General features: G+C 35.6%; 1 protein-coding gene and 1 pseudogene across 1 annotated transcript; one reads left to right on the plus strand and one right to left on the minus strand.

Moving 5' to 3' along the window:
• The first annotated feature begins 32,263 nt into the window (after window positions 1-32,263).
• Window positions 32,264-42,320, plus strand: LOC122307755 (annotated as a pseudogene).
• A 4,680-nt stretch (window positions 42,321-47,000) lies between these two features.
• Window positions 47,001-51,852, minus strand: LOC122307883 (20 kDa chaperonin, chloroplastic-like). The gene is made up of 6 exons (XM_043121001.1): window positions 51,693-51,852; window positions 51,315-51,513; window positions 48,482-48,661; window positions 47,852-48,007; window positions 47,435-47,512; window positions 47,001-47,336 (listed from the first exon to the last, which is right to left on the minus strand). Exons 2-6 carry the CDS (start codon window positions 51,498-51,500, stop codon window positions 47,163-47,165), a joined length of 774 nt encoding a protein of 257 aa, XP_042976935.1. The 5' UTR covers window positions 51,501-51,513; window positions 51,693-51,852; the 3' UTR covers window positions 47,001-47,162.
• Window positions 51,853-72,089: the final 20,237 nt, after the last annotated feature.

Genomic DNA, 72,089 nt, shown 5'->3' on the forward strand with positions numbered 1-72,089 from the left:
TCTTGGCTTGCCCATATTTTTATATGGGTCAAGTAGTTAATAAATTCTAATGATTGTCTTGAATCCAAAACAAGCCCAACTTGCATAATAAATCTTTATGGGCTTTTAAATCATTGCTGACCCTGTTACCCCCATAAAAAATAAGCCTGATTGATCAATAAAGATATATTAGGCTTTAAACAACTAATTGGTCCCAATAAAATTTATAGCCATTCAAAATAAATTCTTGGGTCCTTGTCTTATCCAATATTGTCCAATATCTTCATTTGGGTTTCATATAAATTCATGGGCTTGAGACCCAATTCTATATTTTAAACATGTAACCCTCAACAATGGATATGATTAAAAACTTAAGAATAATTTCACCCTAAATACCTTAAAACTCCAAATAAAATATTAATACTAAATAAATAGAAAAATAAAACTCTCTTAAAGTTTAAGTGTTATATGTCTTTCCTAAAACTTAATTGTTTTAGGTCAATTGGTAGCTCAACAGTCTAACAAATGATATCAAAGACAGAGGGTATGAGTTTGAGTCACCTGAGGCTATCGTGAGGAAGGATTTGTTGGGATGTGTCCACAATATCGCTCCCTACGGCTACTCTAAAAATAGGCTTGCGGGATGCGACGTTGAATACCATAAAAGATATGAGTGCATTTTCCCTGACACCAATTAATTTCTGGTAGACAGACAACTCAACACTCCAACAACATCTTGTACAAAAAATCTAATCTTACTTAAGGTGTGACTAAGACAAAGTAAACCTAGATGTTTCTAGGCTAGAACAAATCCTAATCATCATAGAAATGGGTTATTTCCTCCTAATAGTGTGAGCACTCTGAGGCTTGGGAGCTTATTTGAGATGCAGGAGTAGGTAAGACAAAGGTTGCGTCGGTATCATATATTTTAGAAAATGTAGAATTCAATACAGTTTTCACACCATTTTTTTTTTACATAATGTGAATTCTTACCATAGCATGGTGCAGTCATGTGCTATACTTCAAACAATTAATGGATGGATAAACTCGTTTGACTTGTTAAATGTGATAGGACAACGGGTATTAAAGGTAGTGAGACTTTTGGGTTTGACCCAACATCAATGGGTCCATGACGTTGTCAAGACTTGAAATTTTGGCCATGGAAGCTAATCAGGTTCTGCTTGGTAAGTAAGATAAAAATTTTGAGTTTAAGATAAAATATTAAAATATTATATTTTAATATTATTATTGTTTTAAAATTTAAAAAAGTTAAGAAAAAGTTAAATTATTTATTATATTTTATATTGAGATTTGGGAAAGTTATAATGATGAGATGAGAATTTTGAGTTTAAGATAAAAATTTTTATCTACCAAACGGAACCTTAGAGTGCTGGCATTGGTCGGCTAGCTAAATATCAATGTCTAGTCAAATTTTGATTAAATTTGAGTAAAAGTAGTCTAAATTAAAGTCAAAATTTAAATGTTTAACTTTGAGCTACAGTAAAATTATTATTATTTTTTTTAAAATTTGGTTATTCGTCTTCAAACAATATTTTACTCTAAAAATATTATGTTAGATAATTAAATTGAGGAAAAAAATAGTTAGGAAACTATAATTTTAAATAAAATATAAATTATTAATTAATATATGGAGTGTATTCGTAAAATATAAAAAAAATTATTATTAAAATATATAATATTATATTATTATTTTGACTCTAACATGAATAGTCCAATTTGGACTAGTTTCTTCAATGGTTTTGACTTTAACTAAAACCTTAACTTTTATTCAAATTTTATACTTGACAAGAACTAGACCATTGCCAATACTCTAAGTGAAGTGTAAGTAACTATTTAGAAAATATTTTAGTCACAAAAAAATTACACAAAAGCAACTCCACAAATTAATGTAGTTTTGATGTGGTTAGTCAGATTGTAAAATTATTTTTATTATAAAGTAGATCTAACAGATTAGATGAAATCATATTCATTTATGATATTATTTTGTGTAATTTCTTTATAGATGTAGCAATACTCATTAAACAAACTACCAAAAAAAAAAAAAAAATTGAAAATAGGAATTAGTATGGAAATCAAAACAAGTGATTATTTAGTCCAACCATGTTGTGTTTGAGTTTAATTTGTTTATGAAATTTGGTGCCTAGAAATCATCGGTAATCATGATTTCTTCTAGAATGCTAAAAAATATTGGAATAAGCTCATGTTTGCTCCTCTGATCAAGTATAAATTAAGAGTAGTATTATATGTACTTATAATTTTACTTACAATACTCATTTTATTAGTTTTATTTTAAAATTGAAATTTTGAATTTAAAATATCATGATTTTCAGCATATCAATAATTAATATGTACATAAGTAAATTTTTTATAAATTTTTTTAAAATACATTTAACATTTTTTATAAATTAATATTCTCAACTCAATCTAGAGTTTGAAAGACGTACAAAATTATTTTGAGATTCTCTTAACATGGCTTCATTGTTAAAGAGAGGCTTGAAAAATATTCGGGAATTTTAGTTATATGGAGATTTGAGGATTCGAAACAGAGAACAACACTGTTCAATGGTTTGTTGTGACTCACCTGAATTTCTAAAAGTGTGGAGGCTTTCTTTACTGGATTACTTTTGTTTATGAGAAATGATATTTGTAATTGTGGTTATGTAAGCGACGTGCAGTCGCTTTGAAAAAAATGAATTAATATGGGATCCATATGAAAAAAAAACTAACTTTTTAATCGTGGACTCTACTCTTTTTCAAAGTGATTACACAGTATTTATAATTTTACGACTGCATGTAACATTGCCATTCATCTATATGTGCAAACAGTTGGCTCAATGGTAAGGCCATGGCCTAAAGCCCTCACTTTTTTCAAAGGTTCCCAAAAATAAAAGTGTGGTGTTTTTTTTAATATTTTTTTGAAAAAAAATAAAGACCATTTTATTAATTAAAAATTTTAAAAATTTTTATATTTTTCAATGTATAAGGCTTCGTAATATTAAATTTTAATATTTAATACAATGAATTATTTTTATTTTCAAATAAATTTTTTAAGATCTTGCTAAATTAATTCACAAAATTTGCATTGAGATCTCATTTTAATTTGTTGTATTAAATATAAATTTAAAAAAATTTATTTAAATATTTTAATTAAAATATCATCTTATTGAAAATTTTGAAAATATGCCATATAATAATTTATATTTTATTATTATAATTACAAAATAATCACTTAAATGTTGCCTTAGACCTTAATTTGTGTTGAGTCGTCTCTCCGTGCACACACACGCTGGAACTTGGTCTTGGTCTTTTCTTTTTCAAAGTTCTCTCTCTCTCTCTCTCTCTCTCTCTCTCTCTCTCTCTCTCTCTCTCTCTCCGTGATATACATCAGCTTCTTAATGTCCACTTCTTCCACTATTCCCAAGGCTTCATCCATAGATCATATAAGCCTATCCAGAAGAAAGCATGAGAAAACTGTAGTCATGATCGACCATTGTCTCTCCCTTTCAAACTGTAGTCATGTCAATTGCTGCTCCCCTCATGCAGCATATTGTTTGGTCAATCTCGTTTCTATCACCTCCCTTTCCTTCCCAATTTTAGATAAGCTAATTGCTGAAAAGATCTTATAACTCTTCCTCCATACATGCCTATCACCCTGATCTTGGATAGAGATGAAATCCTACAACACAAATTATAAGAAAATAATCCTATATCTACCAAGGAGAATACCTCTACTCAGAGCACTTAAAAGAGTATTAATAAATTGAGGTAGGTATTTGCTATGTTGACCACCATATCATGGAGAATAGAAAGTTGTCAAGAATGTCAATACGAACTTTCATTGAATCGAACTTTGAATCTGAAGCACGTGTTCTATTAAGGAACTCAACTTTTTGGTTAAGTAAATTTTTAACAGAACATCCTAAGCTCGGATACATACAAAGTAAGGAAAAAAAAAACTGACTCATCTTGTGCATTACTACAGATGTAAGATGTAAGCCATTCAATGCATACATGGTTTAAAGTAACATTATTATGCTGGATTAAAGACATTATCTAGAACTACATACCATCCATTCCGTGGGCACGCTCACACACACACACACACACACACACACACAAACTCATCTCAACCCTCTAGTCATTCCATATCCCCCAAAACCATAAACCCATTTTGAGCCCCTCCGGTCCTTGAAACTACAAAATCCCTAAACCCATCATGGTTCACGCTCAAATACTCCTTCCTAACTCAGCACATATCTTCTCCTACAAGATTATCTTATCCTCTACCGCAAGATTGTCTTATATTTTTTTCAGAATTGTATGTGATGGTGGGGGATGCTTCGATTGCAGATATCAGGCATGTTCGACAATGCTTGGAGTGGTTGGATTCATTGTTCCAGAGGCCTTCAACAAATTTGATGCTAATTGTGGCCCTGGGGCTGTCTGGTTCAAGGTTCTCTTTCAACTACCCTTCTATATGTGTAACCCAAACTTTCCTCTACTGTGAGATGCCCCACACATTTATTTCCAAAGAACGTAGGCATTGTGAATGTCCAACTCAAGGTATCACATCATGCAATGAAAGGAAATTGAATTTTCTCCTAGTTTTACGTGTAGTAAATTAAACAAAACTATATCTACTGATTAGAAAAATAATCCCTATTAAATTAATGGTGGTTGAAGGTAGCTATCTGTTATAATTTCAGACCTATCACAAACAAATACTCAAAGAATCAAATTAACATAACTGATTGTAATATGCAACCTTTGATCACTTTACAAAATATGGATTGGCTTCCTCGTATTATCCTCTAACGAAACCAAACAATAAAACATACTTGATCATCTCCTCAAACTCCAATTCGACCTTGGTAAAACTACGTTTGAAAAAACCCCTTAAGTTTCTCTCCCAGGATCACAGCTTCAAACTTTTGGTAAAGTGAAATGGTGCTTTTCTTTTCACGAAAGGTACACTTGCTTTTATATACAAATCAAATATTTACAAGTTTTCCATTAATAAAGTATTACAAAATTACCATTACCATATTACAAAGAAAGTAAAAAGGGCAATGTCGTATACATCACTTTTAAATTGACACATCTTCAACGCTATCAAACTTTCTTTTTTATGTTGTGCTAGTTACCATTTTCTTTTTAATGCTAGCTGTCAATTTACGGATCATTAATTCTTTTAGACAATGTAGGAGTACGACTCATTGATGGGAAAACCTTGAATTGCTTTGGGAAGAATATCCCCATCAATCTTATTCTTGCCGTCATTGTTGAGGGATTTCTTGTGGCCGTGCAGGGTACTAAAAAATTACAAATGGCTTGGTGTGTAGGATTTTGTTACTATCCTTGTCTTACCACAAATATTGTTGCCATTAATAACTACTACTTTTATGCTTGTACTAGCAATAAAAAAAAAAGGTATGGTCTCTTATATATGTTAAGCACAATTCATATTGTAATATTGAAATTCATAACTAGTATTTTGGAACCTTGAAGTACAAACAAAATATAGTGAAAAATCTGATTTGCTTTTTGAAGAATCCACAAAAGTAGCATCAAAAGCTTCACCAAAATGCTGCATATAGATTTTCTGTATCATGATTATAGGACAAAAGTAATGTAAGCTTGTTATGCTCTTTTCCTGGTCGGATTTGGATGACAAGCTTCACCCTTTGATCCTTGAGGCTTGCAAAGGATCCTGACCAGGCTGCAATTCTAAGGCAATACTTGTGCTCTCATATGAAAATGAGAGTTTAGCTTGCAAAGTTAGAAATAACAAGGCATGGATTGATTGTCCTTAAAATATTCACTTACTAAAAGAGTTACTATAGCATTTTGGCCATATATCTATCAAAAGGAGGAGCTACTGTATTTAGTTATTGATTTTACACTGATTTTCCTTTACTGATAAAAAAAGTTTGTGATTGCATACTGTTATGAATTCTCTCATATCTTTTTTTATTTTGGGTTAGGAAATTTAGAAGTTGGATCTTAAAAGATATCTACTTTTAAAAAGATTTTTTTGTCCTTAAGCTATTTTGCACAATATCATATAATATTAACCTCAATTTCTAATAAAGTATGGTCTAAATTTGTACTCTTTGCCTGATTTATTTGACTCAATAATGTCCTCAATTTAAATTGACAAGGCCAACAAGGAGAAGCACTCTGACTCAAAAAATCCTTCAACCAAAACTACTTTCATGCCATCTCTGTGTGAAGGAACAATATAAGAGGATTACTAAATATAGGACTCTATGCTTATTGTCCCTCACTTTTCTTCTTATTTTATAATGTGGCACATCACTTAGTTTAAATCCAAGTCAATGTCAATTAAAGCTACCATGGAATGTTGTCATGTGATATGCCATAAGTAACTTAGTGCGTTGTAATGTTGTGATAATGTATTCCATTTTTAACCCCTAGGGGTTGGCTTAAGTGATAAAGGTCTTGGACTTAGGACTATGCTCCCCCTAGGTCTAAGATTCAAATCTCCTTGGGTGCAAACAATCTCTATGGGCTATTGGATTAGGGACTTTTCTTCTTAAATTACCTAAGATACACTTACGGGAAACTCTTTGCCAAAAACCTGTGGACCACCGGGATTAATTGAGACGTTGTTTCTGGATACTCGGTACCAATAAAAGATAATAATGTATTTCATTTTGTAATGATAAATTTGGTGGCATTGAAATGAATTTTTAATGTGGCATTTTCTTATTTGTAATGTGGCTCCCCTAATGAGTTTGCACAATTTTGTTGTTACTACATATCACTACTACCAGAAGCCAAGGAAGAACCTGGACAAAAAATATGCTATTATTATGTATTCTCAACAACCCTCCCTTCACTAATGAGATATTGTAAATTCCCAACAGATCTTGTAAATTCATCAAAATCAAACTCAACTTCATGAACTTTTAAAGCACTCCAACATAAGTCCAACTTAATTGTAACTCATCATCAAAGGGATTACTCTGAAAACCATTCCATCAATCTGCTGTTCATAATGCAGAATTCTATATCTCAAACCAAATGTTCAATTGATCATCACATTTAAAACCAAAAACCATTCAAGATTAGTACATCTATTGTTCATATTGCAAAATTCTATTCGAAACCATATCATTTTACTCCGACTTCCTCTTCGATTTGTTCATCTAACTTTTTATGGCATCTCATAAATTTTTCTTTTCTGAAACTTAAGATATGTGTTTGTTCAAGTACCAAACAAGACAAATGAAAGCCTCTATTAGGACTTACTGTTGCATTTATCTTATCTTTGCAGCCAAAGCTCCCCATTGCTCTTGGCTTTAGAATATTTGAAGATGTGCTTATAGATGTGCCCTGGCAGACACACACGAGAGTAAAATATTTTAGCTTTCCATCAAGATCAGTTTTGGAACTTCTTCTTGTCACACCAAAACTAATTTCTTTTGCATACTTTGTATAGTATTCCCTCACTTCTTCATCTGATGAAAAATATACATCCAAACCTTTGGTTTGTCGACATGAGTATTTCCACATTCCCTTTCATTCTTGTCCAAAATATATGCCTCATTATTTTCAACATTTGCTTCCATTCTCCTATGGAAAGCAAATCAATCTAGCCAAAAGAATGAACACCGATTAGTTTTATTCGCTTGTACGAGGACATCAAAATCATTAATATAAATGTATTAATGTCAGCAGAATATAATATATGCCATTGTGTAATATATACATAAATAACATATATAAAATACTAAAAGTTAAAATATTGCGAGTTCAAATTTTTAGTATACATACTAAAGAACTAATGAACAACATTTGTATACTTCAATTTAAGTACATGATAATGAGCATCTAAAAATTTCAACTTAATCAATAATAAATAGCAATTCAACACTTCATTTAAGCAACCAATAATCAACTTTTGAACACTTACTTTAACTAAATCATGGCGAATGACAAACTCCATTTCTGTGACAGTGTGATTAAGATAGAGAAAAACTATGTAAAATAGCAACAAACCATGTCGGCCGTGTCCTCAGCTACTCTCTAAATGAAGGTTAATATATTTACACTTTCATTTTGGCATAAATATCTATATGTTGGGTTACTAGTAATTTAAATGACTTGAAATTTGAGGTCATTATCACCGAGCATTTATTTAGAAGCATGATGTAGGTTCCTTTTCAAGAGGAAGCAAGTAGTGGCTATTGATATATGCACTTTTGCATGTTTCCCAAATATGCTATATTATTAGTTTGTTTAAAAATTGTATTGTTTGAAAGAATAAAAAAAATCTAAAAGTTGATGTGTTTTCATAATTTGTTTCTATTCTTCTCAACACTGTCTTGCAACTTACAGTGGACTCTATATAATAAAGTTGATTTGGTAAATAACTACATCACATCACTTACATTTAAAGGTATCAGAGGGTTTGTGTTCTGTGAACACCTGTAAGGTATAGAAGTCAAGAAAATGAGCACACTAGATATTGAATCAGAGAGAGAGAGAGAGAGAGAGAGAGAGAGAGAGAGAGAGGGACATGTGCCGAGCTATGCCTTACGATGGGTGGACGATGATGTATCACATTGCTATGTTATGAAGGTGCTATTCCTGAGATGGAAGCATGAAGTTCACTCGTGGAAGGATGATAGTGGTGGTGATGTGAGACTTTGGTGTCGACGACCACAACAATAGTAGGAGGACAACAATTTTTTTTTTAAGATCAGAAGCACAATACGTTAAAAAATAATAATGTAATGTGGGTCTGAGACCAAACCGACATTGATGGGCTGTCATGGTTGATGGAAGTGGCAGCAGAGTGGCGGAGGAGAAAAGTGCACCAGTAAAGTAAAGGATGAACGACGTTGCTAGATTTTAATTAGGATTTTGAAATATTTATTTTTAAACGGTATGGGATCTATGTATAAAGATATATATATATATATATACCTTGTATAATTGAGGGAGATGCACATCACACAGTAAACTTCATTACATTAAATGTTAATGTGGACCCGGATAATAAATAGAATGAGCCCACACACGCTCTATCTATTAGTATTTAAAAGAAGGATTGGAAATTGGTTTTTGTTATTTTAAAGTTACTACATAGTTATGATTGAGGAGGGCGTGAATCCATATTTGGAGCTCATTAGAATAAGCACGGGGGGAATCATTATTGGAATGCAATTTTGTCATTTCATGAATCATGATGATCAGGATTAACAGTCTTAAACATACTTTTCCTTTAATAAATGGTCAAGCTAATTATGAAGGTCCTACTACAAATTGCTGCTTGCTACTACCTATAATATTCCTTGACTAATAAAACCTTAACCCACCATTAATTATCACTCTCCCACGTGACTAACCATAATAGCAACTAGTTATTTGATGTCAACATCAACTTCAATTTTAAATCACGCTAAATTAAACTTTTTTTTAAAAAAAGTTCTAAAACCCTAAAATGTAACCTTAATTTTTTTTTTTTAAATTTTAATACTAGTAATTTTAAAATTTACTGGATCAATCAGATCGGACCAATAAATATATTGGTAAGTTTCGGTATATATAATCTTAAAATTTTGATTTTCAGTTCAGTTTCAGAATGTAATTTTTTTAAACTGGACCTGACTGAACTTGATCGATCAAAGTATATATATATAATTTTTTTAAAAATTATAATATATTATTTTATATTGTAATTGTATAAGTTAATTATGTAATTTTCATCGAACCTATCGCCATTGACCACATCTATTTGGAGCTTGGATGATATTGTATTTTTCAACTTCATTTTCTATATTTTTTTTTAACTTTATTATGATGATTGGTAATTCTCATGAATGGATATGAACAATTTTGATAAATTTTTTAACTTTTTTTAAGGTTATTATAAAGTATAAAATGTACAAATAAAATTAAATAATTTATATTTAAAAAATAAAAAATTGTGGATTTCTTTGTATAGTTGAACTAAAAATAGATATTAGAAGTAATTTTGAATATAAAGGTCCATTTTACATTAGCTCGGATCGAACGGATGAGACCGGTCCAGTCCAGTCTAAAGGGATAATCAGTCTGAGGTCAATCCAGAAAAAGAGTACATCAAAATTTTCAGTCCGATCTAAATATAGCCTATAGACCGACCGGAACGGACGAATTACACCTCTACTAATTATAGTTTTTTCTTACTGTATTGCTCGAGATTGGAGTTAAAGAAATAGGGGTAATATTTTGGACTAAGGTCCCACGAGTTTAAGAAAGTATTTTTAATTAGTGAGGGATAAATATATAAATGATTCTTGCAACATTTAAATATATTAAAAAAATTATACCGTAATAAAAAAACTTATAAAGGCTCACAAAATTCATAGTGCTATAGGTAATGATGATCCCAGTCGCCAAGGTTTCGCTCGTCATGATAAGTTTGACGAGATACTTCTTGCATGATACTGTTATTTTAACGTCTTTTTTCGAGATCTCAATATATTTATATATATATGACTACATATGTTTCTCACATGTGAATGTATCGCTTTTAACTTTTATTCAAACATAGATTCCAACATCAAATGCAACAAAATTCACGTACTATGTGTGTATATATATTAGATTCCAACATCAAATGCAACAAAATTCAAGTACTATATGTGTTTTTACTTTTATTCAAACATAGATTCCAACATCAAATGCAACAAAATTCACGAACTACTTGTGTGTGTGTGTGTATATATATAAAAATTAATCTATCTTTCTTATAAATTATAAAACATGTTCAGACGCGCGAGTAAGGGCATGTTTGGGTAGCAATATATGTACAAAATTATCAAAATTTCTCGTAATTTTATTTTCAAATATCACTCAAACATAAAATACTTATTTGTCTCGAATTTTAAACTTTCCATCTAATAATTACTTCGTCATTATTCAAACACAAAAATTAATATGACTTTTACAAACTTCAAAATAAAAATTATATTTAAATAACGTTTAACTTTATTTATTTACTTTTACACACTCTAATACAGTATTATTTAATTTAATTTCAACAAATATGACTTATACCGTAGCAAAGCAATTTAATTTTATAATATTAGTTTGCCCAACTGTGAACCCTACTTTACTCTCCCATTTAGAACTGAAAATCGATGCATCATCGTCAGTTTTAGCACCAAATTGAAACCCCCCCAAAGTGGGAGAATGATGCTTAGAATCGGTCGAAACCGATCGACTGGGGGAGAGAAAACCGATTCCATCGGTCTTGACTTCTGTCGACGTAGTATTCGGTTTGCTGTTGGCGTCTTCTGTGACAGAGAAGCATCGTCTGCGAATTTGCAATGGGTATGCGAAGAAGCTCTCACAGAGGAGAAGAAACCTTAATGGCTGAGGAAGAAGAAGACGATGAAGAAGAAAAAGGGGGGGGGGGGGGGAGTTCATAACTTGGTTTAATGCCATTTTGGAACGATGTTGTTTGGCTTAAGCCAAACAGTGCGGTTTCATTAATTTTTTTTTCTCAGTCTAGGGTATTAAACGACGTTGTTTTACTCAATAAAGTGAAATGGCGTCGTTTCTCTATCGGTAGAAAAAAAAAGTTTATAGTTGACGTCGGTCGGTTTTCAATGATTTTTCCTAGGGTTGAATCGCGAACTTAACTGGTCAACGTCGGTTCCTATATATTTAACCCACCCACTGACTGGTTCTTCATCCCTTTCTGCCGGTTCCGGCGTCCAGTGCCGGTTTCCGTTGGTGGAGGCTGGTTTTTCAGTTTGGTGTATAGCCCTACTCCCATTTTAGTTTTCTGTCCCGTCTTATTATTCTTCCTTTCCCACACTAGCATCACTATCTTCTCCTTCTTTTTCTTTTTTCTTGGGCGGATTACAAATACCCAACCTTGGTTCCTCTTCCCAGCAATCTCATTCCCCTACTCCTTAATTTCAAACAGTCAAACTCCTGTAAAAAAAATGTCCCTCCGCTTAATGTTTTCTTCTCCTACTACCAAGGCCCCCTTTGGATTACAAGATAGTTATCTCATCTCATATCAACAATAGAACACTATAAATATAAATATTTTTTAATTTTAAATATTTAACTTTTTTTATCTAATCATTACCTAACCACAAAACACAGAAAACAATTCAACATTTTCAAATCATAAAATAAAAAATAATATTATAACAATATTTTAATTTTATAATATTTTTATTCTCAAGATCTTATAAAACATCTAAACTCAAACTATTTCATTACTATTCATAATTGTTTTTTATCTCATATCATGTCATCTCAATATCAAAACGAGCTAAGTATATCTCCCTCCCCTTGACTTCACTTCTTGTATTGTCACCGATTGTTAAAGACCCAACCAATTTATCCAAAAGTTTTAGGACCGTTGGATACTAATTTGGCTAAGTTTTTAACTCTCAAGATTATAACATTCTACCACGCTTTCGAACCCGATGTCCACAGTGGTGCACTCTATTGATACTGACCCTGTAGTAGCCCTTTCCTTTTTGCCGACTTTACTCATTTATCAGTATTCAATGACAACTTAACACTATGCCTATACATAGTACCAAGCTATTTTAATCCAGCCTATAGGTCGCCCCTCCATTATTTGAATTTGTGACATGGTCCCTACTTTGATACCAATTGTGAAAAACGAAACCATTGATGCAAAAGTCTTAGGACTGTTATATACTAATTTGGTTAAGTTTTTAACTCTCATGATCATAATATTATTTAATCATTGATCCAAAAGTCTTAACACTATTGAATACTATTCTTTTTTTTTTTTTAAATAGACTTCAATTTAATTCATGCATGAAGAAAGTTACAGCTGTGACCAATAAGTTTAGGTACAAACTCTGATTACAAGCCAACTACTCATCGGTTATAAGTTTCCTCGCACACAACTTTCATTATGCTGAACACTGTCTAAAAATTTCAAAAACTCTTTGATGACATAGCCCTTCTGAGATGTGAGACTCTGTAAAAATAGAGATGCCCATTTCAGCTTGTCTATGAGAAAACAAACACATTTCACCCCACCCTTCAAAGGAAGAGGGGGATTTTCCACTCTCATCCTCCAAAAAAGGGTAGAGACTCACTACCTTCCTCATCCAAAAGAGAAAAAGGAATTGTCTATTTCAAATTATTCTCATTAACCTAACAGATATAGCAAAAATTAAAACACCACTGACACAACCCTAACTGAAAAACAAAAAGAAACAACACTGTGCTTTCCATTATCTGCCCACGCCGTATGCCCATCCACAGTCTGCTCTAGTATGCTACAGACCACTCCACCCAAAGCTCGCGCTGGCAACCTAGAAGCCCCTGCCCCATGAAATTCACATCACGACAAGCTTCTCACCGAGCATCCCCCCTCTTCCCAGTCCACGTAACCAGCTCCGTCGCCGTCAGCCTCTCCTAATATTGATAAGCCATGGACATTGTCTCCCATTTCCGATAACCACCAATCGAGACAACCTCTGCTTTGGGCTGGCAGAGACGAAAACCAGCCTCTGTTCTTATAACAACCATACACAGAGCCACACAGAGCCACCGAGGGGCTTATTACAGACACTCATGACCAAAAAATAGAGCTAACAAACAAACGAAAAAAAAGAAGCAAAAGAACAACCAAGATAACCATCTAACACCGCGACACCTGAACTTCGACTACCATCCATGGAAATATCCGCCGTGAACTATGACCCGGACTCCTCCCCAGAAAACTCTTTAACCTCTCCATGCAGCTCGGCATGCATCCCAAAAAAACCCCTCTATTTTCCATGGATAAAATAGAGGTCCTTTATCCCGCCGAAGAGCACCCCAAACCATCATGCAAACCTCCATCTCCAAGAGCAAGACATCCTGACTGGCTCACACTGTAAACCCTCTGAGATGTCCCCACAGAAGACCATACCAAAACTGTCAGGAATATCGGCCATACGAAATCGACATCCTCCACCTCCAATGTGGAATGTCTCTCCGCCCAGCTAGGTGATTTATTAAGGTAGAGGGCTCGGGACAAAGTCTGGTGATGGCCTTTCAACCCACCAAAGTCACAGCCAAACAGCTTTTATAACCAAAAGAGAAATGAGCGTACCACAACAAAACAAAAATAATGGAAAAAGGAAAAAGGTTGAAGGAGGGAGGGGCTCCCCTTAGACGGTTTCCTGGTCTTTTACCTAGAGAGAATGGAGAGTTTCTCTCACTAGAAGCCGTTTTGAAAGTGGGATTTTTTGTTGAATACTAATTTAGTTAAGCTTTTAACCCTAGTAATGATAACACCAGCCAACTCGCAAACACAACCCAACAAGAATTGCTATTTCCATTCTCACCGCAGTCCAATCTTGAGGTCTTTTCTTCCTTTTCTCTCTCGCTTGTCATACACGAAAATCGACAAGGTAGAAACAATTGAAATCGACACCAAAAGTTCTCAAAGCTTCGCAAATTGTTACTAATAGTAATAGATGTACCCATCCTTGGTTCTGATCATGCGGCAAGAACTCCTGATACTGTTGTGTTGTTGTAAAATGGTGGCTTTAAGACTGACTATTCGCATTCTAAATGTTATAATTTATAAATTATAACAAAAATAAATTATATAAGAAAATAATTAAAAATAAGAAATTAATAATATTTTATTATTATATAGAATTTAACTAGATAATTCAATATGAAATTAGATTTTGAATGAAATAGACAAAAGGTAAAATATGTGATCCTAGGCAAAGTTTTTACTAATGGAAAAACCATTCCAACACTAATTCTCTAAGTGGAAGGGAAAGAAATCATTTTAATTATTTATATTTTATCTTATCACCTATAAAAATTAGTAAGTGATTCCACAAAATAAAAATAAAAACTTAAGTTTTCTATTATGATAGCCAATCCAATGCTAATGTTCTAAAATCATATCTACAAAGTGTATCTATCATTTATATCGATTAGGCTTTTTTAAGGATTTGTGTTTGATTTTTTTTAGCATTGTATTTTTTATTTTTTGTGTTTTTTTAACATACATAAAAAAAAAAATGCTTTAAAAAAAATTTACACCGTCGGTACAAATCTTGGGTGAATTTTCTGCATAGCTCTAACACATTGTCCTAAATCAAACCCTACTCCAAAAACTTAAATTGATAAGAAAAAAAAAAAAAGATATAAATTAAAGGATACTGCTACTATGTCCTCTCAATTTGTTCACTTGGTGTGTCTTTAGTGTAAATTATATATTTTTTTTATTTTTTATCTTTTTATTTCAAATATTTAAAAAAAATACTAATACACAAATAATCAATTTCTTAATTAATAAATAAAAAAATTAAATATATGAACAGACAAAATAAAGAAATAAAATAAAAAGATATAGTAAAACTATTCTAAATTAAATTATATATATATATATATATAGCTAATCCCATGAGTAACTTAATGATCATAGCGATCGGTGCTACCCATGAGAAGACAGGCAACTTGATGATTTTATTCCTCGCTTGTCCCTTTCCTTTTTAATTATGGCTTCAACATCATTTGAGAAATTGGCACGTCATGTGTGCCCTAATCCTATTCGAGCGCCATGGTCAATTCATCTTCCGAAACTGCTGAATCATTCGGAGTACTCATGTCTGATCCATGCATGCCTAATAATTAATAGCCATTATAAAATTGAGTCGTATTACTTTCAGACAAAACTATATTTACATGTTTAAAAATATATAAATCCGAGTCATAAAATTGATCATCTTATTTATTTAGTATTTTACATTATTAGAATTTTAACAATAGGAATCTTTTAATTGTTTTCGAGTAATTGTAACAACTTTATTTCATCAAAATTGATATATTAATAGCATATATGTATAATATTTAAACAACTATGAAAAAACTACTAATGAGAGACAATGCATATGAAGATGTAATACACGGTTTCATTTAAAAGATTTGTGAATGCATATATTTGTGCATGACGAGGAATCACCCTCTAGGCAAAATCAATTGCATTCATAGCTTTGATGAGGAACCACCTTTTGAATAAATCATGAGTATACAAGTATGGTAAGAAATCACCCTCTGAGGAGTTACCCTATGTGTAAATCTCAAGTATACATATTTACTAGTGAGGCAAGGAACCATCCTCTTCTTAAACACATAAAACTCATCATATCTCATTATATAAATCTTGCAAGGAATAAATTCACTGCTTAACCCGAAGACTCGCTCCCACCCAGCCAACCTGCAAGTTGACTTTGTTCCACCTCGATAATTATAAGGACCATTACTTTTCATGTGAAACTCATGGCAACGTGTCATAGGATGGCACGGGGGCTCCTCAACCCCGTCCACAATGATTGACACATGGTAAGATTAACGCATCTGAAATCCACAACACCATCAATATGAACCATTCAAACTCTTCATCTCAAAGTAACAGTGTAAAGATAATTCATAAACATAATGAAGAAAATGTATATTGCTTTCATGAGAATAATGAGGGAAAGTCACAGAATATGCATGGCTAGACCTTACAACATACCCCCAACATTTACCCTACATTCCTAGTACTGTTTTAGAAGCTAACATACCTTAACAATATTAAAAATACTACGGTGGAGTTGGCGCAACTCCTTTCGTTTCCCTATTTGAAGCTACTTGCTTTTTTTGAAGACTTCAACAACAAATAAACTCCAATGCATACGACTCGAAAGTGAGAATTTTTCCCTTGTCCAATCTTTTTTATAGGGTGGGATTGTCAGATATCTTTCTGACGCACTTTTGACTCTAGGCATGCTTGAATAGAAGCTCTTTAGTCTAAGTTGTCCATCTGTAGGATGATAGAGACATGCTGATGGGACAAGGAATGCACATTCTTGCGGCTTGTCTTCAATAGATTCCACAGTCTCATATCTTTGGATTCAGATGACATGGCCTGCAAAGTTGTAATTTTCTTTATGCAGATTTACTCCAGATGTGACCTTTCAGGTGGACTATAGGCCTCTACATACAACACTGCTACCTTTCAAGTATTGTCGTGTTATCCCAGAAAGCCCTTACGTTCATATGGGTCTTGTCCTTGACCATTGCTTGCCTTAGGCTCATATCTTGCCCTTTGCCTGAGTTACCAGCCTCTTCATCTTTTTTTTCTCGCCTTCTGCACTAGCATTTCTCACCTTCGTATGGTTGGTGCCTTTTCTTGCATGACCAACTCTGGGTGACAAATCCTTTGTTTCACTTTGTGCTGAGGTGTATCAGTTTAGCCTTCCACATAGTGTTGCTCGTCCTGTTGAACTAGCTGCACTTTGCAGGCTACCACTACCTCCTTTTCCATATTTTCAAGAAAAGACTCTATTCTTTGCCTTCCACTTGCCCTTAGAATGTGGTCTGTCCCTTTGCATTGGTGCAATCCTCATATCCTCACATCCTTTCTTTCTTATTAGGAATTCCATCCTTAAAATAAATTTGATGAGGACCATCTCTTGATGTATGGGTAGATTCCCAAGTTGAAGTCAACCAAGTAATCGTAGAATACCTAACAAAAGAAGAAAAACTAAAGATGTATACTAGCAGCAAGTATGGGAAAAGCACAACCACTTTCAGTATTTTGACATCAAGCAGATACCACTGGAAGATGATTGGGAGGTGGACAAATTAGCAAAACTCGCTTTGGGCATGGATGAATCAACCCTACCATGGGAAGTGATGACCAAGAATGCTGGAAACCTCCTCAGCTGGACACGTAGTCTCAAGGATAAGTTCAGGAACTTTTGAAAGGGCACTTGGTGTTATGAAGTATTTGACTAACAGCAAACTCCATGACGAGAAGTGGAAGGGGAGAAAAGTAAGGAACAGGGCAGCTTGATTCACTCTCCTGGATAGGATATTATACAAGTGAAGTTTTGATATGCCTCTTCTAAGGTGCATTTTGTTAAAAGAAGTGTAGTACATGATGGCGAAGATACGCGAAGGGATATGCGGGAACCACTATGGGGGAAGGGCTCTGGCAGGAAAGGTCCTGAGGGTTGGCTACCATTGGGCACCAGCCCTTAGGGACATAGAAGAATTCTTTAAGAAGTGCACAAAATGCCAACTGCACACGCATGTATCTCATTGCTCGCTAGAAAATCTAACGTCAATCACCGCACCCTAGCCTTTTGCACAATGGAGAGTTGACATCGTGGGACCCATGCCCACAGCTAGGGGTGGGCAGCGGGGCCCCAGAACCCGCTGCTCTGCCGTTTCGCCCCGCCCCTGCACATGCTGGGCGGGGCATCGCACTGCAAGGGCAGGGTACGGGGGCCCCCGCCAGTATGGGACGCACCCAGCGGAGGCGGGGGACGGATAGGCCGCGACCCCAATCCGATTTTCCTCCGCCCCGCCCCGTTTTACTTATATATATAATAAAGATTATATTATATATTTATATATAATAAATATAGTTTATAGATGAAACGACGTAATTTATAAACTGGTTTCATATCAACCCACTAAATGAAACGGCACCGTTTTGTCAATTACAAAACGGCGCAGTTTCATTTACTTTTAACCCTAACGAGTTAAACCCCCCCCCCCCCCCCCCCCGGGTGGGCGTCGCCCTCTCCCTTCGGCAGTGGCTTCTCTCTCTCTCTCTCTCTCTCTCTCTCTCTCTCTCTCTCTCTCTCTCTCTCTCTCTCTCTCCTACCCCAGTACCCCGTTCTCTCCTCCCTCTCGCAGTCTCGGTTGGAGAGTCCTTGGAGTCACTCTCGTTCTCTCCTCTCTCTCGCATGACGCCGGACGCACGCCGCACAGTAAGTTAGCTCGTTCTCTCCTCTCTCTCATTTCTCCGTTGTTTTTTTATTTTTTTATATTTTTTAGTTTTGATTGGAGATTAGAGGAAGGATGGGTTGAATCAGAGATAGAGGATGAGATTTGTGACTTGTGTGCTGTGGATTCTTGATTATTGTTCATGTGTATTCAGTGTTAGGGTTTTCTTGTTGTAATTGTTTCGGATTCCATCTAAATTGATTTTTTTTTGTAAATTTCATTGTATTGAAAACTCCTAAATTGATTTAGGAGTTTCAATCATGAAACCCCTAAATCAATTTAGGGGTGATTGAAACCCCTAAATTGATTTAGGGTTCGGATTGGAACCCCAAATTAAATTAGGGTTCCAATCTGAAACCCTAATTTTTTTTGGGGTTTCATTGATTGAAACCCCTAAATCAATTTAGGGGTTTCAATCAATGAAATCTCAAAAAAAAAAAAAAAAAAAAAACAAAATTGGGTTTTGGATTGGAACCCTAATTTAATTTGGGGTTCCAATCCAAAACCCTAAAATAATTGAGGTTTCATTGATTGAAACTCCTAAATTGATTTAGGGGTTTCAATTTAGGGGTTTCAGTCAATGAAACCTCAATTAATTTAGGGTTTCGGATTGGAACCCCAATTTAATTTAGGGTTCCAATCCGAAACCCTAATTTTTTTTAGGGTTTCATTGATTGAAACCTCTAAATTGATTTATAGGTTTCAATCAATGAAACCCCTCAATTAATTTAGGGTTCGGATTGGAACCCCAAATTAAATTAGGGTTCCAACCCGAAACCCAATTATTTTTTTTGAGGTTTCATTGATTGAAACCCCTAAGATGAAATGGTTACTATCAACCCTAATTTATTTATTTATTATTTTATATTCTTTTATACATGATATTAAATATTTGAATGAAATTATATATGATTTTTAATAATTTTATGCATGCATGTTAATTGAGGGGTTTCAATCAAGGGCTTTTGGGGTTTCAATCAATGAAACTCCTAAAAAAAAAATTAAAAAGATGTGTGAGTCTACTATTTGTATGCAATTTTTTATGATTGTGTTGGATTGCACTTTGAATTTAATTTTTTTTTTTTTTTTTTTTAGTGTTGAAGAATCAGGAATGTCTTCAGATTTTAGTGATAGCTCGCCTGCCCCAGCCAATACCCCTACCCCAGAACCTAACCCTACTCCTACCCTTATAACGAGTACACCTTGCCCTGCCCCGAAGCCCACGTAGGGCAAGAAACCTGTATCCATAGTTTGGCAACATTTTACCAAACTAGAGGGTGCTGATCTCAACAACCCACAAACTAAATATAATCACTGTGAGAAAATGTATGTATGTCACTATAGAAAACATGGTACATCCTAGCTGAAGGTCCATTTAGAGGAACAATACAAGAAGAGTCCAATTTTAAAATCCTTAGTAGAGAAGGGTCAATCTAGACTAGATTTTAAAATGGCGGATGAAAGTAGTGGGGTCGGGGGACCAACATTGAAGGGGTATACGAAATATAATCCCGATGAGTGTAGAAGGAAGTTAGCTCGTATGATTGTCATGGACGAGCTGCCTTTTCAGTTTGTGGAGGGTAAAGGGTTCCAAGAATTTTTTCAAGAGTTGGAACTAAAATTTGTACTTCTTTCTCGTCACACTGTGGCAAAGGATATTAAGAAGATGTACTTCCGTGATAAAGATGTTTTGAGGGGCCAATTGGTGGGTTTGGTAGTTTGCCTCACTACCAATACTTGAACTTCTATCTAAAATATGAATTACATGTCGTTGACTGTGCATTTTGTTGATTCTGATTGGATTTTGCACAAAAAGATTATTAAATTTTGTCAAATAACTGATCATAAAGGTGAGACGATTGGGAAGGCCTTGGAGACTGCAATAAAGGAGTGGGGGTTGAAAAAGGTTTTGTCTATGTCAGTTGATAATGCATTATCTAATGATGTCGTCTTGGGATATCTAAAAAATTATCTTAAAGATGCAAATAAGACATTCTTGGGTGGTGAATATTTGCATGTTAGATGTGTTGCACATATTTTGAATTTAATTGTAACTGAGGGGTTGAAAGATGCTGATGACTTGGTTGCATGAGTTAGAATGACTGTGAAATTTGTGAGGTCTTCTCCTTCTAGATTGGAGAAATTCAAAGTTGCTGCAAAGGCTGCGGGCATAACATCGAAGAAGGGTCTTTGTACTAATGTTCCTACCAGATGGAACTCAACCTTCTTGATGTTGGAGGCGGCCCAAGAATATAAGGCAGCCTTTCAATTATTGGGTGATGAAGACATCCAATATGTCAAATACTTTGATGAGCACGGGGGATTACGAAAGCCTAATGATGATGATTGGGTGGTAGTTTCTACTTTCGTTGATTTTCTCGAATTATTTTACGATGTCACATTGAATACATCTGGTTCTTTGTACCCTACATCCCATGGGTTTTGTCAACAAATATGTAGGGTAAAAGAAGAATTAGAAAATATGCGTAGGGGTTCCAATGAAAGGATGATGGGGATGACAGTGACCATGATGCTAAAATATGACAAGTATTAGAGAGATTTGACTATAATGAATATTTTGTTATATGTGGCTGTTATTCTTGATCCCCGTCTGAAAGTTTCAGGCTTGTTATATGGGTTAGGACTTGTTCACGATCAGGTGTGGACTGAACTTATTGGTGAATTGGCTCGAGATATCCTGAAAAAATTATATGATGAGTTTAATGCAATTGAGGGTGGTACTATATTGAAGACACATACACCTACCCCAATGCCTTCTATAGACACCGTGACTGAGCCTCCTACAAAGAAGCGCAGAATGCCATGGACTAAGACCCTCGCATAGAATCCCACACTAGTCCATCAATCTACGGAGGTAGTTTCTGAGTTAGACAACTATTTGTCAGCCGATATGATCAAGATGATGATGATAATTTCGATATATTAGGATGGTGGAAGAATGCCTTAAAGAAATATCCCATCATTTCTGAGATTGCCCGCTGTATTTTGGCCATCCTATTAGCACCGTTGCCTCAGAGTCAGCCTTTAGTATCGGATGTCGTATATTGGATCCTTTCCGTAGTTCATTGTCTCCTAAAACTGTAGAGGCATTGATATGCACACAGAGTTGGACGATAGGAAAGGATATTCATGTTCCGGATATTTTAGATCTTAAGTAGACCGATGAGGGTGGTAATCAGTCTGGATTTGGACCACCTGGTAATTGTTTTTTTATTATATTATTTTAATTTATTTATATTCATTTCGATTTCATCGTTATTAATTTTAATATTAATTTTTGTAGTAACACATAAGACGTCTAGCACCTTTGCAATATAAAAATGTGCTCAAGCCCGGGCCGCCCCAAGTGTCACAGACTCACAGTCAAAGACAAATCACAGCTGACAAATCTCTTTAGAATATTCAATTTTTAATTATTTGTTCATATTTTGTATTCAATGATTTGTAATGTTGATACAATGTCCCTTGGACACTTTTATGTTTGTAATTTTGTAATTGTTTAGCCTTTCAATTTTGTAATAGCTTAGTTATTATTATTAGTTTATTATGTATTAGACTCTTAGACTAGTAACTTTTATTAGCCATAAAATCAATTACCATTCATAACAATTTTTTTTTTTAATTTGGTTTTTTTTTCTTTTTACTTATAATTTTATGGGCTGAAAATGACCTACAAGCTTTTTTTGGGCAAAAAATACAAGCTTGTGGGTCATTTTTGACCCATTGCTGAGGTTTATGTGCCATTTTTGGCCTATAAATTACTTCTCGGCCCAAGGCCCAGAAGGGGGTGCGGGGGGGCGGATGGATTGCCCCCCCAATCTATACCTCGTCATGCGGGACGGGGTACCTCGCCCCCGCACACCGGGGCAGGGGGGCCTACCCCGCACCGTATGGTGCGGGTAGCACCCCTACCCACAACAAAGATGGTGTAAAGTTCACTATCATTATTGTGAGTTATTTCATGAAGTGGGTGGAGGTGGAAGCTTTGTCAACAATCACACTGAGCATCATCACTAAATTCCTCTAGATAACCATACTGTGATGGTTTGGGATACCTTGGAACATAATCTCAGACAACGGGCAGTAGTTGATTCCAACCATTATCCTGATTGGTGCACAGAACTCGGAATCAAGGTTAGATACTCATCTTCGAGTCTTCCCTAAGCTAATGGGCAAGTCGAGATTACTAACAAAACTGTGCTTAGTATTCTGAAGAAAAGAGTTGAGAGTAAAAGTGGAGCATGGGCCAAGGAACTCCTAGGAGTCTAGTGGGCATACAAGATGATCACAAAGACTCGATGGGGGAAACCCCACTTGTCATGGCCTACAGGAGCGAATCAATAATACCAGTTGAGATCATGAAACCAAGCTATAGAGTCAAGTACTACGAAGAAGAGTCGAATAATAGAGTACTAGAAGAGAACCTCGATTTGCAAGAGGAAAGGAAGGAAGAGGCAAAAAAAAAAAAAAGTATGACCGCCCATGAAAGAGAGACAGAGCACTATTTTAGCAAGAGTGTCAATCCTAGAATGTTCAAAGTAGGGGACCTAGTACTAAAGGAAACGGAACCGATGACGCTGCCGGTAGAAGGAAAGCTTGGCCCTCGGTGGGAAGGGCCATATGTTGTTACAGCTAGTCACGAATCAAGATCATAATGCCTCATGGACGGGGAAGGAAATGAATTGCCTCACTTGTGGAATGCCAAACATCTTAGGAAAAATTTTGCTTAACCCATCAAATGAAACTTGAAAATATAATGAAGTTGACTTTCTTTAAGATATTGTCTCTCACCTGGAAACCCAACGAATTGGACAACCGTTGCACTCGCATCCACCTGCTTGGTCAAGCATTTCTCCCTTTGAAACAAAGCCAAGTGGTCGTTACTCTCACACTTACCGGTACAGAGGACAACACCACTCACACAAAGGGTGTTAGTGGTTGCTAGACTCGCACTTGACAACAAAAAGGACAACACCACTTGCACAAGGGTGTTAGTCTTCGCCAGTGAGGTCGAGCATCTCTCCCACCAAACCAAAGTTGGTGCTCGATTACACGGTCTCAAGCTACAAGGTACTCAAGTTAGTATTTGGCTAATCCAATAAATGGTCCCTTAGCAACTCATGACCAAGAGCTAACCTGTTGCCCTATGCTAGATCGTGGACACAGCGAGTTACCACAATCTAGGAAGAGAGACATACGACCTCCTTCTGAGTCGTAGCAAGCTCCCCTCACAAGGCCACCAAGTCGCCATCGTGAAGGGATCGCTCCTCCTGATGAATCCTAACTTCCTTTTATAATGGCCTCGAGTCGAGTCTTCTTCAGAGTTGCCTCACTTTAGTGGGCATGAAACTCTGATTGGAGTTCACTGTGAAGGACCTCACCTCGCAAGGCTTTCTTGTGGTCATGTTCCTAATTGGAGTTCATGATCCTTCACCCTACTCAGATAATTCATCAGACCATCATTGAGTTCATGCTTGTAGTCCCGCTTGTCCCTAAGAAGAATGGCCTCAAAGGAGTTCCATGCCAACTTTTCCTGCTCAGCCATGAACTCATGATAGAGGTTTCCAACTCCGCTTCTTGACGATGAAGAAGGGCACCCAACTCAGAACAAGTGGTTTCCCACTTCCTCATTTTCGTCCTTGACCACTCAACGGCTTGCCTAGCCCCATCCATAAACAAATAGTAGGAAATAACTTGTTCCTTCACCTGAGCATGGCAATGGGCAACCCAAGCCACTAGCGGGTGAAAGCCCTATGATACCAAAGCAACATGTAGGTGGTACGATGGGAAGGATGTGACACGAAAACAAATGAACCTACTGTTGAAAGAAAGCCATGGAGATTAAGCACATTTTATTGAAAAAATGGGTCCTAGGAGTCGCTCACCTGTGGGGTAGATGCAGCGTGGGCCTTGCGAGAAGAAGTAGGTGCCCTCGAGGGACTGATCTTGTCTCCAGCACAACTAGGAAGCAAGCAACATACTCTCCCATAATGTTCTAGGCAAGGAGAAACATGGGATCCACTCCTCTATGGCAACTTTCTGGCTTCCCACCTACTTCATAGGACCTTCCCTACACGGGGACATTGAACCAGAGGAAAGGATGAAAGCATCGATGAAATCTCCTTCGCCAAACCTTGAAATTGGGAGACACGTCTTTGATCTCCTCCCTGTGGTAGGCAAGACTGGGGAAAGTGTGTTTGGCACGACCTCAAGTCTTTGGGAGCAGGCAGCTCACAAGAAAGACTTGTTCTTCTTCCCCACCCTTTCTACCCACCTCATATGAGTTGCTTGACCTTGGAGACAGGGTCCCAAACTCCTCGAACGACATCCTTACAGCTGAACCGAGAGTAGAAACAAAAAACCTGGGATATAGCGAACCTATGTCCCCCTCTCCTTTGTGAGACACCCTAGGGGCATGATTAGGACTTGGCGACAGTGATCGTCTATGTGCTTAAGTACCAGGTGGAGACAGGGTGCTTATTCAAGGTAGCATGAAGCCCCTTCATCCAGGCTACTAAGCTCATGACCATAACTTGACCCGTTGCAAGCCACTATAGAGTCACTCAATCACAAGTTCTAAGAAAACCTAAGTTCCTCATTACCCCAACGTGTCCTTCGCCCCTTCATTAAGTATTTCCACCAAGTGGTAAGGAAGGGCACTAGGACCTGGCCAGGGCAGGACTCCCCTATGGGGGTACGAAGTGCCATTGTGGCAACATTGGGTACCCATTTGAACTAGTAGCATCACTTTTTAGATGTGCTTGATCACGAGCATTTCCAAATTCATGAGTACATGCTCGTGAAGGACGAGACTTATTTTGTTCCTACTTTGAAGGGCAAGAAGCAAGCCTTTTTTTGATTGCGAGTAGGAATTTCTTCCTGGATGCTACAAGACAGGTAGCCGACAAATCATGACCGATTTGGAGAAACCAAGAAATAGTCTATGGTCTCCTTGGTAAAGAGAGCATTAGACCAAGCCACCTCTAAGTTCTCCTTGACCCACGAGTAAACAAAGTCCAAACAACCTACTTCCCTTGGAGAAAGGGTCATGTCGAGACATTTCTCATCCAAAATGCGCCTACATATGGCACAAACCGGGAACTCACCATGCCTTGCTTCTCTTGCAAAGAACTCCCAACAGGTCCCAAAAATAAAGAAAAACTTCTTATTCCAATCCTTGACGTGCCAGAAGCGAGATTCCAAATGTGCCAGTTTATGACCCGTTTGCAAGCGAAGACTACACAGATTGCCCGGTTGTGGCTGGAAGTCATGGGAATGAACACATTATAAGGTCCGGGTACTCATCATTCATAGGTTTCAGGACCAAACGCCACGCCATGCCATCTAGGGTTATGTAGTGTTGAAAGGTTGGAAGCACAAAGGAAGATGACAGTGAAGGGTACAAGAGAAAAGTTAGAATGGAAATCTACACAAGGACTAGTGAGACCAAAGGAAAGGTAGAACAGGAGAATGTATGGAGCAAGAGAGACGCTTTGAAAGAGAAAAGCGATGGTTGGAGACCTACGCTTCCCCTAGGGCAACACATGTTATTTACTGCAATATGGGATGTATGAATCTCGCAAATCAAGCGACTTAAGGGGACGTGGGGAAAGAAAATTGATAGAAGTTGCTCGACCCAAGGGAAAGATAACATGACAGCGGATCGAAAGGGCCGTGCAAAAAAAAAAAAAAACGAGAAAAATGAAAGAAGCAAATGGACTTTCAGTTGTGTATGTGCAAAAAGAATTTGCGGGGTAACTTTTGGGCCCAAATGGCACCATGAAAGATAAAAACCTAACCAAGCCCATTGAATAAGGCCATTGAACTTAACCCTGCATGTGAAGTGAAAAGGTCAAGTGAATAAGGCCAGTGAACTTAACCCTGCATGTGAAGTGAAAAGGTCAAGCGAGCAGCCCAAAAGTCCATCACTTAGAGACAAGGGCAGAGCCACCAGGAGAAAGCGGTAGCTAACCTTTTTACAAGAAGCCCACGCGAAAAGCATGTGAACTAGTCTGTAGAGCTAACTTATTTGTGTCAAGAAGGAGCTTGTCGAGAACCTCAGAGGGCATGCCATATTAAATGTGCCGATGTACCCACTCAAAAGGGCAAGTTCGGGACAAGCAAGAGTCATCTTAAGGCCCATAGGTATGATAACCCACTCCTTATTTCTTCTTTAATTATGAGCTTCAATCTACGTGCCGAGCTCCGATGGTGTGTTTCAAAAGTTATCAAGCCGATTTCAAAACAAGATAAATATTTTAAAATTTATAGATATTTTAAATATTCTAAAAATATTTATATATGATATTTCCAGTATTATTAGATAAATTTGTTTTTAAAATAACACAATTATAATATTTTGATGAGCTCTACAAATATTATAATTGTGGATGATTATTTCAATTAAATATTTTAAGTCATTTTAAAATATTAAGATATTTAACTTTACGTTGAAAATTTTAAATTAATTTAAATGGTTTTATCCTCTTTGAGTAATTAACGATACTTCATCATTTTAAATAATGATGAAGGAATATTATTTTATAAACTTTAGTTTATAAAATAATATTTTATCTTAATTCCTCTTAATGTTTTATTTTAAATAAAACACTTAAATGTTTTCAAATTAGCCTGATACATGTTCTATCTTAATTCCTCTTTTCCCTCTCTCTCTCTCTCTCCCCCAGCCTGATATATGGATTCTTTCTCTTCTCCACCATGCTCCTCCTCTAGCCGGTCCCACCACCCACCATGGCATCTCACCTCCACCACTAGCATGTTCCCCTCTCACGGCCGAGCTCAACCCCACCGGTGGTGAGTTACACCAGCAGCTCTCTCTCTCTCTCTCTCCCTTTCTCCCTCTAACTAAATGGGTTTTAAAGCCTATTCCTCCTCCTAGCGCCACCGTACACGGCCAAAATGGCCACCGAGTACCACCAACAACTCCACCACATCATGGGCTTCCTCCCTATGTACTCCTTTCACCGTGACTCTCTTTTTCCAATGGGTCACCAAACACACGCACACATTGCCTTACCACCGTGCACGACTACCCATGACATCTTAATACCACCATCTTGTTCCTCTCACCATCACGACATTCTCCAACGATTGTCATGCCCAATCGAGCTATACATAGCCCTCACTCTCCCTCACTCCCAAAGGCACGGGTTGCACCATTTATGGTCGATCCACCGCCATAAGCCACCACTTTGCCACCACACCTCCCTCTACCTCTCGCTAGCTTCCCACAAAGTTCCATAGCATTTCTCCACTTCAAGCACCCTCACTCTCCCTCGGATGCATTGTTCACGATGTGATGCCGCTATGCTCCACTACCTCAGACCACCACGAGGCCACCTTGAGCCTTTCTAAGACCATGTCTAGCTATGTTCAAGCCCAAACCGCCACTTTACATGGTGGACAGCCGCCATACGAGGTTTAACCGCTACGTACGACTCCTCCGACATCTTGACCGTGACGGACAACGAGCGACGCATGAGTTATCCCGTCGATGGTATAACCCTCTATCTCTCATTATTTATGTTTATATTAGTTGGTTGGTTAGACTGTAGACTGTGTAGTTAGTAATTGTGGAGTTCGCTGCGTAGTTGTGAAGTAAATTGTAACTGTGAAGTGTTGGGCTTGACTGTGTAGTGTTGTGGATTGTGCTGTGAAGTATGGGCATGAGGTGTAATCCATAGTTGTAGCGCGACATATTGTTGTGAAGGGAGTACATGTGGCGTGTGCTCCGTGTCATGTAGCGATGCACCGTGTGATGTCTGTCGTGGTAATAAGTGATGTAGCGATGGCGCGTATGCCATGTTGTGTAGTGATGCACTGTGAGGTGTGTATCGTAGTGTGAATAGAAGAGAGTTTACGTGAGTGTACTTTGTGCTATGTCATAATATACTGGATGGCGTGTCACGAAGGGTTGGACGGCATGGTTAAGAATCGTAGAGTGTGTGAGCAGTGTCGGGAACTGTGTAACAGTGTCTCGAAATAGTTGTGACATGCACTAAAGTTCAAGGTAATGGGTGTCACCTTGTGGTTGACTTACGGCTGAGAGTATGTGTGAAGTAGTGAAAAAATATCAGAGAGTGCAGCGGAAGCATGATGGGCGTTATGATGTGACTCGAGATTAGTCTCGAGTTACGTGACATGACAGAAGTGCATTTGTGGATGCAGTCCTCTCCTATCAAGTGTTGGGATGAACTTGTACAGGACCGGGAAGTAGGAAGAGTCCTATCGATCGGGTCTGAGCAAGTTAATATCAGAGTATAGAGCTTGTTATACAAGCGGGCGTTCATTGGAATTATAAGTTGGTCATAGGTGATAAAAAGGATAATATACATGTGCTTTTGGCGAGACACGTGTGCCGAACAGGTTCACCACATATAATGGGTAATTTGTACTCAGCATGGTTATACGGTATTTTAGCCTTAGAATTGGCTTTAAGTCATGTAGCCTGCCTGGGTGAGAATGAGGATTGAGTATGAGCTAGAAGGCATGATGGTAGTGACGAGTATATTGTCTAAGGTTGGAACGCGTGACTTTGTCGGTTGGAATTATGCGTCGGAATGTAGAAATAGAAGAATAAGACAGAGGTCTTAGTGTCTTAACCCTAAGGTGAATTACGGAGATTCACTTTAAGGAATAAGATTTCAAAGGTTTTAGTATAGTAAATGGCACGTAAGAGCCCAGTGATGGATTGAGAGTATTCCAAGTGAAGCATAGTTCTATTTTTAGTATAGTTGCTTATGCATTAGATAGACGATGGCGTAAGGTTATGTGTATGCATGTAGGTTGTCATCTAACATGCACACGAATGGATTGCATGGAATGAGTATGGCATGAAGTCCAGGTAAGTATTGCGTTCATACTCTTCTAAAGTTTTTCCTAAACAAAAGAAGACGAAAATGAAAGCTTTTTCTCTAAAAGGAAAATGAAATCTTTTCTCTACTAGACACGCTTTACGAAAAAGAAAGCAAAGCATAAGTTTTCAAGTATAAGTATGAAACGGCCCTCCTTGGCAGCCCTTTTTCATGCACCCAAAGTACGTATGTGTATGTATGTAAATGGATGCTATAAGCAGTATGTATTGTATGTATATTCACAAAAGGAAACAAAAGGAAGCTTTTAAATGAAGCATGAACTGACGTTTTTAAAATGAAAAAAAGAAAACTACTTTTTCTAAAATGAATTTTAAGAAAAGAAAGAAAACATATTTTTCTTTTAGAATGACTTTACGAACGAAACAAACTGAAGAACGGTAAGAACTGTAAAGAACTGGACTGTAAGGACTGAAAAGGAATGAATGAACTGAATATATGATGTATGAAAATACATAACGGTCATATGAACAAAAATAGACATGGTACCAAATGGACTGGACTATGCAGATTGCAATGCTGGGTAAGTAGTACTGGTAGTGCACCCAGTGTTGCACCCTAACGGAATGGATTCCCAACTCGTGGCCACTGGCGGAATCAGGTCCAAAAGACCGCTAATCCCAGAACACGGGGTGCAACAGTGTGCAACAGCCAATGAAAGTGATAAGAAAAGAACGTATGCATGTATGTTAAGAAAAGAATGCATTAATGCTAAGAAAAGATGAATGCATGAATGTGTGTATGCATGAATGTATGTAAGAAAAGATGTATGCATGAAAAAGACACTTTAAGAAATGAAGGCAGTGAGGCGTGGGGAACTGTTTTAAGAATTAAAACCTTTTTTTTTTAAAGAAAAGAAAAAGAAAAAGAAAACCACACCTCGCAACGTTTTTAAAACGAACTGCATGTCAATGCATGATAAGCACGATATATATGTATGGAGTGATGAATGCATGACTAAAAACCTATGTTAATATATTTTAACTGTATGAAGTAATGCTTACGAGTTATCGACTCATTTTAATTTTTGTGTGTCATTTTAAGGACAAGGTGAGCATGACATGTCAGGATGAGTACAGACCAATGGGAAGAGCATGAAATCCTAGGCAATATATTTTGTACAAGAAAGTTTAATTACAAATTTATGTTTTCCGCTATAACATTTTAATAAAGAAAAACAAATGTTATCTATAAACGTGGAGTCTTTTGTATCCTAATATAAAAGAAAAATAAATTTTAAAAATAAACTGTAATTCTTATCTATTTTTATTAAAATTATTTTTAAAAAGACTCATCACAAATACGAGTTTTATAATAAGATTATTGCATTAAATGCGACAACATGCTCCTAAGAAAAAGTACAATTGTCAAACTGTCGAAAGTAATAGATGAGACTCCTGCCAAAAGAGGAATACAAATAAGGAGCAAGAGGAAGATCTAGAGCTTTCTGTCTTTTTTGAGTGATCGAGAAGAATCCATTTGGTAGCAACTTAAGCATTGAATGCGACCCCTAGCCAAGGAAGCCGAACCCATCTTATTTTTTGATTTCAAGTACAAGAGGGATCATCCAGAAACAACGTGGACACAATTGCGGGTGTGCGAAACACATCCTTAAAAGATGAGGTCTAGTTTAGTTTGGACCATATATGAGTCGACTTATACTTAGTCCAAATAACTAAACCACGCAAGGTGCTTGACATAAATCCAACCTATTTATTATGTGGGTTGACCTGCTGTGGCTTGTTTTAGTTATCCGATATGAGTTCTACAAATTGATTGCTTATATTGTTTGTTTAGTTCCGATTGACTTGATATGAACTATTCAACTCAACATGACACTGAGTTTTTTTTATTTGTTTTATTTATTCGGTTTAGTGAAGTTCATATGAAATCCGATTACATAAATATCGACCCTATTCTTTCGCGTTCAAATTCATCAACTTTGAGTAAAAAACTAACCAAAAGATAAGAAAGATGCGCTTCGGTGGGTGCAAAGAAAAAAAAATGAAGGGAAAGCCATCGTTCAAACACCACCACAAAATCATCCTACAAGCCACAGTCAACATAAAATGCTTACCCACGTGGCGTTATGCTTCCAATCCGGTCTAATAAGAAAGAGTAGTGCTAGGCTGTTGTCCACCAATGAGTGCAGGACATGCCACTTAGTATAATTTTACTTGCTATTTTTTTCTTATTTTTTAACATATTTAAATATTTTTATAAAATAAAAAAATATATCAATATATTAAAAATTATTTTTTTAATCATTAAATAAAAAAATTAAATACATGAACGGTTAAAATAAAAAGACAAACTAGAACACATGCTAACATTTTCCAATAAAAAGTCACATGCAAATTAAGGAATATGGCGAGACACTTGAATTAAACATTCGCATTATATATTTGAAGTGAGTATGTAATTAAATCAAGTATTTTTATATATTTGTTAAATCTATTTAATATTTATTAGTAATTTTTCAGTGTACAGAAGTTTTGTAATTTTTAATTATTATTAATTAAATTATTTTAATGTAACCGTGCTCGAGAGTTTCGTTTCCTGTCGGCTTGTTCATACGAGAAGAAAGCTGCCTTTTTCTGAGATTAGCATCGTTTTTGCATTGCTTTTTGTTCGGTCTCTGATTTCTTCAGCAACAACTCAGATAGTCTCTGACTTGATCTTCTGGAGCTCGGACTCCGAGACGTTTATACCCTGTCTCTTGCTTTTTATTTCTCAGCTTTCAATTCATTTCTCACGGCCGGTAACTTATTTGGTCACAGCCGCGGTGACACTCTCGGCCCGGTTGTTTTCAGACGTTTTCGGGTTCCTTAGGTTAGGGAACTTGGATTCCGAGTTGGGATTGCATTGGAATTGGAATCTCCTTGTGTTTATTCAGTTGTTGATTCGAATCTTCGATTGTAGAAATCTCTGATGTTCAGGTTCTCTTTGATGGGAGTTCACTTTTGTTGCCGTTTATTGAGGGAATATCTCTGAGATGAGCTTTGAGAAGCAGCCGTGGATTCTGTGGACTCTTTGAGGTCGCTTACTGAATGGAAATAGCTGAAAAAGGTGGATCGGTCTCTATGCTGGTTTCCATTTGGTTGTTGAACTTACACAATTAATGCTCAGAGAGCTAGTAGTGCTTTTGGTTTTATACGGAGTTGGGGGTTTGATTGCGTGGTTAAAGCCCTTGCTGGTAATTTGGCACGAGTTTCAGCTAGAACTATTTGGATGCTTTATCTCTTAGTAAAACTAAGCAGGTGACTGAATTTTTTCTTCGGAGTTCGGTTGGTGCCTTCATATCTGTCAGCATGGAAGCTCCCTTAAATGGGTTTCTGCCAATTTCTGGAGAAGGTCTAGTTACTTGATTCCACCGCAAAAGTTCCCATTTTTCTATATAAAAGCATATTTTATTTTACATCTTTTTTGTCTGAATTGTTCTGCTTGTAACTTTTTTTGTGTGGTTTACACGGATTTGGATTCTTCAGTGCTATTTTCTTAGCTTCTTGGGTGATAAAAATTAGATATTAAGATATAGGGTTATGGGTTGTTTTCTATTTCAAAAATATATATACACGACTCAACTATTCAATAAAATTTCAGTTTTTAAATTTATTTGAATTTCTTTGAGTTTTCTATTTAGTTGTGGGTTGTTTCCTATTTAGTTTCTTTCAGTGGTAGAGTTTACTTTTCTCTTGCTCTTATGTTAGAAATAAAAAAATGTATTGCTGCACGCATGAACACTACACGTGTATACCGGCTTATTGTTGAAGTTAGTTATATCTCATGCGGTTCTGAGTGGTGATATAAAGTTCGATTTGTAGAAATCGTAAGTAACAGGTGTGGAGGGTTGATATATATATAGGTTCATTTCACCATTTCTGCAGAGTCAGGAGGAAGAAAAGATGATTTCACTTTATTTTTTTTTTTAATTTTAATTTTAGCGGGTGGATATTTATTAGCCTTCAATTCATCGAATTCCAACATATAAATTTACCGTTTTGTTTTTGTTGTTTAGAAAACATATAAATTTGATTATTTAAGCTGCTCTCTCTCTCTCTCTCTCTCTCTCTCTCTCTCTCTCTCTCTCTCTCTCTCTCTCTCTCTCTAATTACCCGTTCCTTTTCAGCTAAAAATTATTACTCAATGATCTAGATTCAGTGTGCCTTTGAACAACTTGATGTGAATGATTATCGAAATTCGAGATATGTTTTTCATGGTTTGCTATGCAAACTGTGAAAATGTAGATGGGTATCTTCATTCATTTAAAAAAAAAAAAAAAAAAGTGAAAAGGGCTCCTTAAATTTGGAAGCTAAGTTTTGCTAACTTGTGTGTGCTAAATCCATTGAGTGCTTGTTAAAAGCATGGTAGAAACTGATTTTTTAGTTTTTCATCTGCTAGTATTTTCATGTGCTTAATGGAGAAAAACAGAATATGTTATCTTTGTGGTTAACAATCACAAGGTTCTCTTGAGTTTTTGGTTTGATCCCAGTTATTCTAATGCGCTGCTATTGATGCCTGCAAAAAATTTGTGAGAGCATAGTGTTGTTTGTTCTGAGTCTTGCAATTATGTTTGTAAAAGGAAAGCACAATACAGTTTCTCTAACCTTGAGCTTAATACCAGGTGTTTTAACCCTACCTTAGGTAACAATTTCCAAAACTTCAGTAACCCTTGTGGGTTCTTGCAAATTTAAATGAGTTTACCTTTCAATGCCATATTTGAAATTCAAAATTATATTGTCTAGTTTCATTGGAAAATAAACTGTTATGGAATTTGAGCATTCAACCTTTTCATTGCCATATCTTTTAATTCTCATGATTTCTACAGTTTTGAAGTTTTGTATGATGGTGATAATATTTTTTTGAATTGAGAAACAGGAGAGAGGAAGAATATTAATTCAGAGTTATGGCATGCTTGTGCGGGGCCTCTGGTTTCTTTGCCTCCGGTTGGAAGTCTCGTAGTTTACTTCCCTCAAGGCCACAGTGAGCAAGTATGCCACTTTTTTCTTTTCTTTTCTTTTTCTTTTTCTTCTGTTTGAAATGCAACAGTTCTGGATTCTGGATTCTGGATTCTGATAGAACTTTTGACAACTAAAATTTTCAGGTTGCAGCATCAATGCATCAGGAGACCAACTTCATACCCAACTATCCTAACCTTCCATCAAAGTTGATTTGCATGCTCCATAATGTCACACTGCATGTATGAGTCTCCACAATTATGCTGTTCTTTTGAATTAATGGAATCTTATTGAGTCTTAAATCATTTATATTTTGAATCAGGCTGATCTTGAAACTGATGAGGTCTATGCACAGATGACCCTTCAACCTGTAAACAAAGTAGGTCAACTGTTCAATTCGGGAATTAATATAGACATAATTGACAGAATTCTCTTAAGATGTAATCATGCATGCATATAGAACGTTATTTGAAACATCTGTTCTACAGTATGACAAGGAAGCATTACTGGCATCTGAGATGGGCCTCAAGCAAAGCAGACAACCATCTGAATTCTTCTGCAAAACTCTTACGGCTAGCGACACTAGTACTCATGGTGGTTTTTCAGTACCTCGTCGAGCAGCTGAGAAGATCTTTCCACCCCTAGTTCGTACCTGTTTTTGAAAGTTTCATGTCTTTTCAATTTGAAAATTCTATCTAGTAAATTTTACCTCTTTCAGAGATCACCTTGGGCTTTTTTTTTTTTTTTAATATATATATATTCATCTATATAGGATTATTCAATGCAACCCCCGGCTCAGGAGCTAGTAGCTAGAGATTTACATGACACTTCATGGACATTCAGGCATATTTTTCGCGGTATTGATCCCTTCAAAAGAATCCAAACTTTATTCTATCCCTCATTCAGTGTCTTCTTTTCTTTGCTAATATATAATCCCTTGACGTTTCTTTTAGATGAGTTCTTTCATACCAAGAACTTGCATTGGATGTTTGTATGAGTTGGACTGCAGAAAACAGGTTTAATAAATAATACACTAAAATTGCTTAATGCTTTAATTTTAGGCCAACCAAAAAGGCACTTGCTGACCTCAGGTTGGAGTGTATTTGTTAGCACCAAAAGACTCTTTGCTGGAGATTCTGTTCTTGTTATAAGGTATGAAATAGATGTTTTGAACTTTTGGTAAAATGAAAGAGTTCTGCTAGATTATTGCCCCTCCTATAACCAAGCTGAAATAATCTGGTTGTGTGTAGAGATGAAAAAACCCAGCTTCTCCTGGGTATAAAGCGCGCTAATAGACAGCAGCCAGCTCTTTCTTCATCGGTCATATCCAGTGATAGCATGCATATTGGGATTCTAGCTGCTGCAGCTCATGCTGCTGCAAATAACAGTCCATTTACTATATTTTACAACCCAAGGTAATTTTGCAGGATTTTTTTTAAGGTTGTCTTTTGGCTGACAGGCTCTGATAAAATAAATTTAACTATAACAGGGCCAGCCCCTCTGAGTTCGTGATTCCCTTATCCAAATATAATAAAGCAATGTATACCCAAGTTTCAATCGGCATGCGATTTAGAATGATGTTTGAGACTGAGGAGTCCAGTATACGCAGATACATGGGCACAATTACCGGTATCAGTGATTTGGATCCTGTTGGATGGAAAAATTCACAGTGGCGCAATCTTCAGGTATTCTACAGCCGTAAACGCACGTTGGATTTTAATAAAATCTTTAATATGTTAGAAAGGCACACCTTCTCGGGCACGTTTTACTTCTACAGTTGTAAATTACGTTCATTGTTGCAATATTCATGTGGTAGTCATGAATAATCTAAATATATGGACTTGGAAACACGAAAATTACTCTTCCAAGCTGAATTCTCAAAATGTATGCTAGTGTTTGGTAATTAAGTTGTATTCAGTTATGCTGACAATTATTGTGGTCTATATTTCAAGGCAGTTTTAGGAATGTTATAGTTAGGGACAGAGCCATGCACGTTATGGTTCCTGGCGTTAAAATGTCCTGTTGCAATCTTTCTGGGTCTGCCCAAGAGTCTCTCCCTGCATGCCATTTAAATAAGCACCTACTTCATGTGTTGAAGTCAAGATTCACTAATATTCTTAACTTTTTAATCTCAACTTAGACGGTGAACCAACATTTGAATTTTCTATAGGTTGGATGGGACGAATCAGCAGCCGGTGAACGGCCAAGCCGAGTTTCAATCTGGGAAACAGAGCCTGTTGTAACTCCTTTCTACATTTATCCACCTCCATTTTTCAGATCGCCAGGTAAATCATATTTACCAAGTAACTAGATTCTCTATTACTTGAGAGAAGTATGACTTTATATGCCTAATACAGAAACTGTATGACTTCATATGCCTAATACAGAAACTGTCAACAAACTAATTTTTTTTTTTTTTAAGACCCAAATTTATGTTCCCAATCATCATTTAATTGAATCAATCTTTTCCGAGTTGGTGCCCTAATCTTGGTAATAACTATAATACTAGAATGAAACACTCTCTTAAAAAAAAAATGTGACATATCCAATCCAAATGTTAAATGTGCATGGTGGGGGATGGGTTCTATGAACTTAGAAGAATTGTACTTGGCAAAATCTATTTGCAAAAGCTCCCCTGCCATGTATTATATGTTCCTTTATTGTGATCTTTGGGAGTGTTTTTACAGATGATGAGTATGACATAGAGAATGCTTACAAGAGAACCATGCCTTGGCTTGGCAATGACTTTGTCATGAAGGATACCCCTAGCTCAATCTTCCCTGGTATGAGCTTAGTGCAGTGGATGAACAAGCAGCAAAATAATCAGTTTTCAGCAGTTCAGTCTGGATTTTTCCCATCGATTGTTTCTTCAACTGCCCCGCATAATAACCTTAATGCTGATGATCCATCTAAATTGTTGGGTTTTCAACCCCCTACCATGTCTGCACCAAGTCTCCAGTTTAACAAAGCAAACGCCCAAAACCAAGTCAGTCAATTTCAACAGCCACCTATCACATGGCCCCAGCAGCAGCACCTGCAGCAATTAATGCAGAATCCTATTAACCAACAGCAGCTGCAGATACAGCAAGAACTTCAACAGCTGCCACAGCGGCAGCAACTACAGCAACAACAGCCACAACAGCAACAACAGCAGCCACAACTGGAACAACAACAGCACCAGCACCAGCAGATATGTCATCTGGGCGTTGTAAATAATGCTGTAGTTGCCCCTAAGCAGGTTTCAAACCAAAGTTCGCAACAACCAGTTGAATACTCTCAGCTGCAAGCACAGCAAATGCTGATGGGAAATACCCAAACTCAGCAGAGTATCCACTCTAATAATAAGAGTTCATTGCAGTTGACATCCATACCACAAGATTCTCAGTTTCTGCAACAAACTGAACTGCAAGCCTGTCTCTTACAAAGACAGCAGCAGCAGCATGCACAATTGCAACAGTCCTCAATACAGTTGTTCCAATTGCAACAAAGCCAGTCACAGAGAGGACATCAGCTTCCCCAACTGCAACAGTTGTCGCAAATAGGTCTTTCAGACCAGCAACTTCAATTGCAGTTGCTACAGAAGTTGCAACATCAGCAGCAATTGCTCTCCCCAGCTAACCCACTTTTGCAGCCCCAGTTGCCGCAGCAACAGCAGCCCAATCTGCTAAACCAGCAAGTACCACTCCTTCCTTCATCTCAGCATCAGCCTCAACAGTTAAGCAGCAATAGCTTCTCAACAGAGAAGCATATTAATGGTAATAGCTTATCAACTTCTGCACTGATGCAGTCACAACAGATTCCTTTGAACCATGCCCAGATCCAGCACAAGCCACTTCCAACAGTCAGAGCCCATTCTGGTCTTACAGAAGGAGATGCTCCTTCATGTTCAACCTCACCGTCTTCTAATAATTGCCAGGTTTCCCCATCCAACCTTCTGAGTAGAAACCATCAAGGACCAACTTTATTGGTGAGTGACTCATTGGTTGAGCCTGCAAATAATATTCAGGAGCTGCATTGCAAATCTGCTTTACAGATCAAAGAAGAGTTGTCCAGCTCAAAAGGACCAGACCAGGTAAAATATAGAAGTACCATCACTGATCAGTTGGAGGCGTCTTCCTCTGGAACATCATATTGTCTGGATGGTGGTACCATCCAGCCGAACTTCCCAATCCCCACATTTGGTTTAGATGGTGATGTCCAGTCAAATCCTCGGAACAATCATCCATTGGCAGCTAATATTGATGGATTGGCACCTGACACCTTTTTGTTTAGGGGGTATGACTCGCAAAAAGATCTTCAGAACTTACTTTCTAGTTATGGTGGTACTCCAAGTGATATTGAGACAGATTTGCCCACTACTGCAATTAGCTCTCAGTCATTTCGGGTGCCAAACATTCCTTTTAAGCCAGGGTGTTCAAATGATATTGCTATCAATGAAGCTGGAGCTTTTGGCAGTGGAGTGTGGGCTAACCAGACTCAACGTATGCGAACCTATACAAAGGTTTGTTGATCTGCTTTTATCTTTGCTTTAGAAATGCCTTACAAAGTGAGGTATATTTTCCTCTTAAACATCGGCAAAATACGTCCACGTCAGCAGCCTTATTGCCGAAAGGAGACTGTTTTGATGCCCAATTATTCTAACCTTCTTCAAATTTAACATCTGCATGCTTTGTAGTGTCACCCTGCTTATGTAAATGAATTTCACTCTCCATGATTTGGCAGCCATTTTGAATAATGAAACATAATTTTCAAAATTGAGTTCTTATGGATCTTAAGTGACAACCTAAGCTAAAATTCTGCCAACTAAATGCTATTAGTTCCCATACATTTTATTTTTGTGCATTTCATGATAAAAAAGAATATGTGGTAAAGATTGTGTAATTGATCCTCAGGTTAATCATATCAAGTTTCCTGAATAAAATAACTTAACCGGTGGCATTGATACGCCAGACATTCGATTCATATCATGATAAAATTCCTAGTTTTAGCTGAGGTGTCTTATTATATCAAGTGTAGCCCACTGCATTGAATTGGTTCCATGACTTTAATAGTGAGAATAATACCTCCAAGAAATTATTCCAATGAATGTATTCCCCTCTGGAGAATTTCAGGATTTGCATCATTCTCATGCCAGTGGCAGCTTCAAATAGATCCTATACCCCGTTGGTCAGGATTGTATTAGCCCAAGTACTTATTTGTTGAGAAGAAACTGATCCAATTTGAAATTGTTGATGTTTATACTGATCAATCATTGAAGGAGAATCCTGATTCATATCGATTAAGCTTCCCTCGGATTACTCTGAAAGTTCTTCCAAAATACAAGGAAATGGTTAAATTCTAAAGCCAAAGATCGTAGTTCTCATGTGAGCAATCAAAAAGATTTTTTAGCAGCCTTAGGTTTAGGTATTGTTCTTCCAATTATCGTTCCAAGCATTTCTTGGTGAGGTAGCTTGATATGATCAGATTTAAAGGAATTTCTTCTAATATACGAGAAACACCAGGCCCCTCTAGAGCCCAAACCTCCATTTCTCTTACCCGTTGTCCTCCTATCTTGCCCTTCCTCTCAAGGGGTTGTTGAGTAAGTATTGCGTACTGTCCTCTGGAACATCCATGATTCAGATTGACTTTTATGGATGAATATATAATGGAATTAGCAAGAAACTATACCCCCATAGGATGAACATAAGTTCATATGACTTTGCACAGGTGTAGTATATAGTTTATTATAAATTAAATTAAATTATTTTTTCCAAATGGAGAATAATCAACTTGAAGTAGGAAACTTCCAAAATTTATCAGTTGGGGTTCATGATTCAATTGGTCATAATTATTTCGTTTTTGATTCTATATCATGCAGGAGCAAAGTTTCACACTTCAACATTATATACTTTTATTATAGATTTTATTTCAGACAGGTTTTACATTCATATAAAAGATAAATGATTATTAATTGCCATTTTATCATCCATTTTTGTCCCTATGTACTTGGACTATGCCTATTTATTTCCATCAATAAAATTTTACTTCACCTATAAAAGAAATTATTGTTCATTTAGCAATCATCTAGTTGAAAAATGTATCATAGAAATTGTTGAAGTATTTGGCTCATATGGTGAATTTTTGTAATTTTTCTAAATACGTCCGTACGTCTAGGGTTAGTATAAATACACATTATATAACCCTACTTGATTGATAGTGAATTTTGCGCCACTCACTCCCCATGGATGTAGGCACATCTCTGAACCACATTAAATCTGTGTCGATTTCTATTGTTTTTCTCTTTTGATTATTCCATACAATTCATCAGCAATTGCTGCACGTTTCACAACAGAAATAACACAAGGTGCCTTTTTTTAAGGTTGATGTTGCTTTACAGGAACAAATTTTCATGCTTTCAAGATTATATGCTTAGAATTATAGGTTTTATATCAGGCAGGTTTTTCATTCATAAATATAAGAGAAAATGCTTAGCAATTGCCATTTTATTGTCCACGTAGCAACCATTTAATTGAAAATTGTATCATTATTATACACAAGGCGTGTTTTTAATGAGATTCTCAGATACCTAATATTGATTCAAACTTTTGAAGGTTCAAAAGCGTGGCTCTGTGGGAAGATGTATTGATGTAAACCGTTACAAAGGGTATGATGACCTCAGGCATGATCTTGCCCTCATGTTTGGAATTGAAGGGCAACTACAAGATCCACAACGTAATGAATGGAAACTTGTTTATGTGGATCATGAAAATGATATTCTTCTTGTTGGAGATGATCCTTGGGAGTAAGTGACCCCCAAATCTGCTTTAGTGTGTATTGATTCTCCAGTTTTAAACAACACATTTTTTGTTTTATCAGTGTTTTTTAACTACACATTTTTTATTGGTCTCAGGGAATTCGTAAGCTGTGTTCAAAGCATAAAGATATTGTCATCTGCTGAAGTAGAGCAGATGAGTTTGGATGGGGATCTGGGTCCCATCCCAGGGGTTCAAAATCAAGCCTGTCGGCTGTAATGGGATGGATGGTGGTGGTGCATGGAGGGTATGACGATAACTCTGCTGGCTCATATGATCGATGAGGGTTCCAAGATTGAAAATGAAGTGGTTCCTTTGACTCAACTCTGGGTTCTTAAAGACTATCTGAGACTAGTTGGCCTCATCTAGCTCTAATAGAAGATGAGAAAGGAGAGCAGTGAAGTGTTATTCTGTAACCAGAGAATGCTGCTAATAACAAAGGCAGAGAGGAGAAATATGTTGGTAGTCTTGGAGTGATGTCGATCATTAAAATGCTATTGTTCTTGGGTAAGCTGGAGCTTAAAATGGCAGCACACCTTATTTAGAAGTGATTTATAAGGTGTTAAGGTGTGCAAGTTCTATGCACTAATATTGAAAAAACTGGCCTCATATATGAAACCCAAGGGAAAAAACTTCATTTTAAGTGGTGGGTGGTGGGTTTTAACTTTTTTCAAAATGAGTGGGCTGAACTTGTATATCATAGGACTGTAATAGCATTGCTACTTTCATAGCTGTTTGTATATATGCTAACAAAAATAGAGACAATGTGGAATTGAAGAATTTCTAGTAGTTGTAGTTTGATACCCGACCAGATATATAGATCATGCACCATGCTTTAATGCTAATTGTAAGTTTTGTAGCCAGTACTTCTCCCCCACTCCCAAAAAAAAAGAAGAAAGAAAGGAGAAACATACTAATAGTACTGATCTCTCTCTCTCTCTCTCTCTCTCTCTCTCTCTCTCTCTCTCCTGAAATTTTCCCACTATAACAGCTTGCGTTTACAAAAACGATGGGGGCACTAGGGTAAACTAAAGCCATAAATCACTGCATTTTCCTTGAGGGTAAGTCTTTTCCCAGAGGACTTGAATGCGTTTCAACTCCTCTAGAAGCAAAATAACGTTGACCAAATTGCTACATCACACGCAAGTTGAGAAGAGAGTATGCTAGCTAAAATTGATATTTGATAAAGCGTTCACGCCCAAATGGAAACGCGAGAGGAGAGTAGGGTCATCTTCTCTGTTCTGGTACTCCGCCCTTTTTTGTTATGTGTGGAGGGAAATGGTAGTTAAAGTAGTTAATTGAGGGGGAAACGATCTAAGAAGTAATGTAGAAGACCTGAAAAACGGTGCACATGGATTAATGAGGTAACGAAATGGTGCGTAGCGAGTTAGTGAAAGGGCGAGTTTTGGAAAGAGTCAAATTTAGTATTTCTGTTAGAAGTTAAATGATGTGTTTTGTATTTTCAGTAAAACGGTGCATTTTAAGTCATTTGTTAGTTGTATAAAAACGTGGGAGAGAATTGATGAAGGCATCTGAAGTGTATTGTGATTCTTGAAGTGGAGGTTGAGTTTTCCTTGAATAAAACTCAATTTCTGGATTCTTCTTTCTTTCTTTCCATTTTCCATTCTGTTCTTTCTTCGTATATCTCAAATTCCCTAACAGTTGGTATTAGAGCCATTTCAAGAGATGATGAATGATGTTTTTAAGCCCCATCTAAAAGAGTTTGTCCTTGTATTTGTTGATGACGTACTCGTGTATAACAAGTCCTATTCTACCCATTTGAAGTATTTTAAGGCTAGTATTGGACACATTGAGTTAGCACAAGCTATTTGCTAAGATGTCTAATTGTAGATTTGGGGTGGCTGAGGTGGATTATTTGTGGCATCTCTTATCAAGTTCTAGGAGTTGATCCTGCTAAAATCACTTCCATGATGGAATGATTCCAAATTCCTTGAAATCCTTGAGGGGGTTTCTTGGACTTATTGGGTATTATAAGAAATTTATCAAAGGATATGGATTTATTGCAGCATCTTTGACAATCCTCTTGAAAAAGAATGCATTTGATTGGTGTGAATCAATAGAAATAGCATTTAGAGAATTGAAACAAGCTGTGACACAACCACCAATGTTGAGACTACCAGATTTCTCTAAGCACTTCACAATGGAGTGTGATGTGGTACTAATTTGGGAGCAGTTCTTATGCAAGAGGGTCAACCAATTACTTACTTCAACATTGTTGTTAAGGAAAGATGTTTATTATTGTTGACTTATGAAAAAGAGCTATTGGCATTGGCCACTACTGTTTAGAAGTGGAGACCCTACTTGCTAGGTTAATCATTCAAAATTAAAACTGACCAACAAGCATTTAAGTTCCTATTAGATCATAATGTGTGTACAAAAGCTCAACAAAAGTGGATCACAAAGTTGCTGGGACTACAAGAAAGAGAAAGAGAATAAAATAACTTACGGGGTTTCAAGGAGAGAGGAGGAGCATAATGCCAGTTTGGCACTGATTTTTTTCCCTACCCCTTTATGGAATGATAAATTGAAGGCTAGTTATGCACTATCTCCACAGATGCTACATATATGACAAATTGCAAGCTGGAGTGGAATTTGACAAACACTATTCTGTGCAACAAGGGATGTTGCATAGGAAAGAGAAAGTGGTGTAGTGCCTTCTTCCCCTTTCAAAGACAAAATTATGCAGTATATACACAACAACCCATAGTCTAGGCATGTAGGGTATCATAAAACTCCACAAAATGTCAAACTAGATTTTAATTGGAGGAAATGAGAGGAGACATAAGGAGGTTTGTTGAAGAGTGGGATGATTGTCAAACTATAGAGCATGAGACACTTCCCCCTGCAGGGTTGTTGCAACCCTTGCCTATGCTAGTTTTACTTTGGATAGACATTTCAATGGATTTCATTGAAGGTCTATTATTGTCTCACGAATTGAGTATAATTTTTTATGTGATTGACAGACTTACAAAACATGCACGTTTCTTCAAACTTGCTCATCCCTATACAACAATGAGAGTGGCCTAAGTTTTCTTTGCTGGGGTTTTCAAACTCCATGGTATGCCTAAGTCCATAGTTTCAAACAGGGACCCTATCTTCATAAGTTCATTTTGGAATGAGTTGTTCCAACTATAGAATACTACCTTGGCATTTAGTTTTGCCTATCACTTGCAGACTGATAGCCAAACTGAGGCTCTTAATAAGTGTGTAGAGACTTATTTGAGATACTACATTGGGTCCAAACCAAGAGATTGGAGTTTGTGACTTCCAATGGATGAATCGTGCTACAACACCACAGTCCATTCTTCCATGAGATATTCCCCATTTGAGGCACTGTTTAGTTATCCACCCCTTTTGTCATATGTCCATGGGACAACTATCAATGAGGTCGTGGATCTAGAATTGAGGACTAGGGATAAGCTAATGGGGCTTTTGAAGGAGAATTTGTAGAGAGCATATCAAAGAATGAAGTTTTTTGCAAATAAGAAGAGACTTGACATAACTTTTGAAGAGAGAGATTAGGTTTTCTTAAGGCTACAGCTTTATAGATAGAAAATAGTGGCTTTGCACCTAGGGGTGTAAACAAAAAACCAAAAAACCGGTTGAACCAGACTGGACCAAGTGGGCTCAGTCTTGTTAGTAACTGGTCCAATGAGGTACTGGTTTTTAAGAACTACAACTGGTCTTAACCCAGTGCGGTATTGGTTTTCATATTTTGAAAACCAGTTTAAACTGAACCAGATTGGTATATATATATTTTTAGTTTTTTATATTATATAATATATATTATATGCTAAATTGCTAATTAATATAAAATGAAATTCTAATCTTATTATTCAAGTTTATTAATCTTATAACATAAAATTAATATAACATTTGATATAAGTTAGACCTACTTATAGTATAATTAGACACTAATTATACTATTCTAGTCTTATTATTCAAGTTTATTAATCTCACTTGTAAGTTAGATATTACTTATATTATACTAGTATAATTGAGCATTAATGAATTAGTAATTGTTAATAATAAATATTAAATTCTAACAATTAAGTTTAGTATTGAAAAAATTATAATATTAAACTTTAAATCGGAAAACTGGATTAGACAAGATCCAAAAAAATTGAAAGTTTCAATTTTAGTTATGAATCGGTCCGTATCAATTCTTAAATTTTCAAAATTAGTGTATACCTATTCAGTTCTAAAGTTTGTTCAAAATTGGACCAAAACAGACCGGTTACACCCCTATCTATGCCACAATTTGAAGCTGGCCCCTTGTTATTATGGTTCCTTTCAAATTATAGCCAAGGTAGGGATTGTAGCTTATAAGGTTAATCCACCAACAACATTAAAGATACACCTTGTTTTTCATGTTTCATGCCTCTAAAAGTTGGGCCAGAACATTACACTTCTACCATCCTTATCGCCTGTTGACAAGGCATGATTCAACTAGAACCAAAAGCTATTTTGGATAGGCATATGAAAAAAGTTGAAAATCATGCAATGACTGAAGTTCTAATTAATTGGAGTGGCACTCTTCCTTAGGACAGTATTTGGGAATCCTTAGGGAAACTGAGAGATCTTTACCTCACCTTGTGGGCAAGGTCTTGTAGTGGAGAAGGAGCTCAGCCATGAGTCAGCCATGTGGTTAAGGCTCTTTGAAAAAGGGGAGAATTTTATGCGTGGAAGGAAATGGAAGTTAATGTAGTTAATTGAAGAGAAAATGATCGAAGAAGTAATGCAGAAGACCTGAGGCCAAAACAGTGCTCATGGATTAATGAGGCAACGAAACGGTGTGCAGAGAGCCAGTAAAACGACAAGTTTTGGAAATGGTCTAATTTATTCTTCTTCTAATTGCGTTTGATTTCTAAATTCATCTCAATTTATTTAATCATTATAATTTTTTCAACTTTCAATATAAAATATAATAAACAATTCAACTTTTTCAAATTATAAAATAATAATAATATTAAAAAATAATATTTTATTTAATTTTTATCTTAACTCACTATTTAAAATCACGATCTCGTTTATTTTTAAAAATGAGATGAGATAAATTAAAATAAATTAAATAAAATATTATTAAAATATATTATTTTTTTATTAAAATTTGAAAAAATTATATTAAAATTTAAAAAAATTAAATTATTTATTTTATTTTATATAGGAATTTAAAAAAATTATAATGATTAAGATAAGATGAGATGAAAATTCTGTAAAAATGAACAAATGTATTGTGATTATTAAAGTGGAGGTTGAGTTTTCCTTGAATAAAACTCAACTCTTGATTGTTCTTTCTTTCATTTTTTTCAATTTTCCATTTTATTCTTCGAATTCCCCACATTTTTGCTCGTAAAAAAATAAATATGCTACCAGATTTGACAAAACAAGCTCAAATACATGCAGAGCCTTGCATGGATGGATTGGCCATTCTAGAGATGCATGCATTCAATACCAAATGGACCTGGCATTTTAACCAGGCACGTAACCAAAAAAGACCGTAATTTGACACAGCACTGCAATCAACATACTCTATGGGCAACTACATTCAAAATCCATATGGTTTGGGGGCAGCCTCACCAAAAGAAATTCCCGTTACATTCCACGCACATTTTTCATTTAGATTATTGTTTTCCCACAGGGCCTCGAGCACATTTAACTGGCAGCTAAGAAAGAACAGCAATAACATCTGAAGCCCTCAAAGCAATGTAATCCAATCCATCTTTACCCTTAAAGTCGTTCCCAGCATATTTGGAGTACATAACTGTGTTCCCAGGGGTGAGGGATAATGGTTTCCTGTTGCCCTCCTCATCGAGAGTACCGGGCCCAACCGCAACCACCTATCACATCCAAGGCAAAATACACACCAGGTATCAATCTCATCCTAATACAATCCTTTCATAAAAAATGAAAGCGGAAGATGCTATAATCCCCTTACTGTGCCGATGGAAGGTTTCTCTTTGGATGCTTCCGTCAGCAACAGACCTCCAGCAGTTTTTGCTTCAGCCTCAGCAACCTGCACTCAAAGTTCGAACGTAAAATGTAGAATGCCAGAATTAACTTGAGGTACTAAGAGAAGCACGCAAGAACCATAAAAAGAACTAAAGCAGAGATAACAGGCAGGACACATCATGTGCAGGTACCTACTTCCTACTTACAGCAACAACGCACATACAAGTGCAAAACCCCATTACACCCATTTCCAGGATTATTTATCCAGTTTATGCCAAAGGCAGCTTACTGATAACAACAAAGGATTAAAACCATCATATGGACATTATGATTTATGCTTTTCAGAAATCAAAAATATAAAGTTTATGAAAATATGTGTAATGGACATGAAAGGTATGCAAACCTTGATTAAAACTCTATCATTCAGGGGTTTGAGATCTTTCACATCATCTGTTTCAAGAATACCAACAATATCATCGTCCTTCAGAATAAGATGCTTTGAACCATTGAACTCCAGCTCAGTCCCAGCGTACTTAGAATACACAACTTGGTTGCCAGTCTACAAAAAAGATGAATTGCAGAAAGGAATAAACAATGGGAACTGGCAAATACACACCAATTTTTTAAATTCCGCTCAGGTGATCATTCCAGTTTAGGCATTGGAACATACTATTTCAGTAACGGTGCGTTCCGGGATTAGTTATATATATATATATATACTGATAATTAATAAAATAAATACATGAGTATGTAAGTATGCATCATGCATGTATGTGTGTGTGTATATATGGAAGAATTGAAGATTTTTATAAAAAGAATATAAGTTAAATAAAAAAAGTAGACATTGGTGTTAAAAGACTATAAAAAAAATCACAAACTTGAGTTGAGACACAAAAAGAAACAAAGAAAGAGTTGAGAAATTATTATAAATGAGATTTAAAAAAGGAACATAAATGGCTTTTATTACACACATATATGTATACATATATACACGAAGAAGTCCACTGATCGGAAAAGGAAAAGAAAAATTTACCTTGACACTGAGGTCCACTTTGGTCTTCCCGACAGTTTTACCCTCTCCAATTGCAACCACCTCACCTCCTTGAGGCTTTGTTTGAGCAGTTGTTGGAAGTAAAATGCCTCCCTCAGTTGTTTCTTCTGCAGTTTTGATCTTCACCAACACTCTATCGCCCAAAGGCTTAATCGATGTGTACTGCAGAAATGAGAACATAGAACTATGACTTTAGAGAAACCAAGAAATTAAGAATCCAATAAGTACTTGAATTTATCAGAGTTCAAAATGTAGATACACAACTTTTTTTTAATGGTAAACCAAAAAATGTAGATACACCACTGCTGTGTATAAATAGCGGTTTGATCATAAGAAAAGCCTTCTAACCAAGCTGAATAAATCGCCATACCTCCAAGCACAAAGAACTAACTATTGAAGTGCCTATACCAAATATTATATAGAGCAGTAAAAAAGTACACGCAAAGCAATTCTGTTCTCCCCACTTTGGAGCCGAATTGCAGCTTTCAAGGTTTCATTAGCACACACCCTTACAACTACAAATATCTAACCATCTAAACTTTGCAGGTACAATGAAAGATAGATTACTTATTTGATATTAGACCTGATCAAGGCAGATGTTTGACAGAATTACATTGCATCATGTCAAAAATGGAGTTGGGGAGAGGAGATGCCAGGAGAGGGAAGAGAAATGGATGAAAGGAATTTTGGATGATTTTATTCACTCAATTAGTAAATCTATTTATACAAGTGTTAAGAGCTGTAGCTCTTTGCTAAAAAACTGACAAATCCAATAGTTAATTACAATTGGTTAACAAACTAACACTAACAGAATCAGTTAACAGAAATTACAACCGATAAAACTCTCTAATACTTCCCCATCAAGCTGCAACAGCTTGAAGTAGACAAAGTAAGAACAGAAATATCAATAGCTTGAAGCTGAGAAGTGGCAAAATGACAAGGTAGAGAAGCCACTCAGTAGCCCAAAGGAAAAGGAAGTGAATCCACTGAAGCCCTTAATGAATTGGAGCCCATTGCTTTAAGATGAAAAATAGAAAAATACCGATGGAAATAGAGAATGAGTGAAAAACAAGAAACAAATAAATTCTGGTTGAAACAGAGAAAGAGAACAGGGAAAAGGAATTAACCAATTTAGCTAATTGGAGAAAAGAAGAGAGAAAATGTTGTTGCTGTTTGGGGGGTGGGGGGGAGCACCGGAAGTACTGGAAAAAGTTGAGAAAATACCAGAAAAGGCCAGGTGACACCGGAAAGCAGCGATATATATATTTTTATTTTATTTCACCATAACCATGCTGGAAATTATCTGAAAAACATCATAGCATAGCTGGAATAATGCTAAACCAGCAGAAAATGCCCTCAACTGGAAAGCACATGCCTCTATCGGTCATAAATTTACTGATCTGGGGAAAGAAAGAAGTAACAGAGTTAAAAGAGAAAGAAGAAGAGAGAAAATCATAAAATAAAGAATCTTGCATATTCTGATCTTGTATTGAATTGACAAAAGAAAGAATGAAGTTGAAGATAGATTTAACAGGGAAGTTGAAACCAGATTTATGCAAATTGAACTAGATGGGCTTTTAAACAAGATGGCTACTGAATAAGGTGTTAAGAAAAAAATTTTGGATAAGTAAAACAAAATTAAGTATAGAAAAATACCATCTCTGAGGCTTGGATCTGAACAACTACTGGGCTTAATATAACTGAGCTGGGTTAAATGACTAATAGTGAGTCCAAATTGAATGGGAATGGGTTTAACCTAAAAACTGAAATAAGGCTATCATTATCCAAGATAATACCAGGCACCCTGCAGCTGCAACCAGACATCACTGTTCTTCTACCTTGAGATGTTTCCAATCACGATTTCCAGCCCTTACAACTGTAACACACCCAATGGAATGTGTTTGGATGGATGGAAAATGAAAGTAAATGAGGAAAATTTTGGGATAAATTCAAAGATAACCGACTCCAGAATTGAGAGAATACTGGGAAATTTCATGAACTTTTCAGATGCCCTATACAGAGCTCAGGCTAGTATTTATTCAACTACAAGGACCTAACTAATCCTAACTATGGGCTGGACCTTACCATCAAAATTTACCACAAGGTCCATAACAAACCTAAACCCATTAATATAAAGCTTGTAACAACTAAGCCGTTGCCCATCCCTATCTAAAGGGTGTATCACAACAACCGCAGCTATCAACACATAAGCCATCGGAGCAACCACAAGAAACTCATGAGAGACCAGTTAGCTTGTCGAAAAACACCATAGAAATCTTCCAAGCTTAAAAAAATGTATTGCTACATGACCACACGCGGGTTTCTTCTTCTTACGTAGTCAGCAATGCAGCTAACTCTAAACAACAACTACTCCACCACATAATGACCTGAAGATCACCAAAACCTTCAAAGATCATTCAACCATAGCTACTCGCAGTTGAATTGCCGAGAATGAAGTGAATGAGAGGTAGGGTCCGAATCTTGGTTGAGGACTTTAATCAAGCAGATGATAGCGAAAGCCAAAGTATCGAAGAATCATCAAAGATATCACCAAAAATAACCATGATTTCGCTACATCAATAAGTGTTTCCGTAATTAAAGTAAAACAAGAAAGATGAAAAAAAAACTTCAACGAAACGATACTTTCATAAGAACACAGCTCTAAAGAATTTTAGAGTCACAGCAACCCTACGTGGTACAAAAAAAGGCCACAGCCCCATATTCACCAGACAAAATATACATGGAAAAACCAAAGCACTGGCAAAAAAATAACACTAATCAACAAGAAAGCAGAAATGGTCTCGAAATTTAGCACCTTGGGTGCGACAACTGTTGCGGCTTTGACAACCAGGCCCTTAAACGACCTCAGAGAGAGACCACGCCCTACAGTCAAATGTCCCACCGAAGGGCCGAACTTCGCAGCTTCAGTAGGCCGAAGTCCCTGAAACGACGCCAAGTTCCTCGTTGAGATCGACGATACCGTCAACTGAGCTGTAGCCATTTCTGGATCTACTCTGAAGAGCCATAAGAACAAAAACCCAAAAAAAAATAAAAAATAAAAAATAAAAAAACAAAACTAGAGAATCAAATTACTATAGTAGAATTCGACAGAACCAAAATCCGACAGTCTAAGGATTAGATTTGAGCTTTCCAAATGCACAGAAACACAGAGACACGAACATCTAGTCTATACCTATTTAGGATGTAAGAAGAGGGAATCAGAAACTTGTTTTGTCTATCTGTAGCAATTTGAAAGGATAAAACCCTGGAGCAGTTAGCAGTAGGGTTTTATAAGACGTTGAGAGACTCTTCTAGAACACGCCCCAACTGCATTGCTTGTTTACTTGCTAAAATATGAATTCAGTCCTTTTTTTTTTCTTTTTCTTTTTTTCTTTTTTTCTTTTCCAAAAAAAATTGCCATTTGGGATGAGTACGGTCTAGTCCGATCTGAGTAATAGACCAAAATTTTCAGTCAGATTGGACAAAAATCTTTAGAGACTGCACTGGACCGGACTCGTTCAGTTGATCCATTCGGTTCAACTTTTTTTTTTAAATCGATTAATAAATTTTTTTTATTTAAAATATTAAAATTAAAATTAAATGTCTCATTAAATAAAATTACATAATAAATTGTACAATTATTAATATATATTAGTATTATATATTATAATTATATATTAAAAAATATAATAATATATTGATCTAAATATATATAGTTGTAGACCTAGTATCAATACTATAACTAATAACTATACTAGTAGTATAACTAATATACTATATGTTAGTGATAAATTAGTAATACTATATTAAATAATACTCTATGTATTTTTTTTTTTAACTCTATATAGTTATAGTGGTTTAATACTAACACAGTACGTTAACTATAATAATACTATTATAAATTTATACATATATTATGATTTATATTATAACTCTTATAATATGTTAATATATTAATATATACTAGTATTATATATTATAGTTATATATTAAAGAATATAAAATTTATGTAATATTGTGATATATTAATAATTAATTATATACGATTATTTATATAAATAATATATATAAATAACAAAATATAATTTTTTTAATTTTCATTTGGTCTAGTCTGGGATGAAAAACCCTGAGACCAGGGTCCAGTCAGTTTCTCTAGTCTGGATTGGTCGAATCTCACCCCTATTGCCATCATTCATTTATGATCGGATACATTCTTAAATATCTTCATATGATATCATAAATCAAAATAATATATTTAGAGTTCTACCAGTACATTATTTTCTTTTACGACTAAACTAGTCCTCACTATTGTTGATATTCTCTATAGATAAACGTCCAAGAGGCAATTCTCTTTGCCTAAACAAAGTCTCAACCTCACCTTTCATAGTAAAAGAAGACTTAATCTCTACAGACAAATGTCTAAGAGATGAACTATTTTTCTATGTTAATTAACGATAAGGAAACAAAAAAACATATTAGTAAGATAGATGTAAAAAATGACGGATTACAGTTTTGATCAACTACGATAAAATTTGGAATATGTGATGGCCCGTGAAGATAACACATTTGTCTCTTTTCAGCAGTAAAGATTAGATTTGAAAGGTCAGGTGGTGGTGAGTCCGGTAATCTGACGCGTGTGTTGAGAAGAGCTGCTAGAAAGGATGGAGCATGAGAACCAAGCGTAGATATGGGCGGCGTGTGAGAACTACATGTGATAATTTTTACAAAACCACCACTTTCCTATAAACGATTCTCCACTTGTGAATATGCTTGTGTCGCATGTGTTTCTCAGGAGTTGCCGGAAAGCTATAAATCTATCTTTTTCACCTTTAAAAAAATAAAATAAAACTAAATAAAAGAAATTTTGATAGACAAGGTGGGTGAATGGAGGAAGGAAGGGAGGAGGAGGAGGAAGCCTAGGCCTTCTGCTCCTCTGGTGAAAATCAGATATGGAGCCCTTAGTTACGAGAGAGAGAGAGAGAGAGAGAGAGAGAGAGGGATGTAAGGGGATCCAAGTCCGAATCCGAGGCCGATGGGGCTCAGTTGACAAATGCAACGTTAAAAGTATTGAATTGCTTCGAGGATGTAGACCAATACAAAACTAGTAAGAAGAGATAAGGATTTAGGCAAGAAGCGGCAGATTTGGGCGAGGAGACTTATCTCTTGATTGGGCGATGAGACTTATTTTTCGGTTGGACGAAGAGAAGTGCTGACATCAGTTAGGATTTTAGCATTTGAGATACTGAAAAGTGTTAGAATGAGAAACAGACCGCGCTATTAGTCTCAAATAAATATTTAATATTTTATGGCATAATAAAACAAATTTCAATTTGAGAAATAACGCTTGTTTGAAAATGCGTTTTGAGTTTTTCAATGCACTTCGAAATCGAATTTTGATAAATGATTTGCATTTTGAGGTTAGTGTGATTATTTATGATTTTATAGTACAAAGTTTATTTTTTAATTTTTCAGAATGTTATCACCTAGATCAGTATTTTCAAAATTATAGTGTGGAATGTCTAGATTATGTGAGAGAAGTTTTAATTTAGACACTTAGAAAGATCTTAGTCACATTTGATGAATAGTATTGGACACTTGACATCAAGAGGAATAATGAGATAGAAACATGAAGTAAATCAAGCTTTGTGATAATGTCACCTAAGCAAAACCTTATTCCATCCAACCATCAAATTTGTGCCAAACCAAATAGAGCTTTAACCCTAGAGAAACTCTAAACACTTGGAATCTAATTGAAACCCTAAAATCTCAGTGAAAAATGAAACCCCAAATGATTTCCCCTACACCAAAAGTCTACCTGCAAACCCTACTTGAACCCGATTTAGTTTAATGTTTAACCACTTGATTAAATCACTTCTACATGCTATTAACCATTCAAATTCATTTGCTTGTCTTAGGGCTACCGAATTCCATTGTTTTAGGACTGCTAAATTCCATCTTATTAAGGCTACTGAATTACTCTTTATCTTAGGGTTATAAGATTTTGAAATTCTATGGTTTCTTACATATCTAAATTTGTCAATTGCTTGGAATGCCATCTCATTGATTCCCTTCTAATTCCTTGTCAGTTTTTGTGTGTTTTGAATTCAATTATTTGATTTTCACAATTGAATACTTATGCTTATTATCCATGAATTCAGATTTATGTTTATTTCTGTGTTTATTCAGTTAGTGAAAAGAAAAAAAAAATAGAGAGAAAAGAAAAGGTAGCATATTCAAATGTTGATACATGGTTACAATAAAAGAGAAAAAAAGAAAATTGTTGATTGAGCCTTGTCTTCAAAGGGGCCGAATTGCTCTTGTTGCATCATTCTAGTTGGTATCTTGTTTTGTAATTATTCTTTTCCTCGTACAAATTTCTTGAGTCTTGTGTCATTTTATTCCTTCCTTGTTTCTTGGATCCAATGCAGGTTGGAACAATACAATGTTAAGTTTTGATTTAGTTCAACTAGTTCTTAAAGAACTTGAGCGGGAAAACTCTTGAGATAAAAGGCAAGAGAGTGTGAGACTATTGAGACTATTATCAGAAAAAAATCAATTTAAAAGTGAAACATGAGTAGAGTGTCATTATTTGAGTGTAAATACATAAGAGAGCATGTGAGGTTTTTACCATTGACATTCTTTTTGTGCAACACATTACGATATTTCATAAGAATAACTTATCACTGAAGAGGGTAGAGATAACTCATTCTATGTGTTGTAGGCTATGTAGCAACATTTTGAACGGTTAATGAGGAATAGGATGGATCAACAAGATAAAGTGATTAGAAATCTGCAAGGTATGAAAGATAGGATGAGACGTAAGCCTAGTATTGAACATGAGTATATGAATGAAGGAGATGGTGAGGATGAGGAAGACTTAACATCTAATGTTGGGATAGGTAGACATAGAGAAGTTAGGCGTGCTAGAGGATTTAGGGAAAATCCTAGGGGTCTAGATGGGGTAGATAGGGACCTCGGGAGCATCAAAATGAAAATATCATCTTTCCAATGTAGAAATGACCCTGAAATGTATTTAGAGTGGGAGAAAAAAATAGAATTGATGTTTGATTGTCATAATTACTCAGGGGAGAATGAGGTAAAGTTGGCAGTAATTGAATTAACTGATTATGTGATTATTTGGTAGGATCAATTAATTACCAATAGAAGGAGGAACCATGAGAGACTTGTAGAAACATGGGATGAATTGCAAGCTCTTATGAGGCAGAAATTTGTACTTAGCCACTATAGAGACATCTACCAAAAATTACAAAATCTTACATAGAGGTCTAGGAGTGTAGAGAGTTACTATAAGGAGATGGAGGTGGTTATGATTCGGGCTAATGTAGAGAAGGATCAAGAGGCCACTATGGCTAGATTTTTGTGTGGTTTGAAAATGGAGGTAGTCAATGTAGTTGAGGTGCAGTATTATGTAGAGATAAAGGACATGATGCACATGGCTATGAAGGTAGAAAGGCAGTTAAATAGAAAGGGGATAGCAAAGTACACTTCTGTTTCTAGCACTCATTGGAAATCAAAGTGAGATACAGATGATCGAGCTGTAGCAAAAGGAAAGACCAAACCACTCAAGGGAAAAGATGAGGGAACTAGCACGAACAAACCAAAGGTAAAATTTCAAACTTCAAGAGATAGAGATATTAAATGTTTTAAATGTTTGGGTTTAGGGCACATTGCATCTCAATATCCAAATAAGTAGATGCTGATCATGAGTAACAATGGGGAGGTGATGACTGAGAGTGAGGCTGATAGTGAAGAGATGTCCGAGTTGGTTGATGCTAGTAATGATGATGGAATGAAATACCCCGTGACAAATGTGTTTCTTGTTACCAAGCGTGCTCTCAATACACAAATCAAAGTAGATGATACGAAGTAGCAGAGAGAGAACATTTTTTATACTAGATGTCGTATTAGCAACAAGGTATGTAGTATGATCATTGATGGGGAGAGTTGTATTAATGTTGCTAGCACTACTTCAGTTGAGAAGTTAAATTTACCTACCTTGAAATACTCTAGAACGTATAAGTTGCAATATTTGAATGATTTTAGGGAGGTTAGAGTAGATAAACAAGTGCTAGTTTCTTTTTCAATTGGAAAGTATAAGAATGATGTATTTTGTGATGTGATACCTATGCAAGCTAGCTATATTTTATCAGAAGGTCCTGGTAATATGATAGGAGGGTGACTCATGACGAGATCAAGAACATGTATAGCTTTGTAAAGGAGGGCAAAACTATCAAACTTGCTCATTTAACTCCAAAATAGTTCCATGAGGACCAACTAAAGTTGAAAAGTGAGGTTGAACAAAAAAAAAAAAAGTAAATGTGAGATTGAGAAAAAAAGAAAGAGTGAAAGTGAGATTGAGAAAAAAAAAAGAAAAAAGAATGAAAGTGAGCTTGAGAAAGAAAGAGAGAGTGAGGCTGAAATACAAGAGAGAAAAATGAGAAGAAGAAAAATGAGGGTGAGGCCGAAACCTCAAGAAAAAGAGAGATTGCAAAAAAATAAAAATAAAGAGATGGCTGAGAGTAGAGGAAAAAGAGTGGAGCCACAAAAGAAAAAAGAAAGAGAGCCTGCAGAGGGAAAATGAAAGATAAAAGTGAGTTTTTATATTAAGGTGAATTTTAATAATAACGAGTTTAACGAATCCTTGTCTAGTGTTATTGTCTCTTTATTGCAGGGATATGAGGTCATGTTTCTTCGCAGTGTGCTTAGTAGATTGCCACCTGTTAGAGGAATTGTTATATATACCGAACATGAGTCTTTGATGAACTTGAAGGGACAATTTAAGTTAAATAGAAGGTATATCAAGTGGGTAGAATTCATTGAGACATTTCTTCATGTGATCAAATACAAGTAAGGTAAGGAACATATTGTGATTGATGCATTATCAAGAAAGTATGCCCTTATCTTTATTTTAAATGCAAAATTATTGTGATTTGAATATGTTAAGGAGTTGCATGCTAATCATGATGTGTATGGGGCGTGTGAGAATGCATTGTTTGGTAAGTTTTATAGACTAGATAGGTACTTGTTTAGATAGAATAGACTTTATGTGCCTAATAGTTCTATGCATGAGTTGCTTGTACGTGAAACACATGGAGGTGGTTTGTTAGGTCATTTTGGTGTAAGGAAGACTTTAGACATGTTGCTTGAACATTTGTGGGAGTATTATTTGTCATTCATTGAGTTTGCATATAATCAAAACATTCATTCTATTACTTCTTTTTCTTCCTTTAATATTGTTAATGGATTTACGTCACTTACTCATTTTGATTTGAAATTGTTTATACAAGTCATTGTTCAAATTTCCCAAAAGTGTGAAAGGTTTGCTTACTAAGCAAATAAAAGGCGAAGGCGTGTCATCTTTCAATGTTGCTGATCTTTCTCCCTTTGATGTAGGTGGAGATTTAAAGTTGAATTCTTTTGAGCAGAAAGGGAAATGATGGGCCCAAGGTAGACTGAGTCTTAAAAATCATTTGCAAGTTCAAGATGGACCAATCACAAGGTCAAGAGCTAGGAAGATCAAAAAAGCAATACAAAAATTGGTGCAATCCATTTGGGACGAGTCTAACAAGAGCCCAACATTTAAGATGGACTTAAAAGAAGGAAATCTAATTTTTGTTCCACGTGATACAAGCTATGGAAGACATGACTTAGAGTTTATTATTTAGGGCTATTATTATGTTTATGAGATTGAAGGATTTAGACTTGTTAATTCATTAAAAGTGCCTATTTTATTAGTTATAGGAATTAATTTAAAATAATTGGGTATGAGGATATTTAGCCCACATATGTCTCATTTTCATGAACTAGCTTTTTAAGGGATATTATTGTATGAATATTTAGATGGGGCGCTAGCCATATAAGGTAATTTGGGGGGATATTAATTTCGGCTAAGGTATTTTTGGAAAATATATTTATTTTGGGCTAAGGTTTTAATTGGTGTTTGGTTTATATATTCCTTATAGCCTCCCATTGTAAGAAGTTTATTTTGATGAATATTTTCATTGTGAGTTGGGTTTATGTCCTCTTGTTCTTGAATAAACTTTTGAATTTATCAAAAGCAAACCATAACCTTTGTGGCGTTCTTCCTTATAATTTAGGTTCTTGAAACAACTTCTTCAACGAGTCTAAATTTTTCATTGACTTGTGTTTGGCTTTCTTGCGTAAGTTTTCAAATTGATTGTGAGTTTAAGAGATTTCATTCCCACGGATTCATATTAGTAATTTTATTAGGCTAATAGCAACCAAAACCCTATTGAAACCCTGAAAGGAAACCCACTCAATTAAGGCCCATTAATGCCCATGAATTGACCTACCAAGGCAAGGATTGTACAGTAAGTTTCCCTTACTATGGTAGTCCTTTCACTGCCCAAGTCAACCCAAAATAGTGTTTGATAGGAAGACCAAAAGCCACCTCACCACCACCCTTCATAAGGAAGCTTCCTTAGCTAAAAATCATGTGCAGTCGCGGTATTATCCATGGTTTTGGCCGACACCCCATCACTCAAATTATCTTTCACACACCTCCTATCACCCCTCAAGATGTTTAAGAGTCGTCCATGTCCAATTCCATTGTATTTAGTTACTTTTTAAACCTTTTCTTAGAGAGAAAACTAAAGAAGCTCTCGAACAAATATTTGTGGCTTACCTTTCTCAACTTTTTAGAAATTGTTGTATGTGTTTTCTCACAAAGTACACTATACATAATTTTTTCCCCTTTAAGTTTAGTTTCTGTTGCCATATTTTTTGTTAATTTAATGGTCATTGGATGGGTAAAAAGTTGGTTTAAGCATGAAGAGGTCATTCTAGGGGATAAATTGGACAATGTTTTATATTTTGATTTTTTATGGTGTCTTCACAATATCTTGGTCTAATGTTCTTATAGATTATATTTAACATGCTAATATATAACTTTGATAAAGATTTATTGCATTTTATAAGTTTTTTATAAGATTTTTGCAAATATCTAATAACTTAATTGAGAACTGGGAGGTTGAAAACAGATTCGGTTTTGACTAAGTTTGAATCTTTTGTTATGAAAGCATGCTCTGATGGCTTTAATATTTACATATGATATTCTTAGGAATTTGGTTAATATTTTAGGATATTAGTTTGAGGATTTATGGTGTTGGTTTTAAAGATACGAATTTTTATGCATGAAAAGGTTTGGATAGATCTTATATTTGAGGTTTTTGGGAGATCTATGTTTTGATGAATATTTTTCCATGTGATCTTAGGTTTATGCTTAGATTTATTCTAAGACTTGATTATTAACGATATAATGTCATCAATTTGTATTTTTTTCATATTATGTTTCGGATCTAGTGATTTGATCAAAACCAAACCATATAGATTGTTGTTCTGGTGATAGTGTGATGGTTGAATGTTTCGAGTTGGATTTTGTGACTTTGGCTTGATGATTCAAAGCATGATAGATCTTAAAAATGTTTTATTAATGTATGGAGAGTATGCCATTAAACTTTTAGAGTTCTTGGAGTTGTTTTGAAAAAAAATAAAACTTTGAACATCAAAGGTTGTGCTTAAGGTTAAAAACTTGAAGTTTTGTGTTGAAAAAATTTGTGGTTTTTATGATGTGAGTTTTGTTGGTTATTTTAGTATGTTATTTGAGCAGATTTTTTATGTGGCAATATTTCAGTTTAAACATGAGAAATAAGGTTTGATAGCATTGCAACAAAAATTAAGGGTTTGACCTATGCTTGTTTTGGCCCATGCATGTTTAAACTAGTTGTGATTTGTTTTAAATTTTTCTAATTATATATTTGAATTTAAGAAAGAAATTTACATAGGAATATAAATTATGTTAAGTTTTAGAATTAGGATGTGAAATTCTTAAATTAAGGATAAAATTAGGGGTGGCAATATGTTACACGACCCGTTAATCCAACACGAACACGACACGATAATAGCGGGTTATGATTTAGTTTTAACGGGTTCGGGTCAAAATGGGTTGACCCGTTAAGACATGATTGCTTAACGGGTCAACCCATTATGACACGTTAAGAAAGTTAAAGTTACAATAATACCCTTATACCTAAAAGTAAAATTGTTAGAATTTTAATTTCGATATTTTTATTATTTGGATTAGAATTTTAGACTTTTAGTTAGTTTTATTTTTATAGATATTGTAATTTTAAAATTTATATAAAATTTTGCTAAACTTAATCAAGTCAAATGAGTTAATGTTGGGCCTGTTCAACCCAATTATATAAACAGTTTTAAACGGGTCGTATTGTGTTGTGTTAACCTATTTTATAATATTTACTAATGGGTCAAAATGGGTTGACACGACACGACACATTATGTTAATGGATCGTGTTAGGGTTTGAGATTTTGACATGATAAGTTTAATGGGTCGGGTTAGGGTTGACCTATATAGTATCATATACATGTTTTAACACGACACGAACACGACCCGTTAACGCAATTTGACATCCCTAAGTAAAATAGTCATTTTCCTAAATGTGGAGGGGTAAAATAATCATTTTACTCTAAGTCAGTGTTTTTATATTTTTAAATTGTTAGTGAAGAGTTTCTGACATTTAGAAATCTCTCCTTACATTTTTTCATATTTTGCACATTTTAATTCATCATACTACAATTATTGTAAGTTAGCTTCTAACTAACTTTGGGGATACTTGTGTATGTATGGTGATATGAAACCATCATTCATGTTTGTTATGCTTATTATAAACGATATATTATATCATGCTATGACTTATTTCAAGTACATATTTATGTATAAGTAAGTTAGGTTCTAACTTATTGTCAAATAGTGTGTACGTGTGTTGGTAAGAGAATACTTGTTTATATTCTTATGTTCTTATATATGTTATGCTACACTATGTCACTACATTTATATTTGTTATATATTTGATTATGTCACAAAATAAATCTCTGTTACACATGTACTATGTCATAAAATGTATATCCGTTATAGATTATATTATGTTATGAAATGCATATCTGTTACCTATTATATTACATCACAAAATGTTTATCTGTTACATATTATGTAATGTCATGAAATATTATCTGTTACACGTTATTGCATGTCACAAATTGTTCATCTGTTTTACGTTATGCCATGTCTTAAATTTCACATACCTATCACATTACGTTATGTCAGGTTATTGGTCATTTCATTTCATGTCACATCATGTATTGAATACAGAGTGTCTAGAAATAGTTTTTCATATCACATTATGTCTCGAGTATCTCCATTAACAATTCACCCAAGGTACTACTAGCGTAATCATTCTGATTATTAGGATATCTCATTTAAAATACTCTCGGCATAATTATTCTGATTGTTATGGTATCTTATTTAAAATACTCCTGGTGAAATATTTCTAATTATTAGGATATCTCATTTAAAATATTATTGACATAACCATTCTAATTGTTAGGGTATCTCATTTAAAATACTTCAAGTATAATCATTTTGATTGTTTGGGTATCCCATTTAAAATACTCCTAGTATAATCATTCTGATTATTAAGATGTCTCATTTAAAATACTCTTGGCGTAATCTTTCTGATTATTAGGATCTCTCATTTAAAATACTCTTGATATAATCATTCCGATTTTTAGAATGTCTCATTTAAAATACTCTTGGAATAATTATTCTGATTGTTAGGATATCTCATTTAAAATACTCTTAAAGTAATCATTCTGATTGTTAGAGTTTATGTTCAATTTTAGTTCAATTCATGTTCAGTCTCAGTTCAGTTCACGTTCAATTACAGTTCAATTCATGTTCAATTTATGTGATATCCGGTCCTTCTTTCTTCTTCTTTAAGTATGAGTCTCGATCTACGTGTCGAGCTTCAATCTACATGCTGAGTCGTATCCTACGTGCTGTGCCTCGATGGCGTGTTCCAAAAGTTATCCAACAGATTTCAAAATAAGATAAATATTTTAAAATGTACGGATATTTTAAATATTATGAAAATATTTATAAGAGATGTTTCTAGTATTATTAGATAAGCTCGTTTTTAAAGTAATACAATTATAATATTTTAATGAGCTCTAAAAAATATTATAATTGTGGATAAATACTTAAATTAAATATTTTAGTTTTTTTTAAATATTAAGAGATTTAACTTTACACTGAAAACTCTAAAATTAATTTAAATGATTTTACTCTCTTTGAGTAATTAACGATATTGTATCATTTTAAATAATTATGAACAAATATTATGTTATAAACTTTAGTTTATAAAATAATATTTTATCTTAATTCCTCTCAGTGTTTTATTTAAGTGTTTTATTTTAACTTACACGTTTTCACATCAGTGTTTAAACTCATCGTTAGATCGTTTTGGGGATCCCAAAGTGAAAGACTGGGATTAAATACCCAGGCCCTTACTCGTTTCCCTTCACTTTTTCATTTCTTCCTTTTCTCTCCTCTTCCCTCTTTCTCTCCCATGCACGTCCAGCCACCGTGATTGTTGCACTTCCAGCTGACACCACCACCCATCAAGGCAACTCACCTCCACCTCCGACCTGATCCTTCCCCACCGGCGAGCACTACCGATTTCAACACATCATAGGCTTCCTCCCCATGTCCTCCTTTCGCCCTAACTCTCTCTTTCTTCGATGGGTCTCCACTCACACATGTACGGTTGCACCACCGTACATGACTACCCACAATGTTTCACCACCACCACTCTGTTCCTCTCATCAACACGACCTTCCCCAACAAATTTCATACCCAACGGAGTTGTACACAGCTCTCACTCTCCCTCACTCTCCAAGGCACAAGTTACACTTCTAGTGGCTGATTTGCCGCCATGAGCCACCGCTTGGCCACCACTGTGACGCCCTCAAATTCCGTTTGGGATTGGACGGACATTTAAAGTGTCGAGACATACAACACAAGGTTACCTGCCCCCGTTCATGACATATAAGATGCAATGTTCCTAACATGCATCTAACAATATGCAATATTCGCAGCGGATACATTTTTTTTTTCTTTACCAATACTATGCACCAAATTGAAAATATCCCAAATGCTTAAAACATATTTCATACATAAAAACCCACTGAACAATTAAGATCACAACACTAGTCCAAAATGGTTATGATCCAAAAAGTACTAGAGATGCAACTCAATCGTACAAGTAGTAATTTACGTTAATTACTATATTAACATTGATATCGCACCGTCGCTTAGTCAACTATGTCTAGTTGATCAGCTCCTGATTCTCCTTCATGTCCTGTGACAAGATCTACCATTCGGGAGGAATGGTAGTTGGGACTACCAAAGTGAGATTTGATTACGAATCTCAGTAAGTTAACAAAAAACTTTCACACAAGCTAATGATGCATGGATGACAGTAAAAGTATAAATGCATAATCAAATTCATAAATAATTAAAGCATAACTTGGCATATAACATAGCATAATTGACATAACTTAAATTGAAACATGGACTGAACTTGACTTGACATGAACTTGATCTGAAACTTGACTTATCATGAACTTGTTCTGAAACTTGACTTAACATGAAAAATACATACTCCACAGTTGTTGTGGCCTCATGTATTCTACGTGTAAATACATACTCCACAGTTGTTGTGGCCCTATGTATTTTACACAAACTTGACTTAACATGAAAAATACATACTCTCACAGTTGTTGTGGCTCCATGTATTCTACGTGTAAATACATACTCCACAGTTGTTGTGGCCCCATGTATTCTACGTGTAAATACATATTCCACAGTTGGTGTGGCCCCATGTATTCTACAGAAATTTATTCTTTAACTGCTTAAATACATACTCCACAGTTGTTGTGGCCCCATGTATTCTACGTGTCACAATTGCTGTGTCTCACGTAGTGTATGCGTCACAATTGCTGTGACCCCATACATAAGTAATCAAGATGAAACGTGACTGGAATACGAAATGACTGAACCCCTGACGTAACATAACGTGACTTGAATATAACTTGAAATACATGACCAACTTGAGATAGAAATATTTCGTAACATTGCATAACATATAATAGACAACATATTTAACATGACATACTTGCAACAGTGAATATTACATGACTTGACATACATGTAATAGATGGCATACTTAGCATGACGTACTTGTAATGTACAGTAATACATGACAGAATATATTATGTAACAGATAAAAATTGATGACAGAATAAATTCTGTATAATAGACAATTACGTGATAACTTGGCATGGCATGACATATATGATAACACACATATATACACTGTAGTTCCTTTACTTAGCACACATACACAGTAGACTGCTAGTAAGTTAAAAGCTAACTTATCTCGATCTTCACGTTTCTTATAAAACTTCAAGTGCGACCACGAGGAACTGTAATTAGTGATTCTAAAAGTTAGAACTAAATCACTAATAATTTGAAATATGGAAAATACTAACCTAAAGAGTAAAATTTTCATTTTACTCTCTACATGTGGGAAAATGACCGTTTTACCCATAACTTAAGGATTTTCCATACTAACTCCAAAAGTTTCCAAAATTTACATTTCTCATGTAAATTTTATCCTAAACTTAAATATCAACTCAGAAAAATTTAAAACAAAACACAACTATAGAAAACACACTATGGCCGAAACATCCATAGGTCATTTCCCTTGATTTTTATTGCAATTCCTTCCAACTTCAAAACTCATGCTTAAACCAAAATTTTGCAACAAACATCTTCCAATCCTAAGTTCAAAACCATACTTAAAACATCCATTTAGAAAAAGCTAATAATCAACACCAAACTTTTTTTTTAAAAAGATCTAAGCACTTGAATCACAAGTTTTGACTTTAAATCAAAACATCTCCAAGAATTTTAAAAATCAAATCTTACTTCTAACATATTCATAATATCATCCTAACATCAACCATGCTTTAAATCATCAAACTAAAGTCATCAAAATCACAAAATAACATTTGGAGTTTTTGGTTTTACACTTAGTCCAAAAACAGAAACTTTTTCCTCAACTAGTTTTGATAAATCTCTTGATCTATGACTTATAAATATATGATCTTCAAAGCAAACCATCACATAATTTAAAAAGATGTCCTAAAATATATATAAGCTTCTAATTCAAGATCACATGGTTAGAAACTAACCAAAACATAAATTTAGCCAAGGATATCCACACTTTGGCTTATTTGAATATATATCTCTTTGCATAAAATTTCATATCTTTGAAACTAACATCAAATATCTTCAAAATAATAATATAACATGTATATAAGATGCTTAGGATCCTCCAATAAAATTATTAAAGTCATTGGAATAGATTTAGACCACCAAAGAGTTAAACTTTCTCAAAACAAAAACTGTTTTTCTTCTTCCAGTTTCTAAGTTTCTAAATCTAAGAAAATCTTTCATCAAAACCTTTAATCATGCAAAAATACTCAACCAATAGTCACATATACATGTTAACAATACTCCATAAAAATTTTGGTCCAATATCTATCCATTAGTTTGGTCAAAAACTTCAAACTATAACATATTCTCCAATTTATCTCCCAGAATGACCTTTCTATAGTTTATATAATATTTTACTAACCAAATGATTTTCAAATAGGGCAAATAATATATCCATGTAAACTAGACTCAAAAAGGAACAACTTATATGAAGAAGACTTTATGATAAAATACTTACAAAAGTTTCGAAATGGGCATGCAAAAGAACTCCTAAAAGCTGTCCGAGAGAGAGTGTTTGATATTCTTTTAATGGAAAGTATAAATGGAAATAATTTCGTGGGGAGAGGTGGCTAGAGATACTTATGGATGAGATATGGAAGAGATGAGGCTGGAGTTGAGAGTTGAGTGTAGTTTTCTCCTATCAAAAATATCTATAAAAGATTATCTCATAATATTCTATCCAATAGTATCTACAAAAAATCAACTTAAGATATTTTTATCTAATAATATCTATAAAAATCAACTCAAAATATTTTTACCCAATAATATTCATGAAAATTACCTCAAGATATTTTTTTTTATCCAATAATATCTACAGTTTTGAACAGACGTTTTGTCCAAAAATATGAAAAAATGTTATTGCGCCATAAGACTTTAAATAACCCTCCGAGTCTAATGGCACAAACCATAATACATTTTGACACTTCTAACTATCTCCAATAATCAAAAACACACTTCTGATACCATAGTAAATAATAACACTAACTATGTAGTTAGACAAAAACCTATACGATTAATGGATTCGTGAAAACTTATGGGGTTTTCACGAGGTTCCTAAAGTTAATAGAAATTTCACAATTGAATTTCTAGCGGGCTGTTACAACCACCTTGCCACCGCAGCTCCATCATATCTTCCTCTACCTTTCCTTAGCTTCCCATGAAGTTCTATGACCTTTCTCAACCTCAAGAAAACTCCCATCATTTCGGATTCACTGTTTACTGCGTGATGATGCCGTGCTCCGTCACCTTTGACCACCACGAGGCCACCTTGAGCATTTCCAAGATCACGCCCAGCTATTCTCAAGCCCAAATCACCACTTTATGTGGTGGATAGTCACCATACGCGGTGTTACCGCAACGTATGACTCCTCCGATGCCTTGATCGTGACGAGCAGCAAGCAACGCATAAATTATCCCGTCGATGGTATAACCCTCTATCTCTAATTATTTACGTTTATATTAGTTGGTTGGTTGGACTGTAGATTGTATAGTTAGTAATTGTGGAGTTCGTTGCGTAGTTGTGAAGTGAAGCGTAGTTGTGAAGTGTTAGGCTTAACTGTGTAGTATTGCGGACTGCGCTGTGAGTATGGGCGTGAGATGTATGTCATAGTTGTGATACGGCATGCGGCGTGAAGTATGAAGGGAGTATGCGTGGAATATACTCTGTGTAGTGCAGCGACGCACTTTGTGACATGCACTGTAGTGACGTGTGGTGTAGAATGAAGGGACTGCGCATGGAGCGTATTCCATGTTGTATGGTGATGCACCGTGTATTGCGTGTCATGATAATAAGTGATGTAGTGAAGGGAGTACGCATGGTGCGTACTCCATGTTGTGTAGCGATACATTGTGAGACGTGCATTGTAGTGATATGTGTCGTAGTATGGATGGAAGAAAGTTCACGCAAGTGTACTCTATGCTATGTCATGATACACGGATGGCATGTCACAAAGGGTTGTATGGCGTAGCGGAGAAGTGTGGAGTGTATGGTGTAGCGTCGGGAATTGCGTAATAGTGTCCCAAAACAGTGGTAATGTGGCTGTAGTCCAAGGCAACATGTGTCGCCTTGAGACTGACATGTGGCTAAAAGTAAGTGTGAAGTAGTGAAAAGGTATTAGAAAGTACAGCGGAGGCATGATGGGCATCGTGCTATAACTCGGGAAATGGTCTCGAGCTGCATAATGTGATAGAGGCGCATTTCTGGATACAGTCCTCTTGTTAAGTGGCAGAAACTGTGTAACAGTGTCCTGAAACAGTGGTGATATGGCCTGTAATCTGGGGTGACAGGTGTCACCTTGTGGTTGACTATGGCTAAGAGTATATGGAAGTGGTGGAAAAGTATCAAAGAGTGCAGCAGAAGCATGATGGGCGTCGTGACATGACTCGGGATTAATCTCTAGCTGCGTGACGTGACAGAGGTGCATTTGTGGATGTAGTCCTCTCCTATCAAGTGTTGGGATGAACTTGTACAGGGTCGAGAAGTAGAAAGAGTCCTATCGATTGGGTCTGAGCAAGTTGGTATTGAAGTATGGGGTTTCCTTATATAAGCGGGCGTTCATTGGATTTATAAGTTACTCTTAGGTCATAAAAGGGGATGAGATACAGGTGTCTCTAGCGAGACACGTGTGCCGGATAGGTTTACCATATGTAATGGGTAATCTGTCCTAATCATAGTTACATGGTGTTCTAGCCCCAGAGTTGGCTTGAATTCATGTAGCCTGACTAGTTGGGAATGATGATTTAGTATGGGCTAGGATACTTGAAGGTAGTGACGAGTATATAGTCTAAGGTTGGGACGCATGACTCTAGCGGTCGGAATCATGCGTCGGATTGTGGAAATAGAAGAACGAGACGGAGGCCTTAGTGTCTTAACCCTAAGGTGAATCACGGAAGTTCACTTTAAGGTCTTAGTATAGTAAATAGCACGTAAGAGCCCAGGGATGGACAAAGAGTGTTCTAAGTGAGGCATAGTTCTATTTTTAGAATAGTTGCTTATGCATTAGATAGATGATGATGTAAGGTTATGTATATGCATGTAGGTTTCCATGTGACACACACTCAAATGGACTGCATGGAATGAGTATGGCATGAAATCCAGGTAAGTATTACGTTCATACTCTTCTAAAGTTTTCTGTATACAAACGAAAAAGAAGATGAAAGCTTTTCTCAAAAAGGAAAAAGAAACTTTTCTCTACAGACACGCTTTACGAATGAAAAAGAAAAGGAAGTTTAAGTTTTTTAGTATAAGTATGTAGCGGCCCTCCTTGGTAGTCCCTTTTCATACACCCAAAGTATGTACGTGTATGCATGTGAATGGATGTTATAAGTAGTACGTATTGTATGTATGTTCACGAAAAGAATATGAAAAGAAGCTTTAAAAGACGCAAGAACTGTTAAGGACTAAAATGACTGAAATTGTAATGGACTGTAAATAAAACAACTCTTAAGACAAGAAAGAAAACTATTTTTTTAAAATAACTTTCTTAAAAAAAACTTTTAAAATAAAAGAAAGGAAACTATTTTTCTTTAAAAGAAACTTCTTTTAAAATAACTTTTACAAAATAAAAGAAAACTATGCTTTAAATGACGCAAAGAAAGTGTTTTAAAATGTCCATATGAAAGTGTTTTAAAATGTCCCTATGAAAGATGATGCTTTAAATGATGCCATGAAAGATAATTTTTCCTAAAATGACTTTTATGAAAATTATTTTTTTTAAATGACTTTTATGAAAGAAATGAATTGAAGAACTGAAATGAAAGAATGGACCATAAAGGAAAGGAAATGACTGAAAAGGAATGAACGAACTGAATATATGATGTATGAAAATACATAAGGGCCACATGGACTAGAATGAAAATGGTACCAATGAATGGACTGGATGGGGCAGATTGCAATGCCGGGTAAGTAGTACTGGTAGTGTATCCAGTGCTGCCCCCTGACAGAATGGATTCTCAACTCGTGGCCACAGGCGGAATCAAGTCCAAAAGACCACTAACCCTAGCACACGGGGCGTAACAGTGTGCTATGGCCAATGAAAGTGATAAGAATGAACGTGTGCATGTTAAAAAAGGAATGCATGTATGTATGGATGAATGAAATGCATGAATGTATGTAAGTAAGAAAAGATGAACATATGAATATATGTATGCATGAATGTACATGAAAAGACGTATGCATGAACAAACTCTTTAAGAAATGAAGTTAGCGATGCGTGGGGAACTATTTTAAAGAAGAAAACATGTTTTTGAAGAAAAATCTCACCTCGCAATGTTTTAAAATAAAAAGAATGTCTATGCATGCTATGTATTATATGTACGTATGGAATGATAATTGCATGAGTGAAAACCTATGTTATTATATTTTGACTATATAAAGTAATGCTTATGGGTCATCGATCATTTTAGTTTTTACGTGTGGCCTCCCAGGGACAAGATGAGCATGAAAAGTCAGGATGGACACAGCCCGATGGGAAGGGCACAAAGGCCTAGACAAGATCTTTTATACGAGAAGCTTTAATTATGAGATTGAATGTTTTCCACTGTAATCTTTTAATTAAGAAAATAAATTTTATTTATAACATGGAGTCTTTTATATCCTAGCATGAATGGAAAAGAATTTTAAAAGGAATCGTAATTCCCATCAATTTTTATCAAAATCAAACAAAAAAATGTCTCACCACAAGGACGAGCGTTACAGTTTATGTCATGTTTATTCTATGCCAATTCAATTCATTTCACGTCAATTCAAGTCATGTCAGCACATGTCATGCTATTTGTTAAGTCACGTCAAGTTTACTTATATTCATATTTTGCATTCACACTTTTACTGTCATGCATGCATATTTAAACTGTCAGTTTAAATTTTTTATTAACTTGCTAAAATTTATAATCAAATCTCATTGTAGTAGTCTCAATTATCATTCCCTAGATAATGGTAAACCATGTGTTAGGATCAAGAGTCGCACCAAAGGTTGACCAATTGGAGATGGTGGATTATCGTTAGTATTATGACATTCTTAACTGAGTTGCACGAGCTACTAAATGGATTAGCCTAGTAGTTGCTCTAGTTCCTACTTGTACTTAAAGAGCTTGGTCTCTAGTACTCTTATGATTACCGATCTTTTGGACTTATGTTGTAATCTTGAATATCTATCGCATTCAATTTATAAATTATGTTTAAATGTTTTGGGATAAATCTTATATGATGCATTGTATTGCTTAAAAAAATTATATGTTGCGAATATTGCATATTGCTAAATACATGTTAGGTGCATTGCATCTTTATTTGTCATGAATGAGGGCAAATAATTTTGTGTTGCATGTCCCAACACTTTAGAGTCCGTAAGGAGTCTGGGGGCGTCAGAGTAAGGAGTTCAAACCTTAGCCTCATTCTCTGTGGGCGTCAGAGTAAGGAGTTCAAACCCTAGCCTCATTCTCTTTTCACACACAAAAATGCCAAAAGAGTTAATTGGAGATTTTAGTTTGTAAGAAATAATGGTTGTGTTACGTTTTGTAAAAAGTACAATGGAAAAGGTTAAATTAAAGGTTCGGCCATAAGGGGATGGACCATGCTTGAAATCAAGATTTGAGTATGGTTTGCCTTTAGGATTCTTCTCTAGACCCCTAGTCCTTGATGGCTAAATGAGTGAGAAGGAACCTCTTAAATATTCAAGAGGTGTTCGCCGATTACTAGGATTTCATGAGGTGTTGCATATCCAGTCACCATTTGAATAAACACAATCTTGAGTGACATGCACCTTTTGGCTATTAGGGTTTGCTTTTATGAAACCAAACTTGTCACACACACGTCTAACATACTCGCTCACTAGGGTTTTGCACAAGTGAAAGGAGGGTTGATGCCATTCACCATAGGGTTTCTCATGTCATATGTTTATGTGCTCATGAGAATCACAAGAAAAGGGCATAGAACAAGAGAGAAATCATGGATAGATGGGAAGACCTTAAAACCGATTAGGGTTGGAATGTTTAAACCCTTAGTGCATGGATCACATACTTGGCTTTTAGCATTTCAATTTCAAGAACCTAACCTAAAATTTAACACATACACTTTCAGCTTGCTTGATGATTGGTATATTTAAATAGTTTGTAAGCTTTGTAAGTTAGCCTCTAACTCACTCTTGGATAATATACTTATGTTTTTATATAAACTTTGCATCTATATTGTTTGTTTTGCTTAATGAACTATCTACTCTCAAATGTCATATGATATGATTGGTTTCTAGTATCGTATGATTGAATCTTTATGATGTACTCAAATGATGCTTGCTAGAATTTTGGTTTAAATGACATGCTTGCAGCTTTTAAGTATTGATATATGCCATGTTAAATTGT

Source organism: Carya illinoinensis, chromosome 4, assembly GCF_018687715.1.
Source record: "Carya illinoinensis cultivar Pawnee chromosome 4, C.illinoinensisPawnee_v1, whole genome shotgun sequence".
Classification (NCBI taxonomy): Eukaryota; Viridiplantae; Streptophyta; class Magnoliopsida; order Fagales; family Juglandaceae; genus Carya; species Carya illinoinensis.

Excerpts from the sequence above, each read along its gene's own strand:
- LOC122307883 (XM_043121001.1), bottom strand. The coding sequence starts at position 51,500 with ATGGCTACAGCTCAGTTGACGGTATCGTCGATCTCAACGAGGAACTTG. Across the intron at positions 47,513-47,851 it reads ATGATAGAGTTTTAATCAAG|GTTGCTGAGGCTGAAGCAAA; the intron begins GTTTGCATACCT and ends CTTTGAGTGCAG. Across the intron at positions 47,337-47,434 it reads AGAAACCTTCCATCGGCACA|GTGGTTGCGGTTGGGCCCGG; the intron begins GTAAGGGGATTA and ends TGGATGTGATAG.